The sequence below is a fragment of the Eublepharis macularius genome, chromosome 2 (assembly GCF_028583425.1).
Source record: "Eublepharis macularius isolate TG4126 chromosome 2, MPM_Emac_v1.0, whole genome shotgun sequence".
Classification (NCBI taxonomy): Eukaryota; Metazoa; Chordata; class Lepidosauria; order Squamata; family Eublepharidae; genus Eublepharis; species Eublepharis macularius.
Genome location: NC_072791.1, coordinates 144,791,454 through 144,863,542, shown reverse-complemented (window position 1 = coordinate 144,863,542; position 72,089 = coordinate 144,791,454). Strand labels below are relative to the sequence as shown.

The following is a 72,089-nucleotide window of genomic DNA, read 5'->3' as shown; positions in this document are numbered from 1 at the left end:
TGACAAACTATCACTATGCTCCAGTAATAAAATGCAACATCTGCTTTCACTTCATATTTGAGAATCCTGCATATTACATTCAATGGAAGATGGGAAGAAGGATTTTAAAAATGAAAAGTTCTTTTTAATGCCTCTCCAATGATTCATTATTTTGATGACATAGGAAACATATGTTCCACTTTGATTTATATCTATCTCCAATATACTTATATATAGAAGAAAATATTGCAATGACTTTCATTACTTAACAACCAATTTTTGTCAGACATAGATATAAATATAAATGACATAGATAAGTGTGTAATGGATATTAGCAAGCTGTAAAAAGCAGTGGATGCCATTGGGGTTAAGACTATGATGCTAAAAAACAGGAAGAAAAAAATCAAGGGTATTTTTTCAATAGTAAGGCATCAAAATTCAAATAAAATTAAAATATTTATTTGGGCTGTATTCTCCCAAATAATCTCAATAAGTTAGCTCTTTCTATAGCATTCTTCAGAAATATCCACCTGGCCATGGTTCCCCAGTTTCCTGCCTCAAATGTCCTATCCCACATCCTGTTCTAACACAACATAGGCATAGCCTGGATGATGGTGACAATTGTTCGATATGACCCTCTGTGCAAAATGGTGAAGAGACTTACAGCTGAAATATACATGCTGATACTGGTAAAGCATGATTTAAAAAAAAATTCCAAGTTACAAATGGAGATTAGAACACAGCAATTAAGCTGAAGCAAGATAAATACTACCTCAAGGTGCAGGTGCCATATTCCATTCTCAACAATATAAAACAAAAAAATTATATATCTTAAATAGTGCTCAACAAAGAATGGACTTAAGGAAGAAATAGATACTAAAATATCATGAAATTTGGTTTAGTGAAGGACACTCTTGTATGTAGCAAAGGAACAGTGTCAGTAATAGCATTAGTCAATAATAGTATTAGTATAAACCTAAAGGAGGCAAAAGCCCACTTTTTACTCATAACTCTCCTTTTCTGCCAACTCAGTTGTTTCTGTGCAAAAGAGTAGCAGCAGTTCTGGTGTACTTAATATGCAAACAATTGGATACTTATTTAGGAGAAAAGATTGAGAGCTCTGTCTTGATTTATACCCATCAAAGCCCATTGACTTCAGTGGACTTAGAAGAATGTAACTGTATTTAGGATTGCATTGTTAGCTACACCTGATTGGTAAAGAGTCATGTTTGAAAACAGAATAGAAACTAAGAAACTAATATAATGTCATTGTATCAGTCCTGTGATAAGGGGAGTGTGAAAACTGTCTAATCTTCTCCAACCTCATGTTTTTCAGATTGTTCTCACTATTTATAAAGATTCCTTTAACCAACAATATCTTTTCTGTATGACTGGAGCCATTTCTCAGGAACTTATCGGCTCACATTTATAGAGAGTGCTTTCCGCAGAGTGAAAAGAAGAGAGTGCATGTTGAGATCAGAGTCCTTGTGGAAGCAATTTGTTTTGGCATGGTGCTGGCCACACACATACACACAATTTTGTTTCAGAAGTAGTGGTTATTGCTCAAGAAAGTGTAAAGAGGATACTACGCCAAGTCTCAGGGTTCTCCATTCCAACTTATATCTGACTCTCTAAAGCTCATACCTGAAAATCTTGTTATTCTCTAAGGTGCCACTGGACTCAAATCCAAAGATTCTGAAAGCGTCCATACCTCTGATTAATGGATAGGGCATCTTTCTTTTGTTTAACAGCATGTGACCATTGCTGCCATTGAAAAAGAAAACTAACATCTGCGCAGTTGGCCAAGAAAGTGAAGGAAGATCTCTCTCTTGTAGTCCAGGGTCTTTATATTCCTTTCTTTCTCCCCCCTACCAATGGTTTTTCCAGGAAAAGTAACACTTATCCATTTGTCTTTTAAGGCCCTGGAGCAGAGGTATCACTTTCCTCCTCTTTCATAGGTTAGATGATCTACATTTCGTAAGGCCTATGTATAGCTCTTTTCCTGGGGACATGAATAATTCCCCTCCCTTCCTTTAAGTTCTTGCAGCCACTACAAGGCATGTCAAATACTTCTCAACAATAAAATATAGAATCATTTATAATAAACTTTGATGGAAATTCTGGGGTGCAAGGCATTTCTTCCTACCTTCCAAGAGTTTTCTTCCATCGAAGAATAGATTATGACACTATTATCAGTGTATCTAATATAAAGGAGCTTGGGGCCAAGAGCTAAAAAAGTGCTACTGTAAGTAAGGAAGGAAGGTGTTAGCAGTCAGACCCCCCCCCTTTTTCATGCTGAGAGGACAGTTTATTGATGGAATATCACAAACCCCTTCCTCCTATGCCATAAGTCCAAGGCACTGCCTGGCTCAAGGCAGAGTGAATGCCAACAGGGCAGGACCCTGGAAAACTATCAGAACATAGTCAGAGGCTACTGACTGACAGACTGCCTCTGCACTCCCTGGAGAGATGCAGAGATAACAAGGCTTCCTGAGAAAAACCCTTTCTATACCTCCCCTCACCCATTTACCCTAATCAAAACTATTCCGCAAACCTGATAGATTTTCCCATCTGGAACTAACCAGGTCATCAAGCAATATTTTCACCCATAGCCTATCCCAAATAGAAACCATCAAACCTCTCCCCACATATTGTTCATCTCTGGACAAACCATTAAGCCATTGTTTTTGAGAGCAAGACATCAAGCTTGCCCCAGGGAACTTTTTGTCCTGCAATTGGGCTCTCCAGCCATGTGCTCTGTGTGTGTGTTCCACGACCTATCCACGCACCCACAAACTCATTCAGACCTTCTCTTCCCTCTGCTTTTCTCTGTGAAACACTGGTCATTTTGCTGCCTCTGCAGATCTCACTGCTCTTCAGCACTGGTAACTATCATCATCCCTGAAACTACTTTCTCCCATTTTCCTTCCTCATTTTCTTAGTGAGCCTTGTATGTGTGCTGTGCATATTTGTGTTATTGCCCTTTTTATTGCCCTGTTATTGTCCATTTGAACATCTGCCTGACTTATTTGAGAGTTCTTTAAAGGAATAACTCCCGTAAACATTGGTAGAGATTCCTAGTTACCCTCTCTCACTTGCTTCCTTAATGCTAATTCCTCCAATCAATTAAGGAGACCTCCAGAGGGACCAGTAGTGTCCTTGGAGCACTCTCTCCCCTTCTGCTTTCCCTGTCATTTATCAGCTGGCTAGCATGTGGGTCATTATAGGGTACAGCAACAGCCCCTCTGAGCCTGATGGGTGTCAGGTTTTGCATCATGGGATACCAAAGGGGAAATGATTCTGCCCCTCTGATACATGTGATACATAGAATATGGACAGGTCCTTCAGTTCAACCACATTGGTTCCTTTTTCTAGGACAGGATTCACATCTATAGGATTTATTTCAGGTTTTTATAATCAAAAATATGCCCTTGGTGAGGCAGGAAAAGAGACTGACAAGTACTAACTGTATTTTCCTGGAAGGAAGACAGCCCCTAAAAATGTTATAAACAAAATGTTTTTTATTACTGTACATACTTGCAACTTGTATGCAAATGTAAAACACACACACACTGTTTTTGCTTTCATATAACAAACACGGCTAACCCTTTGATATTTATGTTATCTCCAGCATAATATTCTTTGACACCTGCACCCCTGACCACAAAGCAATCTTAGTATTAGTTTCCTACTTGAAGTGCTATAAACACAATTAAGTGAACCAATTTATCCCACATTTCCGTCTGAAATAAGTATTCACTAGTTCCTATCAGAGAAGAGCAATAACAGGCACCCTAGGGCTCGTTACAGCATAGGCCCCCAAAGGGCAGCAAATGAGGCTGTACAGAACCATTGGAGCTTTAGCCATAAACATGAGTAATAGAGAAAAAACACAGTATTTCTCTGCTTGGCCATGTCCTCTGTGGCAACATGAACAGCAGAAAGTCTTGGCTCTTGCTTAGTGTTAATTAAATGGTTGTTTAATGGTAGCACCATGACAGCTTATTTTCCATGATTTCATCCCACAGTACTGCTATAATACTCATAGGTTAAAAGTAAAGCCTTGCAGGCACAGAAAACTGAATGTGAACAAGAATATGTTTGGGTCAATTTCCAGTTCACTTTAATTTAATTTTTTTATTCTGTAGGATTAGGGAACAGATTTGAACCTTTGTCACCAACATCAACACCACCTCTTCAAGTGCTGATTCTGTGCCCATCAGAGAACAAGGGTGTGAAAAGCCCTTTTCCATCAATTAAGGGTGGAAACATGGGCACTTCAGGGCCAGTGACACAGGTAAATAAGGGAGCCCCCAACCCTATTTCCTATGCCCCAGGATAGGAAAAGGAACAAAACATTCAAATAAAATAAGGAGAATGGTGAAGGCACTCCATCCAGGACAGGGCTGGAGAGTGAAGGCCTCAGCTCACCTTGCTACTCTCTGTACTGCCAATGCCCCTGTAGATGCTGCTGCTCCTGCAAACTGTGCATCTCTTGCTCAAGCTGCAAAAGAGGCTTCTGATGCTTCAAAACAGAGCAGTGGCTGAACATAGCCTAACTCAAACAGGACACAGTATCTTATTCCAGTTCACTAAAATACTGGACAACACATCCAACTACTTTGTCAGATTGCACAGGGAAGCCATTGAGATTCATAAGCATAAGCACAATTTCAACAGGAAAGAAGAGAGTTTAAGAATGAATTGGGCATGGTTTCCAGTCCTGAAAACACCAGACTAATGAAATACTCTACATATTACAATAGCCCTGCAGATAAGATTAGCATATCAACCACCAATCCATATGCAAAAGAACCTCCTCGGGATACAGTGAAACTTCCCCCCATTAGCATTCCACACCCTGGGAAACTCTTACAGGATGACTCAGCCCAAACCCACTTTCCTGAGAAGATATAAATTACCTGCTAACATCTTCTCCACACATTGACACTGAGAGATCTCTTTCGGTGCTACATCTCTTTTTTTTAAAAAAAAAAAATTATTGGATGGGTCAGTGTACACAAATCATAATAATCAGTATCAATATCCCTCACATTATATCACTCCCACCCCCTTTTCAGTTGACTTCCAACAGTTTTCCATTCCCTTCATCTACATTACATTACTATCTCCTATAATATTAATTTCTACATTATAATACATAGTATATCATATCTATATCTACCATGTTTAAAATAAGTCTCTAATATTACTTTCAAGATTATAATATAAAATATACTATATCATTCTTACTTATACACTATCCATATTTTCACCTCTAACTAATATAAAGTAAAAATCCATTCCCCCCTCTTAACAGTTATCCAAAGACCACATTTTACCTTTCATGTCCCACTTTTTTTCCACATAATTCTTAAGTTTCTCCCAATTCATAACATATTCCACAGTATCTTGTTCTTTCAACTTCCTTGTTAACTTGTCCATTTCTGCCATATTTAGTAATTTCAGAATCCAGTCTTCCACTGATGGTATCTCTTGAGTCTTTCACAACTGTGCATAGGACGTCCTAGCCGCAGTAATCATATAAAACACCATTGTTCTGTCCATTCTATCAAATTCTTCTAGGTTCATACTTAATAACAACAATTCTGGGTTCTTAATCACATTTTTCTGTAAAATATCTGACATAACCTCTACAATTACCCCCCAGAATTGTTTAGCTTTTTCACAAGTCCACCACATATGATAAAAAGAACCTTCATGTTTCTTACACTTCCAACACTTATCTGACATTTGACTATTACCATTTGCTAACTTTTTTGGCGTTAAATACCATCTATACATCATTTTATATACATTTTCTGTTATAGTGGTACACGTTGAAATTTTTATAGTATTTTTCCACAACCTTTCCCAAGCTTCCATCGGTATATCTTTATTACAATTTATTGCCCATTTCACCATCTGTACTTTAACTATCTCCTCTTCTGTAAACCATTTTAACAGAATCTTATATACTTTAGATATCATCTTTTCCCCCTCTTGAAGTAAACATTCTTCCAGTTCCGAGTTTCTAGTCCTAAATCCTACCTTTCTACAGTCTGTATCATATAAGTCTTTTATTTGTCTATATTGAAACCAACCATACTGAAATGGCAATTCTTCATTGGTTTTAAGTATATATTTATCACAATCTACTCTTAAAATTTCTTTATATGTCCTCCACTCCTCTCCATCATATTCCACCTTAGGGTTTACAACTTCTGCCGATATAATCCACATTGGAGTCTCTTCATCTAAATATCTCTTAAATTTTTTCCAAACCGCAAATAAACTCCATCTCACAAAATGGTGTAAAAACATAGCATCAGCTCTTGTCTTCTCATACCACAGATACGCATGACATCCAAAAAATTTGTTATATCCTTCCAACGTCAATAGTTTGTGGTTTTTCAATAACATCCACTCTTTCAACCAAACCAAACATATAGCTTCGTGATACAATTGCAAATTCGGTAATTGTAATCCGCCTCTCTCCTTAGCATCATATAATACCTTCATCTTGACTCTGGGCTTCTTCCCTGTCCATACAAAGTTCAAAATCTTCCTTTGCCATTTTTCAGATTGCTTATTATCTTTCACAATTGGTATTGTTTGCATTAAAAACATTATCCTCGGAAGTACATTCATCTTAATTACAGCAATGCGACCCAACCATGATAAATTCATTTTGTTCCATTTCAACATGTCCGTATCTATTTGCTGCCATAATTTGTCATAGTTGTTTTTAAAAAGTTCAATATTTTTCACAGTCAACTCAATACCTAGATATTTTGTTTTATGGACTACCTCAGAGTTCGTTATCTCCATTAAATCTTGTTGTTCTTGCTTAGACATATTTTTACATATTAATTTTGATTTACTCTTATTTACGTAGAATCCTGCTAAATCCCCAAATTCTTTTATTTTCTCCATCAATCTTGGAATATTTTGGATTGGATCTTCCACTATCACCATAATATCATTGGCAAAAGCTCTCACTTTATATGAGAATCCTTTAATTTTCAAGCCTCTTATCATATCATCTTCACGTATCTGCCTCAATAAAATTTCTTTAAAAAAAAATTATTGGTGAGTTTATATTTCATATTTAATACATACATTCCCAATCATATCTAATTTACTCTAACCCTCACCCTTTCCTCCCCCCTCCTTATCGACTTCCAACAGCTTTCCAACCCTTACCCCTTCTTATTACTTAACTTGACTTCACTTATATTCTTCTATAACACATATATCATAATATCTCTTACTCCAAGCATATTCAAATTGTTTTATATATATACTATATTAAAATCACTAATCCACCAATGTATCCATTTTACTCTTCCTTGATTAAACTCTATATTCTAAATAAGATTTGCTTAAACATAATACTAGCTTAGATTGTAATAATTAAATTCCCCCTTAATGGTAAAGTTGCTTATCTCTTCTGTTTACAACATCACATTTTAATAGTTCTCAAACTGCCCCAGTTCTCCCTTCATATCCCACTTTTTTTCTAAATATTGTTTCAATTTCCCCCAATCAGCAATAAATTGTCCTGGATCAAGATCTTTAAGTTTTCTTGTCATTTTGTCCATCTCCGCCATGTACAGCAATTTATAAATCCAATCTTCTATAGTTGGTATTTCTTGTATTTTCCATTTCTGCGCGTACAAAAGTCTTGCCGCTGTGGTCATATAAAATAACAATGTTCTGTACTGCACTGGAACACCTTCCATTCCCAAGTTCAGTAGCAACAATTCTGGGTTCTTATTTATTTGGATTTGTAAAATTTCATTAATTGCTTCAATTATATCTCCCCAGTATTGCTTAGCTACCTCACAAGTCCACCACATATGATATAGTGACCCTTCGTGCTTTTTACATTTCCAACATTTATCTGCCATGTTAGTGTTTCCTAGCGCAATCTTCTTTGGTGTTAGATACCATCTATAGATCATTTTGTATACATTCTCTTTAATGTTCATACAAGTTGAAATCTTCAATGTGTTTTTCCACAGGTGCTCCCACACCTCCATTGTTATTTCTTTATTGAAATTTACTGCCCACTTCACCATCTGGACTTTTACTATTTCATCCTCCGTATGCCATTTTAGAAGTACTTTATAAATCTTTGAAATTTCTTTTTTGCCGTCTTGTAATTCACTTCTTCTAATTCTGAGTTTACCATTCTTATTCCTCCTTTTAAACAGTCCGAATTGAAAAGAACTCTGATCTGTCTATATTGAAACCATCCATAACAAGGAGACAGCTCTTCTTCTGTCTTTATTCTTATTGTTGAATATTGTATTTGTGTTATCTCCTTGTAGGTCAAACGTTGCTGTTCATTGTCGACAGTTCTCGGATCTATTACTTCATACGGAACCACCCATGAAGGAATTCCATCTTCCAAATAAGCCTTATACTTTTTCCAGATTGTGAAGAGGCTTCTTCGAATATAGTGGTGCAAAAACATAGAGTCTGCTTTAACTTTATCGTACCACAAATAGGCATGCCATCCAAACAACTTTTTGTGTCCCTCCAAAGCCAGCAATTTATGGTTTTTTAATGTTATCCAATCTTTTAACCATGCCAGACAAATTGCTTCATAGTATAGTCTTATATTGGGCAGTTGCAAACCACCTCTTTCCTTCGCATCCTGTAATACTTTCATTTTCACACGTGGTTTTTTGCCTGCCCACACAAAGTCTGAAATTTTCCTTTGCCATTTGTCAAATTGTTTAGAGTCTCGGATAATTGGGATTGTTTGCAACAAGAACATCACATGTGGTAGAACATTCATCTTTACTGCTGCTATTCTTCCCAACCATGATAAATTCAGTTTGTTCCATTTTATCAAGTCTCTCTCTATTTGTATCCACAATTTCTCATAGTTATTTTTAAATAGATCTATATTTTTTGCAGTCAGTTCAATACCAAGATATTTTACTTTATTAGTTACATCACAATCCATTATCTCCATTAGTTCTTGCTGCTTCTGCTTGGTCATGTTTTTACATAGTATCTTCGACTTCTTTTTATTCACATAAAATCCAGTCAAATCTCCAAACTCCTTTATTTTGTCTGTTATTTTAGGCATATTCTCAATTGGATCGTCTACTATTAACATATCGTCCGCAAATGCTGTGACCTTGTAGGAAAATTCCTTTATTTTTATGCCTCAAATTGTATCATCCTCTCGTATTTGAATCATCAGTATTTCCAAGATCAAAATGAACAACAATGGAGACAGAGGACAGCCCTGTCTTGTACCTTTGCTTATTTTCAATTTTTTAGTTAAGTCGTCATTCACTACAATCGCTGCACTTTGGTCTCTATAAATTTCTTTAACTGCTTGTATGAACTTTACTCCCATTTGCAGCTTTTCCATAGTGGCAAACATAAAGTCCCAGTTCAAATTGTCAAATGCTTTTTCTGCGTCCACGCAGAAAGAACTGGAGATACAGGTTCAGGATTTTGAAAAGAAAACAAAGGAAATTAAAATTAAAAAAATTCGTAGAGATAATAAGGATTACAGCACAGGGAAGGTGTATTCGTGGTGGTTGGATACCAATACAACTCGCAAGAGAGTTACTTGGTCCAACCCATTAGAAACTAATTCTGAATTGGACACCACAGATGGGGATGAGACGGATACTTCAGTAGAGGACAATACTCTGAACAACACGCGTATTAATAGGTTAAGCCGTAATAAAACCAGAGGGGGTTTTTTGAGGGGAGGACCCAGAGGATGGGGCAGGAAAACCTAGTGGTTAACCTATCGGACAGACAGCTCTCCCCAGTCGAAATTAAGGTGTTAAACTTGGGTTTAGGATATGTGCCTACTCCTCGTTATAACGCCTTTAAGACAAGGATTGATTTATTTAAATTGGTTAGACTACTAAAACTCCGAGATTTCTTTGGTGATGCACCTTCCCCATCCAATGTTCCTTCAGGTCTCCGTGTCCGTTCTGCTTTTGTTCCTCCGAGTAGTAATCACTATATTCAGACATTTGAAGCAATGGTTAAAAAAGAAATTGAAGAGGTGGAGCGAGATTTTCGCCCAAAGAAATCTAATTTAAGTTACTTTGAAAACCTTGCTTTACGCTCATTGATGACGGACAATTCGATAATCATCAAGGAGGCAGACAAGGGAGGAGCTATAGTTATTATGAATAAAAAGGACTATTGTCAGGAAGTTGAGAGGCAACTCAGCGATAGAGAAAGCTATCTGAATATCCCTACTGATCCCATAAAACAAATAGTTAATGTTATTAAAAGCACTCTTGACGAAGCACTGGCTCTTGACTGGATCTCTGAACAAACTTACAGAGCATTAATTAATCCTGAGCCTAGAACGCCCATCTTCTACATACTACCAAAAATTCATAAGCCAGGCTTTCCTCCACCAGGTCGCCCAATAATATCAGGGTCTAACTCGATTTTGGAACCATTGGCTAAGTACTTAGACAGTTTTTGTCAGCCAATGGTAAAACAATTACCATCATATATACAAGATACGAGAGCTTTTATTAATGCAGTGGAAGGGTTATCGATCCCACAGCGAGCTGTTTTTGTTACTTTGGATGTAGCCTCATTATACACAAATATCCCCCATGAGGAGGCAATAGAGACTGTACGTACAGTCCTGGAACAAAGGACCTCATCAAGTCCTCCTTCACATTTCTTATTGGCTCTTTTAGACATAGTTCTAACACAGAATTATTTTCGGTTTCAAGACAGGTTTTTCTTGCAGGTCCGCGGAGTGGCCATGGGCAGCTCCGCGGCACCGAGTATAGCTAACTTGTTCATGGGACGTTTGGAGGCTCTCTTTATACAAAACCCTGCACAGAACCCTTACTTTAAAAATATCATATTCTATTGTCGTTTTATTGATGACCTTTTCTTAATTTTGGATGAGTTAAATTTGGTGGAGGAGTTATGCTCCTGGATGAACTCACTGCATAATAATATTAAGTTCACCTGGACAACTAATGAAAATATAATTAGCTATCTAGATGTATCAGTTGTCCGTTCAGAAGATAATACAATACAGATATGCCCATATAAGAAACCTACAGACAAGAATGCACTATTGCACTTTCACTCCTTCCATCCTCTCCATTTACGTCATAATTTACCATATGGTCAGTTTTTAAGGCTAAGGCAGAATTCAACAACATTAAAGGATTTCCAGGCACATGCCACGGGTTTGGAAGATCAGCTGGTTGATAAAAGATATCCAACACAGGTGATAGCCCAGTGTAAGGCTCGAGCAATTAAAAGGGACAGGCAGGCATTCCTAAGAAATAGGGTGGAGAGACGGGAGAACAGGTTTTGTTTTGCCATGGATTACACTCCCCTAACGAACAGCATCAGGAAAATTATTTACAAACACTGGCCTCTAGTGGCGAACCTACCGGGTTGCCAGGAGAAGCCCCTAATTGCATTACGTCGCACAAAGAGCTTTAGAGACCAATTAGTGCATACGGATTTTGCAAAGAAGGTTTTTAATAGGGGACTACCAACGGGACATTTTAAATGTGGAAAGTGCAATACATGTGATTTAGTGATGTCACCACAACAATTCAGAGACTTAGGTTTGTTTTGGAGAGAGTTCTCTAATTGTAATAGCCAGAATGTGGTATATCTGTTAATCTGTATATGTGGTAAAATGTATGTAGGATGTACAGGACGTCCAATTAAAACAAGAATCCAAGAACTAGTTTATTTATCCATTTATTTATTTATTATTTATTTATATCCTTTATAGTCTACGTTTCTCACTGAGATTCAAGGCGGACTACACAGTATGAGATTAGTACAATCAGTAACAAGTACATTTCTATACAGTATCAAGGACATTTCCATAAACAATGCCATAGGGTAAATAGATACAAGTTTAAAAAGACATAGCATTAGCAAGAATCCAATACAAAGTAGAAGAAATACTGAAATAGAACATAATCAATTCTAGAACTGACATTATACAACATGGAGCACTGGTGGTACATAGGAGTACATATTTAAAGCAACAGATAATATGTAAGGCAACATAGTGGTGAAGCCTACAGTCCCTAACTCATTAGCGAAGCATCTCAGACCCCCATCCCTACAATACGGCCCTCCCATTTGAGTAAAAAGCCTTTTTGAATAATTCAGTTTTGCATCGTTTGTGGAAAGCCAGGAGAGTGGGGGATCTTCTGACCTCCTCAGGCAGATTGTTCCAGATGGTAGGGGCCACCACAGAGAAAGCCTCTGTATAAGATACTGTTGATTTCGCCTGTGTGTAGCCTGGCACCTGCGAGAGACCCTGTTCAGCTGAGCGAAGCTGCCATGGAGGAACATAGGGAGGGAGGCAGTCCCATAGGTATGCTGGACCAAAGCTGTGAAGAGCTTTGTATGTAATAATCAGTGCCTTGAACTGAGCATGGTAACTGATAGGTAGCCAATGGAGTGACTGTAGGATGGGAGTGATGTTCATGCTCCTGCTCACTCCTGATAACAGTTGAGCTGCAGCATTTTGCACTAATTGGAGCCTCCTAGTTAACATGGAAGTCTTTTGTACTCGGTCTTTACATCACATTCATTACCATTTCGCATCCCATGTTTTTCTGCTTTTTACACTTCCGAGCTAGTCATGTGATGCAGCTCTGGGCTAAGTTAGGCTTTCCCCAGGGTATCTGACTACAGACATATCACGACTTTTTTTTTGCCTCAGATGCTGACTTGTGCTTGGGCCGGTGAAAGTAAGTGTAAAATGTTTGCCTCTCCCCCCCCCCTTTTCCTTTCCTATCACAAGTTTATTGGTCAAAGCAGATTTAACCACACCCACCCTCATCAGCTCCCCTAACCCTTCTTTCACCATTGGGCAGCAACTGTTGCACCAAGCAGCAGCTCAGCTGTGCCCATTGCTCGCCTCCTCTGCCCCCTTCCCTTCTCATCTCCCCATCTGATTTTTTTTACTGCTTCTGAAGGGCAATATCGTTGAGGCATCAAGCACTTTAAAACAGAATTGTGGGCATTTTAACAGTCATGGAGATGGAAGCTTTCCCCAACACAAACCTAAGAAGATTTTTTTTAAAGCGTTCAGTTGGGACCTGGCTAAATGGAGTGGGTTCCCGCCCTTCCCCGTTTCCATCCTGCAGCCTTCCCTGCGTAGAACCAGCTTTCTTCTATTGCTCTTCTCTGGTTGCAGAGAACAGTAAAAAAAAGCGGGGGGGGGGGAGAGAAAGAAGATCATTCCGTGAATAGTAGGCAGTGGGGGGGGGGGTGAAAGGATTAGTGTTAATCTCAGTGCAGCTGCTCTTGTGCTGACTTCTAAGTAAAAAAGACTCAAACTTTCAACAGTTAGGTTTTGAAATGGCAGCACAGAGAGAGTGGAGATTCTTAGTCTTACCACGCATGCTCAAACTAAAAAAAAAATGACATGTATTCAGTAGCCCACAAAGCTCGCAGTAGAACAAGTGAATATAAAATGCAGCAAAGAATGTGAGACCGAATCAGGACCAGAGAGTGTAAAAGGAGGCAGTTCCAAGCCAGTGAGAAGGCTATAGGGCTGACTGCTCAGATCATTAGCTTTTACATGTGAGTGAGGTTCTTAGATGGGAAACCTATATATCGTGCATTACAATAGTCAAGCCTTGATGTTACCATAGCATGGATACAGGCGGCCAGGTCAGCCGTGTCGAGATAAGAAGCCATCTTCCAGGCTAGAGTGAGGTTGTAGAAAGCATTTTTTGCCGCTGTCTTAACTTGTTTTTCTAGTAGTAGTGCTGGATCCAGTATAACTCCTAGGCTCTTAACTGAGTCTGCAAGGGTCAGACAAACTCCATCAAAAGTGGGGAGTACAATATCCTTCAATATCTCTGCCTTCCTAATAAGCATCACTTTAGTCTTGTCTGTGTTCAATTTACATTTGTTGTTTTTCAACCATTTCAGGTCCTGTCAGGCAGCGATCTAAGATTTCTACTGCATCCAGGATAGCGAGATATATGTCATCTGCATATTGATGACATCCAATTCCATAGCTGCAAATGAGTTCTCCTAAAGGTTTTACATAGATGTTGAATAACATGGGAGATAAGATTGCACCCTGTGGAACCCAGCAAGATAGTTCCCATTCTGGAGATAGCTGATCTCCGACAGCAACCCTTTGAGTCCATTCCATGAAGAATGATTTAAACCAGTCCAGGGCACATCCTTTGATGCCCACTTCTGTTTCTAAATGCCTCAACAAGATGGCATGGTCTACTGTATCAAAGGCTGAAGATAGATCCAGGAGAAGCAATAAGGAAGTATGGCCTTTGTCTATATTCAGATGGAGATCATCCACTAATGCTACTAGTGCTGTCTCTGTCCCATGGCCTGGTCTGAATCCTGACTGGAAATGGTCCAGAGCACTAGAGTTATCCAAGAAGTTCTGAAGTTGGTGAGCTACTGCTCTCTCAATCACTTGCCTAGAAAGGGCAGATTAGAGACTGGGTGATAATTGGCCACATCATTTTTGTCTAGGGATGGTTTTTTTTAAGTAGCAGACAGGTAACCACCTATTTTTGCTGCCAGGGAAAGCTGCCCTGAGTTAGCAATTGATTTACAATAGATTTCAGTGGTTCACTTATGCAGTCCTTACCTGATGTTAACAGCCAGAAAGTAAATGATGTATTCCATCCTTTAATGAGTGATAGAACTTAACTGCTAGGGAAGTGTTAAGAAACCCCCTTGGATTTATTATTTTTGGTTCATCAAAAATCAGGTATGCAGAAAAGGAGTGACCAAATATGCTGTCCCCTCCACTACCTTTGTGAGCTCAGTTAATTGATTTCTGTGTTTTTCTATGGGAGAAAATAGGCTACCAACAGAGAATGCTGCAAAGTAAGGTTGGAGGAGTAGAGTTGCCCTGTTGCTCTGTCTTTTTAAAACATATAACAGAAGGAATATGAGAGATCTAATGCCCTGAATTGGCAGAATGAGTAGGAAACCTATCACTAGACTGTTTGTGTGTATGTGTAAAGCATGGCTCTCTGTTTCTGTCTTCCCAGCATGGCCTTCATACCAGTGATTCCAAGTGATGTCTCTGCCCACTGCACAGAAGGAAGATTGCCTGTTATGCTAGAGGGACCTGGCAACCCTATTTGGTACCAATGTTAAGCTAGTGATGAATTTAACATGATTTTTAAAGATAGTAGTCCTCTTCAGATATTCATCCGGGTATTCACCTGGGAAGTAGTTTAGGATTGTGTCTGCTGGCTCAGCCTTTGTTCAGTTTAATATATGCAGGGAGCTCCTGAAGGCCTACAGATGTACAGAGCAGCATACATTCTTCTGCCCTCCTCCACTTGATGTTCACACTTGTGTCTTTCCTTCCTTTTCTTTTAGTTGTCAATATAGGCCTAATTTCTTGCTAAAAGCCCCAAGATACCTTTTAAAAGTTTTAAAGTTTTAAAACCCATTTTTATGGACACGGGGGAGAGGAAAGAAAATAAATTTCCCCTGATACTGTGCATGAACTCATATGCAGGGATTGATTTAGGTCTGACAGCTCAGCTTCCATTAACACACAGTGAGTTACGCTGTCAAAGGAGTAAGGCCCAGCACAAAACAGAAAACATTCTTTTTTTTTTCCTTTTTAACAATGTGCCCCCAGGAGTGGGGGCAGTAGGTTTGGGAAAACTATTGAACACGTTGGAGCTGAACAGCCCAGTGAACTCTGATTCTTGCAGTTGCCCTGTGCAAAGAGCGAGTCAAACAGTGGGTAACTGAGCATCCTTCAACAGTCAGGGCCTTTCCCCCATAGCCACCTACTCACCTGAGTGTTACCCAAATTAAACCCATGTCACAGCTGTCACATGAAGAGTGCCCCCTACTTGTGAAATACTAGAACACAAATTGTGGGAGAAAAGGGGATAATTTGAGCCTCTTGTGCACCCAGTTCCCAATCAAATGTACTACATCTCCCAGGGAACGAAAGAGGGAAGGGAGACAAATACTCAGCCAGAAAGTAACTTTATACTTTATTACTATTCTGAAGGTACAGAATAGAAAGCGGGGCAGCAGAATGGAAGTAATACAAGATGGTGAGAGAAACTATTCAGTGGCAACAGTACAGTAGTGTGGGGTGATGGATTGCCTACAGGGGCCAAACATTACAGGTTGGATAAACAGGGAAAGGTTTTTGGATAGAAACATGGGAATCCCTAGCTAAGTGAGGAATTATATAGGAAGGTTGGCTACTAGTAGGGCAGACCAGCTGTGGTGGAGCAGCCCCACTGACACATGAGCACTGTTCTTTCTTGCCCTCTGAAGCATATAGGAATTAACCAGTGACAGCCCAAGTCTCTGTCTGGCATATGCCACCCACTTGGTTCTTCCCAAGCCTCAGCAGGTCTTTCACTCCTCTCCCGGACCTACCTCCACCACTTGGCCTTTTTAGGAATTGCCCTTGGTGAAGGCCAAGACTCCCTGCTCCCTTGTGAAGGCTTGCTGATCCAGGCTCTGCCTCATGCTTGAGTCTCCTGCTGCCCCAGGACTACTTGTTGCATTTATTCACCAGAATGGGTTTAGCCATCTGCCAACAGACCACCCCCCTCCTCCTGGTATCCATTTCAAAATAGTGTGTTTGAATAGTGGAAGTCTATGTGATGCAGAGAACAGCTACTGGCATTAAAGAATTAAAAAGCATTTGTTTAAAAAAATGTCCGCACTCATACTTTCAAGCAAAGCAACAGATTGAGCAAGGGATCCCAAAAGAAACACGTAACACACAATTCTTCTGTCCCTTATTCCACACATGCCCACACTAAATCTTATCCTAAGGCAGGCTCTCTAACTGATTTAGATCTGCAGCCCTCCACATGTCCAATGGGCACCAACTACAAAGAGGTCAGGTATGCTCCTGCAGCCTCCAAAGAAAGTCAGCAAAAGAGACTTTTGTTTCTGTGCCTAGAGATTTATCCTCTCCTTTTGCCCACCCCCTGGGCAGGTAAAATGGGGCAGGTCAGAGAGATTTTTCCTGATGCCTACGGGAAGAATCTTCGCTGGCATTTTAGACTACCAAATCTCTGTCTCCCTCCCCCACCTGGATCAGATTTTAGCAGAAAGTCTTAACTGGCCACTCCTTTATCTGCAACCAGACAGGGCATATGTGACTAAAGCTCTTGACAGTTAAGAGGGAGGAAATACTTTTTTAAATCTACAGGTTTGAAGACTTTGGAACAGTCCAGACCCTTAAAATAAAACTCATTTCTCCACACCAACCATGAAAGAGGAATGGAGAATCTAAGAGGCAGGAGTGGGTAGAAATATGTGGAAGGTCAAATTTGGGAACAGAAGCAGAATGAGAGAAAGAAAAACATACACCTACATACTGATTTCATGTTCATATTTGTGGGAGTAGAGTCAGCTATGAAAATGGAGGGCATGATATTCCCTTCTTATGCAATTAGATTTACCTGGGTGCAAATAGAAGAAGCACTGTTCATGGCTGAATTTGGAGGACAATTGGGAACAGTGATAGGCCAAAATGCAGGATCTGGATGTCCCTTTAGGTTGCAATATTATAGGTAGATATGGGCACGAACAGGAAAAAAACACGAACAGGCTGTTCGGTGTTCGTTCCTGATGACGAACACGAACAGACGAATGGAACCGAACATGTCCAGTTAATGAACGTGTTCAGTGTTTGTCAGCGCCAGAGTGGTCCCTTTAGCACTTAGAGTGCCCATATTCACAGGGAATGTGCAGCAGGCTCTTCTCTAGCCATCACCCAAGTTTGGTCAAGATTGCAATATTATAGGTAGATATGGGCACGAACAGGCTGTTCGGTGTTCGTTCCCGATGACGAACACGAACAGACGAATGGAACCGAACATGTCCAGTTAATGAACGTGTTCAGTGTTTGTCAGCGCCAGAGTGGTCCCTTTAGCACTTAGAGTGCCCATATTCACAGGGAATGTGCAGCAGGCTCTTTTCTAGCCATCACCCAAGTTTGGTCAAGATTGCAGTATGGATCTCGGAGTTATACATTCCCAAATTCAATGCCCTCAGGAAACTCCCATTCAATACAAATGGAGCCACTCTCTCCAGTTCACTTTGGCCCCATGTGGTGGACCTGAAGGTGGGCTGCCTCCCCTCCCATGGGCGGGGGGCCTGGCTGCTGGCCGGTGGCATCCCCCATGTGCCTGCCTGCCAGGCCTACGGGCCGGAGGACACTTATCCGACCACGCAGCAAGGTGGTTGATGACTGCAGCTGCCGGGCCTGGCAGGCTCGTGGAGGTGGTGGCATGCTGCCTCCACTCTCAAGGGTGGGGGGTCTGGCTAGTCACTGGTGGCACCCCCATGTGCCCGCCCGCCAGGCCTCCAGGTGGGAAGACACTTATCCACTCACGCAGCAAGATGGTTGATGACTGCAGCTGCTGGGCCTGGTGGGCTCGTAGAGGTGGTGGCATGCTGCCTCCACTCTCAGGGGTGGGGGGTCTGGCCAGTCACCGGTGGCACCCCCATATGCCCGCCCACCAGGCCTCCAGGTGGGAAGACACTTATCTGCTTATGCAGCAAGGTGGTTGATGACTGTGACCGCCGGGCCTGGCGGGCTCAGGGAGGTGGTGGTGGGCCACCACCCCTCTTGGGGGTGGGGGGATCTGGCCACTCACCAGCAGCACCCCCCATGTGTCCACCCACCAGGCCTCCGGGTGGCAGACAATTATCTGCTCATGCAGTAAGGTGGGTGATGACTGTGGCCGCCAGGCCTGGTGGGCTTGAGGAGGTGGTGGTGGGCTGTCTCCCTTCTTGGGGGCAGGGGTTCTGGCTGCTGGCCAGTGGCACCCCCTATGTGCCTGCCCACCAGGCCTCCAGGTGGGTGGAAACTTATCCACTCATGTAGCAAGGTGGGTGACACCTGCGGCTGCCGGGCCTGGCAAGCTCAGGGAGGTGGTGGCAGGCCACCTCCCCTCTCAGGGGTGGGAGGTCTTGCCACTGGCTGGCAGCACCCCCCCATGTGCCCTCCCGCCAGGCCTCTGGGTGGGTGGACACTTATCCACTCATGCAGCAAGGTGGATCATGACTGCGGCCACCGGGCCTGGAGGGCTCGGGGAGGTGGTGGTGGGCTGCCTCCCTTCTTGGGGGCTGGGAGTCTGACCGCTGGCTGGCGGCACCCCCCATGTGCCTGCCCACCAGGCCTCTGGGTGGGCGGACACTTATCCACTCATGCAGCAAGGTGGATTATGACTGCGGCCCCTGGGCCTGGAGGGCTCGGAGAGGCGGTGGTGGGCTGCATCTCATCTTGGGGCAGGGGGTCTGGATGCTAGCTGGCAGCACCCCCATATGCCCACCCACCAGGCCTCTGGGTGGGAGGACACTTATCCACTCTTGCAGCAAGGTGGGTGAGGCCTGTGGCCACCGGGCCTGACAGGCTCGGGGAGGCAGTGGCGGGCCACCTCCCCTCTCAGGGGTGGGGGGTCTGGCTGCTGGCCAGTGGCACCCCCCATGTGCCTGTCTCCTGGAGGGTGCCTTCAGGAAGGTATAAAAGGTGGGTGATGTCATTGGCTACCACAGACCAAAATGACCCAGATACAATCTGCTAAGAAAATCCTCCAGCAAGACAAGTTGGTGTATGGGGAGGCCTCATGCACACAAACACACAACATGGAGGGTCAGACACCGATGTACATTCACCAGATGGGGTACTTCACGGCATCGGGCTGATTGTGTTATCTGCTCCTCACGTGGTGTAGAGTCCGGACAAAGCACACCAGCTGGACATGCATGGAGCGTTGGATGCCCCTACACTGTCGAAGCAGAGGCTGGCTCCGAGATGACCCACCATCCTGCCTTCATGGAAAGGATGTGAGTCATGGCGGGACCGAGTCCCCCTGGTCAGAGGGGAGAGCCAGTACAATGGGCAGGAGGCACTGTGTCGCACAACCATATGCACAACAGCAGCTGAGCTGGCCCTGTTCCTCAGGTGGAACCAGGAGAAAAAAACCATGTTCCTGCATTCACGGAAAGGATGGGATGGATGGGACAGATAAGAGAAGTCCCCTAAGGGTCGGTGTGGTTTCACAGAGGGAGAGGGAGAAACAGGGACCATGAAATTGTCAAGGGGGAAAGGGGGACAGGATAGGGAATACCCCGAATCAGCGGTTGCTGGCATCACCCACCTCCCTGCTGTCATGGAAAGGAGGGGACGGGGTGGTGCAAGTGGTTGGGAAGGGACTCGTGGCAGTACCTGAAAGGGAGAGGAGGAAAGAGGGAACACGAAGTGGTCAGGGGGAGGGGGAACAAGGGGATCCGGCCATGGCAATGAGCCGTACCTGGAAGATCCTGCGAGAGGGATTGGAAGAACCTGAATCAGCAGCTGCTGGCATCAACTACCTCCCTGCCATCACGGAAAGGAGGGGACGGGGCAGTGCAAGTGGTTGGGAAGGGACTCATGGCAGTACCTGAGAGGGAGAGTTATGGACCGGGAACTGGAAAGCTCCCAAGCGAGAGGTAGTTGGGAGGGGTTGGAGGGGTCCCAGAGAGGGAGATGAAGAAATAGGGCAGCGGCGGCAGCTGCCATCGCCCACCTTCCTGCCATTGCAGAAAGGATGGGAGTTGTGGGACACCTTCTACCCGGCTCAAAGGGATCCAGCCAGTCCTGTTGACAGGGGAGCCACCATGCTGTGCAACTGTGCTGTATCCCTATATGGTACAATCAGCTGTGCCATTGCAGTTGAGCTGTCCCTCATGACCAAGGAGGCAGCAGTAACATGATAGTCCCTCATGAAGCGGTGGCTGACATGACCCGCCATCCTGCCTTCGTGGAAAGAAGGGGATGGGCAGGACAGGAGAGGTCATTCGTAAGGGTCAGAGTGGTTCTACAGAGGGAGAGGGAGAAAAAGGGACCAGCAGCCCCGAGAAATGAGGGGGGGGGGGGCAAGAGCAGTTCCATGCCACTCCGAGACACCTCACCTGTGCAAGCAGTATGGGCACTACTCATAACAGTTTGGGCAGCACCGCCAGACACCAACCACCTTCCTGCCTTCGCAGAAAGCATGGAATGGACTGGACAGCAGAGGTCTCCAAAGGGTTTGTAGGAGAAATGGGGACCGTGTGAGTGATGATGAAATGTGCAGACATTTCCTGCCTTCACGGAAAGGATGGGAGCAAAAGGACAGGAGAGGTCGCTAGGACCATTTAGAGCGGAAGCAGCTCTGAGAACTGAGTGGGGCTGGTGCAGTTACCCACCACTCAGACACCTAACCTGAGCAGGCACTACTCACTACTGAGAGCCTTTCCTGCTTTTGCGGAAAGGACAGAAGTTGAGGGACCCATTCCCCCTTGCTCAGAGGGCACAGCAGTTGCAATGGATCGGGGCACCGTGCGGCTCAAATACATGTGCAACAGCTCCTGAGGTGTTACAGAGGTGGCCAAAGGAGGCTGCTGCCAGCATCACCCACTTTCCTGCCTTTGCAGAAAGGAGGTGTCATGATGATCTGGCTGTGCCAGGAAGGCCTAGCAAGGCCTCAGAAGCCTGTTAGCAGTGGGAGTAGGCCTGCCTAAACCTGACCCCAATGTGCCAGCCCTCATTCGAGATACCTGCTGGACTCGATGGGCAACGGTGTGCGGCAACGGCATGGAGAACCAAGGGGCAAGATGTTTTAGTAGCCTGAGGAAGCCCACACACTCCACGATGGATAGAGGCAAGCCATGTAGGGCAATCGTCTCTGCCAAGACGCCGAAGGCCTGCCTCCTGAGCCCTCAACCTCACCGTTCTAAGCTGCGTGGTCCCAGACCCCAAGGGAACAACCTCAGTGAGCGCGACCTACCTGAGCATTCCAGTCCCACCAGCGTCACCCTCAGGGCAAGGATTCTGACTCGGGGTGGATTCCAGTGACCCACTGATCCCTGCTCAGAAGAGCTGGTCGCCCCCTTTCTCCCCCCAATGGATGTTTTGCTGGGAGAGACCACAGGCTTGGGTGGTGCATCTTCAGGTGCCTAGTCAGGGCTGTCGATGACAGGTGCTTCAGGTTTTTGCCCCTGTGCACCAGGACATCACAGGCACAGCACAGCACCACACGGGGGTCATTAGGAGGGGCCCGAAAGTGCCTCCATATGGAGGCATTGAAACGGGGACCACCAATTGTCCCAGGGGAAGGAGGACAAATAGTTACAGGCTGTGCTGCGGAGCTGGCCATGGACAATGGAGTGAGGGGTGGGCTGCTGGCAGGGACTCCACCAAGAGTTTGGGATGGGGGCAGGATTGATGTTTCATAAAACACAAACCATTCCTCCAGGGATCCCTCACCCACCCCCTCCTCAAAATGTTGAGAGAGATCCTCCTCCCCCAGCGGAAAGACTTCTTTGCGGAAAGACTCCACAGCCTCCACAGGTGAATATGGGAGAGTGGGAGTACTCTCTGCTGCCCCTGAGCAACACCTATTACTACTTGCAATGAGGAAACCAGGAGGACTGCCTTCGCACTTCCCCCCACGACCACCCGTGGCGGCCACCACAACATGAAGACCCATTGTGCCACCAAACTAGAATTAAGGAGGACAGAAAAGGAGAGAACACTGTGAGCCCTCAGGCGAGGTGCCACAGAGCTTGGCCTCAGAACCTGGCAGCAGCCCTGGAACAAGAGGCTGAGGCTACAGACCTAGCCCAGCACGCCCACAAGGCATGCTGGGCATGATATTAATAATAATCACGCGTGCTGGGCGTGATATTAATAATAGTAATAGTCAGGGTGAGCCCTCAGCCAAGGTGCCCACTGAGCTTGGCCCCAGGGCCTGGCAGCAGCCCAGGAACCAGAGAGGGTAGCTCCCTGCCACCACACATAGAAAAAAGCCCAGCTCCAATGCACTCTCTCTCTCTCCCAAAAGGCTATCAACAGCTCTGTCCCACTCCACTGCTTGCTGAAAGTGAAAGCCAGAATTGGGAACGCAGTGCCCTTTAATAAGCAGAGGTCTCATTGAGAAACACAGGAGGTCTGTGGTTGGCAGTCAGAACTGCCTAACAGGGTTTGCAGGGATGAGATTGGAGTTCCCATGGCCACAGAACACCCCCCTCCTTCCTCCCTCCCCCTGGTGTCTGCTCCCAAGTTACCAATTGTAACCAATTTTCAGCTCCACACTTGGAAGGAAGACCTGCCCATCAAGCTAAGTTGGGCTTTGATTGGGGTGTCCAGGGAGACAGAGGGAGTGCAGACAGAGTTCAGGCAGTCCCTTCCTCCGTTGCCGAGGCAATTGATTGACGGCGCCTGAGTGTCTGGCTTCCCAAACGGCGGCCGAGCGCAATGAACGAGGCTGGCGACAATCACCTGTTCAGCTGGAGTGGCGCCTCACAAACGGCCCATTTGCGAGGAGCCGAATGCCCTGTTCTTGGGGTTTTTTCCATTCGTAATGCTGTTCGTGCCCATGTCTAATTATGGGTACAACAATAGGAATGAAGACCCTGAGCTGGTACAAGTTTAGGATTCAAGGATCTGAGCTGTTATAGGATAGTTGGTTTGCATTGTAAACGGGTACCAGAAGAGCATATCATGGCGATGTACTGGGGATTGGGAGATGTGTCCAGTTGCAGATGATTGAACTAGCATGAGTGGCAGGTGTGATGTAGACCTCTTGACAATGGTCAAGTGACGGCCTTTCCTGGATTTTGTATTGAATTACCAGGGAACTTTGTATTGTCAGGAAGATTTGGAGAACTTAACCTGAGCCATTACTGACAGCCATGGATATGAGAAGGTCCTTGATGAATGTTTCCCTGGAATATTCAAGCAGTCAGGCCACTTCCTCTGGAGAAATACGTCTTAATCAGTTGACTATGCTTTGATATTAAAGTGGATGGATGATATTAAAGTGGATGCCTCTGATTTCGGAAGACCAGAGGATCTCACAGTGGAAAAAGACATGAGTTGGTGGGGGGTGGCTATTGGGTAACATCTGAAGATATGGAACATGGAACAGAACCTCAGATAGATGACCTTAATACTCAGACAGACTCATGTTGGAGTAAGCAGTCTTTTGAATATTTTGGTTCCCTATTATTTAGGACTTTCAAGTTGAGATCCAACACCTGGAACTGGATTTAGGAATGAACAACAAAATGGTGAAGAACTTAAGCACTGTTGAAATATGGTGCTTAAAATCTATACCAGAGCAAGTGTGGTATAGTGGTTAGAGTGTTGGACTAGGATCCAGGAGACCCAGGTTTGGATCCATGGAATCTTGCTGGGTGACCACATGCAATATCAGTAGATGAAAAGCTGAATAATTCAGGCAGGTGTTTCTTTGGAAGATGGATAATCTGAAGTAGTCTGATCTCATGAAGTACTTGTTATGATCAAGAATGGGCATCTAGTTGTGTAGCAACAGAATGAAACATTGCTTGGTTCTTTTGTCTCTGTTTTACTATGGGTTTAAATAATATTATAACCAGCCTTGAATCATGTTTAGAGAAAGGAAGGCTAACTGAAAATTATCCAGGCAACTACAACAAGACCATGCCCTCCAACTTACCTGTCTTACTGCTGGGAAGTGATGCAGTGGTGCCAGCAGCAGCTTAGAAGAGGGAATGTTCTTGCTGCCTCCCTTCATTCTTCTTTCCCTCTCCCTCCCCTCAAGTGTACCCCCAAGTGATTTGTGCATATAGTGTCTGTGGTACCTATTGCATTCGAAGAAATACAGTTCTCAGAAGTGTTAGCTTAAAGCTTGAGAGCTATTTTGGTGTAGTGGTTAAGAGCACAGGACTCTAATCTGGAGAACTGGGTTTGATTCCCCACTTTTCCACTTGAAGTCAGCTGGGTGACCTTGGGTCAGTCACAGCTTCTAGGAGCTCTTTCAGCCCCACCCACCTCACAGGGTGATTGTTGTTGTGGGGATAACACACGTTGTAAACCGCTCTGAGTGACTATTAAGTCATCCTGAAGGGTGGTATACAAATCGAATGTTATTATTATTCAGTAATATTCTTTCCTCCTCCTCTTCATCTATGCTACCTGAAATATTCTCAACGTAGCACAAGATTTAAATGCATGCATATGTTGAGAAATATCTGTCATATGAATTCCTCCTTCTTTAATCTCGAACAGGGATCCCCAGTGTGCTGTTCATGGTGTTTTTGGGTGCCACGGTACCTGCTGACACCTTTTCTGGCACCCACTAAGTATTTTTAGAAAGTGTTTTGGAGCAAGTAGGGGACTTGCTGATTGGCTAAGCAGATTCAAATAACATTGTTTCAGTAGCAGTAGGGATCCCAGGTGTGAAGATGCAAAATTCTATGCTGTAGAAACTCCTTTCTTGCACTCCCCAGGTTTTGCAATTTTTGGTAAATGGAAGCTACAGTGTAGTGCTCCTTTCCCTGCTATCTACCTCTTTTAGCCCCTACAGTGATGGGTGACCAGTTTGGTTGGTCTGCTCTAGTTAATGTCTAGCATTCAGAGATGACTCACTTGGGAGACATGATTGCTCATTGCTGTTTTTACTACAGTGACAAAAGCAATTGGCATCATGACTAGAATACAGCTGGACAAGAACTTCGGATAATTCTGACTGCTTGCAGGTTACAGCCCATTAGGCCTACGTTATGGTTGTGATAGTGGCAAGAAAAATTTAATTCACCACTATTACATAAATTGTCCATTACAGCTTTTCTGACCATTTATAAGGGATCCCAGGGACACCTACTGCAACTAATTTTCTAAGCACTTTATGAATGGAAAAAAATGTGCTCTGACTTGGACTCCACATTGGAATCAAGAATAATTATTAACATGGAAGAAAATGGCATAAGAGATGAAATGTAGTATGAGCCCATATTAGAATATAAATCATTTTCAAGTCATGGAAGGCCACAGCTACAAACTCACCTGCAGCTGGTTTGCAGCCTGCAAGGGGAGGAGGACCACAGGAAAAGGCTGCCACTATTGTGCAGACCTGGCAGCTCACTTCTGGGTGGAGTGGGCAAACATGGGTTCCTTCCAGTTTGCCGGCAGAAGGCGAGGTCGTAGAGCCAGCCAGACCCAACACTCGGCTTCTCAGCCAGCTTCCCTCCCATCCCATCCTTGTTCTAGATACCTTTGGGGGTTGATTGGCTCTAGGTAGTGAACCTCTACTTTACGCTCACTAGTCTATCTCTGTCACAACTTGGGAAAGGCGGTTTTGGCATTTGGCACAGATCCTTTTAAGCAGAAACAGGACCACGAGCTCAGTTTCCCTATACTTGCGGATCCTCTGAAATGATCTTGAGGGGTGAGGCATTGCAGGGACAAGCCCAAGCAGGGGCTCTCAGGGCATGCTCACTCCCAGGTGGCAGAGAATGCATGCAGAGGCCTGCACCCAGGTGGAATCCCAAAGCCTGTCATCCCATGGTACCCACCTTCCGCAAGTGAAGTGAAGGGGTGAGGGGATCATCAACTGCAGGCAGGTTGGTTGATGCTTGGATCCGCACCCTATGCATTGCACGGCTTCTTAAGCTGTAGCCAATAAAGTTGTGGCCTTTTAAAAACCCAGAAAGTCATCTGTGTCTTCTATTGCCTTGCCTTCACCCCTCCTCCCTCCTTGATGCTGGAACTGCAAACACAGAACACCTATTCTGTTTTTCTTTTATCTACGGTTTTGAGATGGAAAATCCAATGGACCCTTTCTCTCCCACTTGGAATAAAAATATAGTAATATAGTGAAAAGAAACCAACAATATGATGCCTTCTATTACTGCCACATGGGCTTACTGCATCACTCATTCTAATGGTTCATTAACTTTGTATATTATTTATTTATTTATTTAAAATATTTATAAATCTACCATTCTTCCAATCACTGGTCCTCAAGGCAGATAAGGAAGTTAAAACACACAATATTAATTGAAACAAACAAACAACATTATTTAACATTAAAAAGACTCCAAAGCCCTTGTGAAGAGTTCAGTATTGCAGCCCCTCAGAATGTCATCTGGGTGTGAGCCTTCTTCTGCTATTTGGGGAGGTTGTTCCATAAAACAGGCAGCTATTGAGAATAGATTGTAGCTGACTGGACCCAAATAGGGAAAATTTCAATCTGAAGATGTTGCTGTGCTGAACAAAGTTGCTACATGGGCTCATATCAGGAGAGACAGTAAATTCAAACCATGATATCTTTGAACTACTTAACTAAAGTTCTGCAGAGACACAGTGCTCCTTGAAATGAGCTGGATTAATATCAGTAGGCAGAGCAGCCTGGAGCTTGTGGTATGATGACAGGTTTAAATAATGTATTCAAAGGGAATGACAACATCAGGAAAAATAGGGCCTGAGCTACATGATACAGCTTAACATGGTCCTGGCTTGATGATATGTCTGGCAAGAATACTTGCCATGAGCGTTGATTTCTGAAAGTGATAATATGCATCTTGTGAGGTAAAGAATGTTTTAAAACACTTTTAAATCACAATGTGTTTTTCCTTTCTCTTAGAGTTCTGGAAGCTTCATATCCCACAACTAATTGCTAGCTATCTAAAGCAAGTTATAGAAGCCATTATATTGAAGGAGACCCACAGATGGCTAGATCGCCTCCATTTTTTTAGGCAATCGTTTTAGGCACTCTGTAGCCAAAAAATACTAAAAGCCTTGTTCGCAATAGCCCGATGCAAACATTCTGATTATGAAATCATTATGGAACTCGTGAGGTGGATTTCTGAGGTGAGAAGCTAACAACTTAACACACCTAATGCACAAGATGATGTTTTTAAATGAACAAATGTGTCACTTAAAATCAGAAAACTTCCCATAGTCAGTGTATCTTGTAGACAAGACCTAAGAAGTCGCAGAATGGCTCAGGCCTTTTCTACATCCTATGTCTATGCCTGTACACTATTTTAACTGTTTTATTTGCACCAGTACATAAAAAGCAAAGCTCTCTGCCTTCTGTTTTCTTTCCTATTCCTAGGCTTACTGATCCTGCAGTAAGGAACATGGTAGGACCTTAACACAGAAATGCAGCTGATTTGCTTTTATTCCCCAGTAAACAGAAAGGGACAACCGAGAAGCTGTTCTTTCCAGTCCTAAATGTGCTTCCCTGTCTCAGGTGCAACCACACTCCTGGCCTCCATCCATAAGCTCCAGAGACTAGCAAATCAAGATGCCTGTGCAAAAAGGGGAATTCTACACTGTCCTTTGGTTTGACCAATTCCCTAACTGCATAGTTAAGCCCATCCTGTCCCAACAAATCTGTTTGCTCTGTGACATTAGAGGGCAACATGAGGAGATTCCTTCCTGAGCCCCTGCCTCTTCTTAGCCATGGAGAAAGGCATCCTCCCAGTGCTCTGATGATTCCTTCAGAGATCTGCCGAGAGAAAGAGCAAAGGCATCTCCTTGGTAAATATTGCAGTGGCTGGCTCTTCCATGCCCCCTCCTCCTGATTTTTCCCACGCAACACTGACCCTTTCACACGGATCTTCCTCCTCCTTCCCACTGGGACTTAACTAATTGAGACTTACCGCAATATATCTGCAAAGGCAGTGAGCAGGGGCTTGCAGTGGTACTGAACACCATGTTTGGCACAGAGGGATTTCACCAGGGGAGCCACCTTCCAATAATTATGCCGAGGCATCGTTGGGAAAAGGCTACAGTGAGAGAGGAAAGGATGGGTTGAAGTTGATATTACAGTGTGTTGAAAGAGCCACAAGTATCTTATCCCTGCTTAAGATCTCAAATCCTCTTATCAATATTATTGCTATTGATGACTATATTTATGCTGCCAAATTTTATTCAAGTAATTTATTATTATATTTTTAATACTGTTGTGATCTGCTCTGAGCCCGGTCCTGGGAGAATGGAATAGAAATTTAATTAATTAAATAAAAAAACTTAACATGGGTGTCATTCTTTATTTACATGGGAAGTCTCTCCTAAACACATTCAGGGAACTGCCTTATTCCATATCAACACTTTCTCTCTGTTTCTTATCATATATCTAATAGCCAAGTGGTCCCCATATGTAGATCCTTAAATCTACAGATGGGTCCACTTGGCTGTAAATCAAATGTTTGTGCAAACAGAGGGGGGCACCCCAGGTTTCCAGAAAAATCTGAAAATCTGCAGAAATTACATTGGGGGGGGGTTATTCCCCGACAACAAAAGATTTCTGCACGTGCATACTTGCAACTTCTTCAGTCTTTCAAGTTTCCCCCCTGCTGCCTGCCAGCTGATAGTTTAAAGGGACCTGCTGCTTGCAAAGCAGGAAAGGGCCCTTTAAGTTGTTAAATGACTTTCCCCTGCTGCTGCTAAGCGGCCGGAAAGGGGTATTTAAACCCCACAAACCACGAACTGGGTCGTAACAGGCCCCAGTTCTGTGCCAGTTCGTGGTTTTTGGTCCGTTAAAATCCACGAACCACAAAACTCATGGTTCGGGGTTTTTTTTGTCCTTGCCCATGTCTACCCAGAACTCCTCAGTTAAAGTGGTAATACAGGAAGGCTTTGTTATTGATGGTAGTTTAACAGAATGGTCAGCACCATGAAGGTTGTTGTGAGTTTTAAAAAATGAACTTTTTTCTTAAACAAAAGTAGAATTTATTTATAAGTACATAAGCATGATGATTGCAGGGTCCTTGATAAGCTTATTGATTTCAGAATAGTTCTTAAGCTTGGTGGTAAAAAAGTTATATATTTACAGACCTGTCACAAAGACTTATTTTCCAACACAGATCTTCAATAACAGACTAAACTCTCATCCATACAGACACAGATTCACTCAGGCCTTTCCATACAGCTTGCCTGACCTAGATAGACTGATCTCTCTCTCTCTCTCTCTCAGATATACACAACTTGACCCAGGCACACACACAGTTTACCTGACTTGGACAGAATTATTTCTTTGAGACGCAAAGACTGACTGCCAACCTTTCCTTCAGCTCTCTGACTAAAAACTGTAGTTGACTCTGCTCCCAAGATACAGCCACCATCCAGTCAGAGGGCCTTCCACTCATCCATCCAGCCCACCCCACCCCCTTTTTCCTCACAGGCATGCATTTAAACTCACAGCAACAAATACTAGAAACCCCACATTAGCAAGCAGAAATCAAACACACAAACTTAATTACTTGCAAAACATTACAATCAGGCTTTTTCTCTTTCTCTTCTTCCCTCCAACATATCTTTACAATCTTCCTCTTTTTATTGTTATGAAGCAACTACCCTAAGGGGTTTGATCATCACCCTGAGAGCAAAAAGACAAACAGGGAAGGGCAGTAAAAGCTGGCACTAACGGGGGGAGCCATTGTGGCTCCCTGCGATTCTCCACACCAGCAGACCTCATGGGCCCACCACATGTACTTACTGATGCTCAATCTGGAAGTTCAAGTGCCCTGTATACCAGTTGTTGAACAGCGATTGGTCCACGTTGCATGTTGCTGCAAGCTAAAAGAAAAAGAAAAACTATCTGATTTTCATTCACTACTGTCAATATAATATATTTTATATCAACAGTTTCAAAACTTAGTTGCCTTGCTAAACACAGTTCCATGTTCTTCTGCATTATGTCTCTTAGATCATAAATAATGTTTTTAAATTGGAAATGCCTTAAGTGCTTTGGCAGAAAGGTAGTATATAAATGCAGTTAATTAAGTAATTGTCCATATCTTTATAGACTACTTTAGTGTGTGTGATTCCGTCCTCCTCCACAAGATTGGAAGTGCACTGTGTCTCTACAGTCTGTACGATGCTGTTTTGTTAACCTGCTGTGGTTCCATGCCCATGTGTATGAAGTGGTGGTTGTAAGACCAGCATGGGTGATCACATTTGAGGAGTAGTCTAGCCATTAGGATTATTGCAAAGTGCTCCATCCTTGAAGACAGAGAAGAAGCTCCATTTGGTTCAAAATGAGGGAGCCTGCCATGACATTCAGGAAACCACTATGAAGACTACATTCTCCTGGTGCTGGGCTTTGTATGCACCCTGAGGACTAATTCCTTAGGGCACATTGAGACACAGCATCTCAGACATAAAAGAAAAGGTGTCTGAGGCTCTGCAGGTGGGGGGGGGGAGACAGAGATTATCTGGGCCACCTTTTGGCAGTCTTGCTAGCTAACCAGCTGCTGAAACTTCACTTGCCAGGGTGCCTGCAATGTGAGAAGCAGAAGGAGCAAAGTAAGTGTGAGCAGGTGGGAGAGAAGACAAGGGGAAAGAGGAAGGAGAAGGGAACAATGTAGTCAGGGAAGCCATTGAACTATTTTGATGGTTTATTCCCAAACTGCATCGATTTATTTGCAACCCTCCTCATCCTATTTTGTGCCATTAGTAGTGGGTCAGGGGTTTTTTTTGCAGCTTCCCCCCAGGTTTTCTGGGAGCACTCTCCCCACCCCGACACTTTTAAAAAGTTGTTTTCTAGTTGGTGCTTTCCCCTGTGCATAATCTTTATGCAGGCTTTTAGTGTTCAGCCTTCTTCTGCCCCGCTCCCACCCCCTGCCAGCCCAGTTCTCTGTGATTGGCTACTTTCATCTACCCATCCACTCACTATTTCCTCCAGTTTGGTGCAGAGGTTAAGAGCACGGGACTCTAATCTGGAGAGCCGGGTTTGATTCCCCACTCCTCCACGAAGCCAGCTGGGTGACCTTGGGCGAGTCACAGTTCTCTGGAGCTCTCTCAGCCCCACCCACCTCACAGGGTGATTGTTGTGGGGTAATAATAACACTTTGTAAACTGCTCTGAGTGGGCATTAAGTTGCCCTGAAGGACAGTATATAAATCGAATGTTGTTGTTGTTGTTGTTGTTGTTATTATTATTATTATTTCTGTCCCTCCCCCTTCCCTCTTCCCCTCATATTTTTTCTTTTTCTTTTCTAAATCCAGTGTTGGATTGATGCACCGATGATTCCTTATAGCTTACATTGCAGGGGATGGAATATTGTAGGGGATGGAATATTGTATAGGGGGAAGAGCCCAAATCAGCCAACCAGATAAACAAAGAGGGGGCCAAGAGGGAGAAATTCCAGGAATAGCTACTCCTTCCGCATTCCAGCGATGCTTCAATTTAGCATGTGCAAAAAGAAAAAAAAATTAAGGGTTGGCATTGTGATGTCACCAGTGACGCCATTGGTGACAATAGCACCAGTGCTCTTCAATTCCAATTTATTTGAATATGGAGCAGAATAAATAAAGTGACACCACACCACCATTACATGGAAGAGGTACAGAAGGAATGTGGCCAAGCCAATTGCATTGATTTTTGGCTTGATTTCTTGAAAAATGAAGAGTACGTCTGGAGCACAGAAGGAGCTTCAGCTCTGACTACTAGACTTCTTGCAGGAACCTAGATTCAATGGTCAGTTGTTGTGTTTGTAATTGATTATATCTACCATTGGCCAATATTGTACTTTTCTTCTTGTCCTTTAACCCCACCCCCAGGAACCTGATGGTTAACAGGTAGCCTAGAAATGGTGGTGGTGGCCCTAGAAATACCTTACAAACATATAATAAATAACTACTGCTGACAAAAAAATGTGTAAAATAATGAATGAAATGAAAACAAATGTTTTTGAAAATTATTTTATAAAATGAACACCTTTAGTATGTCTCTTTGTGTAATTAGCTGCACAGTCCTCTAGATCAGTGTTTAGCAACCTATGGGTCAGGACCCCAAAGTGAGTCATGATGTCAATGAAAGTGGGTTACAGGCTGGCTTTCTCAAATGGCTACTCTTGCCCTTTGCATTGCTGTCTTTCCTCTTTCTCCTTGCCAACTTTTTCTATTCTTGCCTCCCCTTCCCTTTGTGACAATAGTGAGCAGGGGAGGGGAAGCCATCCTGCAACTAGTAACATTACAGTAGTAGCTGGAAGAAGAAAAGAAAAGGCTGGAGAGTGGGCAGGGGTTGTTCAGCATGCCCTGGAAAAATCAGAAGAGGAGACAATGAGTTATGTGCATGTGTAGGCTCTGTCTTGGTGCTCCTCCTTCAAGGGAAGTCTTGTGCATGCTCTGCCACCTGGATGCTCTTTTAACATCTAGACTTGACTATTGTAATGCACTATACAAAGGTCTCCCATCTAAGTTAACTAGGAGACTCCAATTGGTGCAAAACACTGTGGCACACCTGGTATCAGGAGTGAACAGGAGCATGAACATCACCCCCATTCTGCAGTTACTCCATTGACTATCAGTTACTGTGCTCAGTTCAAGATATTGATTATAACATACAAAGCTCTTCATGGCCTTGGTCCAGCATACCTACAGGACTGCCTCTTTCCTTATGTTCCTCCACAGCAACTTCACTCAGCTGAACGGGGTCTCCTGCAGGTGCCAGGCTACACACAGGCAAAATCAACAGCAGCCTATACAGAGGCTCTCTCTGTGGTGGCCCCTACCATCTGGAACAATCTGCCTGAGAAGGTCAGGAGAGCCCCCACTCTCCTAGCTTTCCACAAACAATGCAAATTATTCAAAAAGAGTTATTTTATGACTGAATTGTATGTCGATTTATGATTTTAATGTTATTTTTAATGTAAATTTTAATGTTGTTGTTATCTGCACTAAGCCCGTGTGTGGGTAGAGCGGACTACAAGTTAAATAAATCAAATCAAATCACTCAAATCCTAACAGCTACAGTCCTTCCAATAGCTGTGATCATGATTGCTAGCCTGCAGCATGGACAGCCCAGTTCATGCTCATCTTTCTTCTCATAGTTATATATCTATACACACAACTACATGACAAATGTCATTTAATGATGTGCCCATATCCATTTTGAAAGAAGGTTATCTGAGGAAATAAAGAAAATACTCTAGCTAAAATTTCTCACCTGGGCAGAGACCCAGTCTAGATTCTTGTCATAATCAATGTTCATTGGAATGTGATTCATCTGTGAGACCCAAAGAAACCAGTTGCTTTCTAGGAACCTGTGGAGACAGAATTTTAACAATCATCACTAGAGAAGACACTTTCAAAATGAAACTGCCTATTAAAACAGTCATATTGCCTTTACCTTTCCGAACTAGGGCACATTAATAATTTATGGAACAGTTCCATCAAATCTACGACCACCAGTTTCAGATAATCTGTCTTACAGAAATCTTTAATTTGATTTTTTTTTAAAAAAACACTCTATTTAGGGCAAACAACTTTTGCCGCATGAACAGCAAAACAAATTATCAATTAAAAGTTAGTCAAATAAACCAATCTATTTAAAAACTAATGAGCCAACCAAACAACACATGAAGTTAACCCACAACAGCTAATAATTTGTTATCTTTACCTGTCCCTGCACTATGTTTTTTTATGTTTTTAATGGCACTGTAAAAATCACATGTCTATCAGGAATGGATAACACAAGTGTCATAACTAAAAACTGGTTTAGAAAAGTCCTCTTTTTTCCACATTTGAAAATGTCACTTCTAGTTGCCAGAACATTTCATACTCAAGCTGAGGGGTATTCACTAATTTCTAATTAATATGATACAGGATGGTTCTTTTCATAACAACTGGAAGTTACACCTCTAGAACATGTCCATTCTAGTGCTGTGATCTGGAGAGTTTGCTTTCTCAGTTTTGGCTACAGGAATGTAATTATAAAAGCACTTGACCTGTCAGTGTCTGGACAGATTCTGGAGGTAATAAAGCATGGAGTCTGCTTCCTAATAGGCCAACGAGACTTCCTGAGACTTGATTCTGTATGTTTAAATAGTTACTACTTTTTTCATTTTATTTACTGGTTTATACCTGAGCTCTGTATGGGTTGGTCTCTCTGCTTTCTTTTCACTTAATTAAATTTATCATAGATGTTTGAGTGGAGACTGTCGTTAACTACAAAGTGTACTGCAACGTAACCCTTGAATGCTATGTCAGGCAGAAATCTTAAAGATAACGGCATCCTTCCTCTGAAATCTGTAACACTGTCAAGCAAAATGTCTATATCCGACATAGGCAAAAAGAGCGTGTATTTATTGATTTGATTTGATTTATACCCCGCCCTCCTCACAAATGGGCTCAGGGCAGCTAACAACATTCATAAAATGCATTTAAAATCACAAAACCATAAAATCAGTAATAATCTTTAAAAAGTCATTAAAATAGTCCAGGCACAGGCTATTTAAACAAATATTTGGGAGTCCGTATATGGGCATAACAGATGGGCATAACAGATGGCCGAGGGCAGCCCCAGAAAAAGTGACAGTATTAGATGGAAGGAGGACACCCACTGGCACTCAGACAAAGGTCCAGTGGAACATCTCCATTTTACAGGCCCTGCGGAACTGTAACAGGTCCCGCAGGGCTCAGATCTCCAGTGGGAGAGCATTCCACCAGGCTGGGGCCAGGGCAGAAAAAGCCCTGGCCCTGGTTGAGGCCAGATGGATGTCCTTTGGGCCAGGGACCATCAGGAGTTGCTTGTCTGCAGAGCGCAACACCCTGCAGGGGATGTAATGGAACAGGCGGTAAGTAAACTAGCTCTTATTCTGATGAAGATCCCATTGCATGGATGTGCAGACATCCAGCAGATATACCAGTGATTACTCATTGTTAAAGCAGGGATAGACAGAAAATTGTTATATGGTTGACTTATCGAAGCGTTTCAAAACAGGTCAGGGCTACTATATTTAGAGAGCAAACCTAAGCAGATCTGCTCAGAATTTTACTGAGGTCTATTCAGTCATCTGTCCTGGCATATTCCCAGGAGAGAAGATTGCATTGCTAATTGCTATTTGGAAGCAGCTGGATCCAAAAACCAGTTTAAAGCAATTAAAGTTTAGAGCTGTATAGCAGCAAAAATCAGAATAAAGTTTTGAAAAATGAATATTACCTGGACAGCCAGTAGAATGCCATGAAGCTCTTAAATCCCATTAAAGGAACATACATGAGACAGACACGGATATTGTAGATCACAATGAAAGCAAGCTCCTGCCAAAAAAAGTAGTGTTAAGGTGGGGCGGGGGAGGGAAGATGGAAATTATAGCAATTTTCTTTCTCAGTCAGTACAAACTTTTTTGGTGCAACTACAAAGACTACCAAACCCATATTGCAATTTGAGGTAGAGCAATCTATGCATGCATGGAAAATTTCTTAGGATTGTTATCATGCTATAATGAACAACCGAGATGGCATAAAGGGGACCATTTGCAGTTCAGCTGGGACAAGCTTTAATCTAATGGGTTGATGGATTTTCTTCAGAAATCTATTTTCCACTTCAAAATAACAGGAATTCCTAGCAGAATTCCTCAGGGAGGGGCATCTATAACTAATGCTGAGGTCACTCTTTTTCTTTAGTAAAAATACTGAGGCCAGCTGTTCAATTACTTAAGTATTAGCCTCCATCATTTTTATTACATTTATATCCCACTTTTCTTCCATCATGGATCTCAGTTTAGTATACATAGGGTTTCCACAAGAGTGCTATATATACATTACAATGAACCATCTATGTACAGTGCACACATGATTTTTGTTTGCATGCATGCTGAGTAATTCTTATGTTACATTCAATGCTTATACGGCTGATTGCATTATTGAAACCTCAAAACCCACATTTATCCAGGGACTGGTCCTTATTTTCTGTTTAAACTGAACAAATCTTGGCAAAGTTTCAACAAATCTTGAAAAAAAGATTTCAAGTGACAGAATGAATTGAAAGTACATCTGTTTTATGTATGCTTCCATTTCCTTTTGAAGTCACAGATCTATAGATGGGCACGAAATGGGAAAAAACGAAACGAGCATTTCGTGTTTCGTCACATTCCACAAATCACAAATCTCAAACTTTCATGAAATTGTCCCATTTCGCAAAACAACTCGTTCGTTTTGTGGTTCATCAGAACTCAGGGCACTTCAATGGTCTCCTTCATACTCAGAGATGCCAAACTCACAGGGAGACTTCAGCAGGCTCTCCTCCACCCACCCTCACCAGCAAGAACAAATAAGAATATAAGCTTTAAATAAGAATATAAGCAAAGAAAATTAAAGGAAAAAAGGTAGGCCTCAATCAAGCTAGGCCCCAGAGCCAGTAACAATTAAGGGAAAAGACCCTCCTCCAAAGGGAATTTTTTTTTAGAAATTCTTCGATAGTACATTAATAAATATTTTTGTATATATTTTAAAATATTTCTTGTTATGTAAAGTGCAAAGTTCTGAAATGTGCAATGTAATAATCAATGAACAGGAATACCTATAAATATAATAATGTAACCTTATATGAGAAGACTATGTAACAATCCTTCCTATATCACATACAATCAATGTTACAATATTACAATAAGTTACAATGAAATATATAATCCACAAGTCCAATTGGTAAAAAAAAGTGTCCTCAAAGTTAATCTTGCAGGTAAGTATTCTTCAGTATCTTCTTAGTAATTTATATTCCTTCTCTTTACAGGTACAGTCACCATGTGTCAACCAGATGTCCCCACTGGAATGATATTACTAGTCCAGAATGTAAAAATCCTGTTGCAGGCTCATCATTCCATAATTGAGGACTTGCATTCTTCAGACTCTTATCACCAACTTGGCTAGCTTTCAGACGGAACACGACCATAAAGGGCGTGCTTTGCAAAGCTCATAAAAAATAAAAGTGCAATTAAAGTGTCAGAACCATTTAAAGAGCTAGAGCTTCCTTTAAATGGTTCTGACACTTTAATTGCACTTTACATAACAAGAAATATTTTTTAAAATATACAAAAAATTGTATTAATGTACTATTGAAGAACTCTTAGAGTACTAATGTACTATTAGTACTCTTAAAATTCTCTTTGTAGGAGGGTCTTTCCCCTTAATTGTTACCAAAGGAGCCCTCACATTGTTAGGGTTTTTTTTTGTTTTTTTCTCAGGCAATGCCCTGAGACTGGGGTAGGGTGGGGTGGAGGAAAGAAGGCACCCTCACCCAACGAGCTTCCCAGCAAGGCCAAGAGCTGAAAATAAAAAAGAGGCTTTTCAGTCTCTTTTAAAGCAGCAGCAAATCCAGCGAAAAGCTCCCAATCCCACTCTTTCACTCCAAATCCCAGCAACAGGTCCTCCCTCTCTCTCTGTCTACTGGAACTGAAAAGCACAAGGCAGAGAGCTCTGCCTTATATAAGAAATGCTCACATAGAGTAGAACAGGAGGCCTCTAGTTGGCAGACAGACCTGCCTAACAGGGTTTGGAGGGATAAGATTGGTGTTCCTATGGCTACAGAAGGCCCATCTCCTCAGTGGCCCAATTCATCACAAAATTTGATTCATATTTTGATTTGTGCCCATGTCTACAAAGATCCCTGACATCCTATGTTGCCACTAAAGACAAATAGTTGAAGTGCTCTGCCATTTAAGACTCATAGATCCAATAAAATTCATTCTGTCTTAAGGAAAAAATCACTCACAGTTTTAATCATGTAATAATGACATCATTTAATACTGTTTCTCTCTTGAATTCATATTGTTTGTCTACTTTATTAGCACAGCTTCCCTGAATTAAAGAATTAAAAAGGAACTCTATGAGAAGTAATGCTTGTGTTCTGCCAGTAGGTGATGGTACAGTGATGTCTATATTTATTAATCCAAACATCAAAAGAAGTAGCATTATAGAAATTTTATGACTAAAGGTTTGGGGAGGGGGGAATGTATCTCTTAATTTTTGTGCACAGATAGGAAAACTGTTTTACCTCTTCGGTTTTACCTGTTTGGCAAATTTTACATTTTCATTTGTTTTGTTTAAAAATCTTTAATGTCATTTCTATGTTATATATTATTTTTATATTATATTTGTATCATTTATATACCATGTATGCCCTGACATGGATAGCCCAGGCAAGCCCAATCTCATCAGATCTTGGAAGCTAAGCAGGGTCGGCCTTGGTTAGTAAATGGATGAGAGATCTCCAAAGAAGATCAAGGCTGTAGAGGCAGCCCATGAATCACTTGCCATGAAAACCCCACCAGGGGTCACTGTAAGTCAGCTATGACTTGATGGCACTCTCCAACACCAAATATACCATTTATATGGAACTGACATGAAAAAATGTGTCAGTTTTAACAGCAACATTTCTCTCAAATTTCATTAATAAGAAAAGGAAAATGGCAATTAACTAATTGTGTAAACTTATCCAAGTACAGAATGATAGTGATAGTAAAACTTTGGAGTGCCCCCTCTGGAGATTTATCTGTCTCCCAGAATTGTTGTCTTCTACCAGTGGGTGGAGACATTTTTCTCTGTTTAGTATACCCCCAATAACTGTTATTGGCCTCCTCCCAGGTTTTTGGTGTTATGTCTGTTTACATCTTTTTATTGAAGTATTGTGTACACATTCTGTATTTTAAATGTTTTTAATATTTTAATGTTTGATGTTCTCCACCTTAGAGACCCTATTTGGGTAGAGGGGAGGGCATAGAAATGTTTTAAATAAAATAATAGATTTTTTTTTAATCTGGACTTTTGGGAAGTTTCAGCTGCTATAGAATGTGCCAGCCACAAATTCAGAATTCTGGGAGCACAATATGTACCTGTTGCATTCAGGGTCATATTAAGAATTTGTCTTCTCCCCAGGCCACAGTCTCCATCTAGGAATGTTTTGTGCTAAAAATGGGCATTCTTTAGCTGAAGTATTACCATGGAAACTCCTAATTCTAGGGACTTGCCAAAGAATGACTTAACATTTCTTTTAAAAAATTAGATTGGGCTGAAGCAGCTGAGTTAAACTGGAGTGTGTATACATTTTTAAAAAGTTTTCTATCCATATCCTCCTATATCCTTTAATTTTCACTAAATGCTAGGCACCCCATGCTCCCACCCCTCTCAGCAAAGACTGAATGAAGCTTTCCTCCTACTTAAGTGATTCTTCTGGAAGCCTTAAATTGGAGGAAAGCTTCAGACTTTGCTGTATTGAATGGTTGGATACATTTCAATATAATGTTCTCTCCATATGTGATCCATACATATGTATTTTGTGTTGGGAGGGAAATCTTCCCTCACTTAATGCACCTCTAGAGTAGAGATGGGCACGAACAGCAATACGAACAAAAAGAAGCCACAAACAGTCCAATCCGCTGTTCGCGTACAAGTTGTTCATGAGGCCCCATTCGAAATGAACAGGTGGTCGTTGCAAGCCTCCTTTGTTGCTGTTTGTTGCTGTTCATCAAGCCAGACGTCTGGCACCTGCAATCAATTCCCTTGGCAACTTAGGCAGGGATTGTCTGAACTCTGTCTGAACTCCTGCTGTTGCCCTTGAAACCCCAATCTAAGACCAATTTAGCTTGATAAGCAGATCTTCCTTTCAAGTGTGGAGCTCCAAATTTGTTACAAGGGAACAAAGAGTAGGGGGGAGGGGGGCTCCCAGCTCTGGCTTAGTTTGCAGACAGTGGAGAGGGAGAGAGTTGCTGTTGGCATTTTGATAGAGTGCATTGGAGCTTTAATTTTCTTTGTGTTTGGTGGGATAGGGATCTACCCCTTCAAGTTCCAAGGCTGCTGCCAGGCTCTGGGCCAAGCTATCATTAATTATTGGTACCTTTCCTGGTGCCTGCTCAGGTCAGGTTTCTGGGAGTGGTGCAGTAGGGATCTTGACTTGGATGATGGCTGGAGGAGAGCCTGCTGGCCCCCACGAACAGCCAACCATGAACATGTTCATGAACAGGGCCATGTTCATGGTTGTTCATGAGTCCCTGTTTGTGGATGGCAACAAACAATGAACATCATGTTTGGGGTTTTTTTTCTGTTCATGCCCATCTACTCTAGAGGCTATTGGTGGGCATTGATGACATAGTACATTTATGCTCAGATGTCTCACATATCATTCCCCAAATACATTTATCTTTGGCTAAACATTAGGAAGAATTTGGCTAAACATTAGGAAGAACTTCCTAACAGTTAGAGAAGTTCCTCAGTGGAACAGACTTCCTTGGGAGGTGGTGGGTTCTCCTTCTTTGGAAGATTTTTAAGCAGAGGCTAGATGGCCATCTGACAGCAATGCTTATTCTGTGAACCTAGGCAGATCATGGAGGGAGGGCAGGAAGGGCTACATCATCAGTGCTTAGTTCTCAGGGGCCCTTCTTACATGCCCAGGGTAAGGCTGCTCACCACCTTGGGGTCAGGTAGCAATTTTCCCCAGGCCAGTTTGGCTAGGGATCCTGATAGTGTTTTGCCACCTCTGGGCATGGAGTAAGGGTCACTGGGTGTGTGTATGCAGGGGGGGGTATTTGTGAATTACTTGCATTGTGCAGGTGGTTGGACTAGATGACCCTAGAATCCAACCCTATTATTCTGTGATTCTGATTCTATGATTCTATAAAAGGAATTGCAACTATCTGATAGCAAATTACTTACCACCCACTTTTTCCTCTTAACTGTGTAGCGGATTATAGCACCCTGGACAAAAAGCATGAAAGTCATTGGAGCCAAGACTGTGGTGGAAAAAAAGAAAGCAAGAACAACAGAAAGATGGAAACTTGTCTTCAAATGTGTACTATTCAAACTCAAATCGGTAGCATATTTCTCAAGGATTTTCACCCCAAAGTCAAAATGGCAAAATAATACTTGTTATACCAGTCCAGCTATAGCAGTTCATCCAACCTGATGTCTCTTTTATATGCATCTATGAAGCTGCCTTCTTCCAAATCAGAGCATTGGCCATCAAGCTCAGTACTATCTACTCCGAATGACAGTGAAGTTTCAAGGCCAGGGACTAGACACAAAACCTTCTGCATGCATAACAGGTGTTCAGTCTACCACTGAACTGTGACCCCCCTACTCCCCTCAACAGGAGGTATAACTTTATAAATGGTGGTAACTGTCCAAAGTGAGGACTAATGCTTCTTCCATATGTTGATGATACTTCATGTAGCTCTCATTGCTAATGAGGTATTCACAGTGGTGGTGAAATATCCACACAGCAGATTCCCCCACAGTTCCCTTGCCTCAACTACCTATGGGTGCCAATTCCCTTTCCCCGCTACTAGAAAGCTTTGGAGGGGGGGTGCTTTTTAAAAATTGGTAGTGACTAGCTTACTATAGAGATATATTTTCGAGTGAGTAGCCATGTTGGTCTGCAGTAAAAGAGCCAAATCTGGATTCAACAGCACCTTAAAGACCAACTAGATTTCCAAGGTATGAGCTTTCAAGAGTCAAAGCTCACTTTGTCAGATATGAAGAATGGAAAAAGGAAAGAATCTCTATAATCCAGGCAGAGGGTGGGAGAGGTATTGTAAATTAGAGTGTAAAGGAGCTAGCTATAATGCATGTTGTAATTAACCTGATAGAGCAGTGGAACAAAGTGCAGAAAATTAGCCTCTGTAATGTGAAAAAAGCTTATGCTCCAATTCAGCTCTGGAGGTTTTATTGTTCCAAATTGCAAATAAACTTAATTTCAGCAATCTTGTGTTGTAATTTTCCTTTGAAGTTTCTCTGCTTGAGAACTGCTATCCTTGAGTCAGCAATGGAATGTCCTGGAAGATTAAAATATTCTCCCACTGGTTTTTGAATGTTGTGATTCTTGATATCAAATTTATGTCAATTCATTCTTTTGTGAAGGGACTGACCTGTTTGTCCAACATAGAGTTGAAGAGCATTGTTTACACTTGATGGCATATATAATGTTGGAAGATGAACAAGTGAAGGAGCCTGAGATGGTATAGTTGGTGTTGCTAGATCTAGTGATTGTGTTGTTGGAGTGAATATGGGGACAGAGTTGGCATCTTGGTTTATTGCAGATCCTGGGCCCAAAGTTCATGTTCATGTTGGGAAATGCATTGTTGTGAGTGAGGAGTTAAGTGATCAGATCAACAAAGCCAGAATGATAATGACCTGCTACATGATAAGCCCAAACAAAACAACAGCAGGACCCCACTGGTAGTCACATACAGTTCCCAGATCAAACTAGTTCAATGCATCATAATAACCTTCAACCTACACTGGACAATGATACTACTCTCACACAGGCATTGGGAGGCAAACCTTTTCTTGCCCACAGACAGCCCCTCAACTTAAACAACTCCTAACTCTCAACAATGGGATATAAATTTTATAAATAAATAGGAATGCAACCTTAGGCTACTAAGAAAATTAACAAGTACTCACAGAAAAAGTATGAATGTTGGTATTGGTAAGGCATGTATTTCTTTTTTTTCCTGCCAAGCTGCAGATGGAGAGTAGAACACAACACTTAGGCTGAGAGGGTCAAATAAACACCTTTACAAAACACAAACTTCCATCCTTCAAAATTTAGTGAGAAAATATTGAGGTAACCTGGATAATTATAGGTAAAAGTTGAGGAAAAGAAAGATATAGTTGCAAGAAGGTCATAGGGTGTCCAAACCAAAAGACACGAGGTTTGCTGTCTTTTTGCCAAATTACATGTTCTTCTTGAGGAATTCAGTACAGGATAGAACCCCAAGTTATGAGTCCATAAAAAGGGTACAGTGTCAATGTAAAACACTGATATAAACCTAAGGTAGACAATGGCCAATCTTTTCAGTCAGTGGTTCTCAAACTGTGGGTTGGCACCCAGTTTATGACTCTCTTGGAGGTAGGTTGCAATGTTAGAAGAGAGAATATGGTACAGGATGAGTTGGGCGAGGAGGTTCTGGGAGGTTGATGGTGAATTTTGTTTTGCTTCTGCATAATATATTTAAGAAGTGCAACCCTGTTAATTCTCCTGGACCTCTCAGCAGCTTTTGACACCATTGATCATGGTATCCTTCTAGGCTGCCTCTAGGGATTGAGACTGAGAGACAAAATTTTGTGGTGGTTTTGGTCCTACCTGAAAGGTAGGTTTCAAGAAAGTGGTACTGTGGGAGTGTTGCTTGGCCGCTGGCTTATGGGGTACCACATGGGTTCATCTTGCCTCCATGCTTTTTAATATCTACATAAAACCTGTGGGTAAGGTTACCCAAAGATATGGGATGGGTTGTCACTTATATGCCCACTTAGAGGTATATTGCATTTCCAGCAGATCTCAGGGAGGCTATAGAAACAATTAGCAGATGCCTGGAGACAGTTTTGGTATGGATGAGGGCCAATAAATTGAAGCTTATGACAAGATGGAGGTGCAACTGGTGGCCAGAAGGACTGATCTAGGATCTGAGGTTTCTCCTGTTCTGGGTGAGTTGCAAGAGCATGTTAGCAGTTTAGGTGTGTAGCTGGTGTAGTGGCATTGCAGAAGAACATTGTAAACTCGGGGATTATCACATTCCCTCCTTGTGCCCAGTTCCAGACCAAGCCTGAACATGCTTTCTTTGCTGATGTAGGGTGTGTGTTTTCCCCTAAGACTCGTTTTTTGTATTCTAACATTTATCAGTTTAATCATGATGTCAGGCTGCTGCATTCTTGGGATGGGGTGTGTAGATTAGTACCTGGTACAGGGGTGGTGGGAGGCTAGAAGCAATCTTCACTTTGGGTGATTGTCACATGCTCTTATTGGTGGGCCTTGGACACTTGGCCTCGCACCTCCCTTTCGAAGATGATTAATCACCTTCTCCCCCTCTGAAGGCAATTAGCACCAGGTGCAATACTTGCATTTACTTTATATATAAACCTTAGAGACCACCTCCCCTTTGTAACCTCAACTCTGACTGACCCATGGAGCGGTGCTGTGCAATTTGGCCAGACAAGGAGTCAACTTGTTGTCATTTCCAGGGGGTTACTGGCAGCAGAAGGATCGTCATAAACCTAAGTTGTGTCTTTCCTCTGTATTGTTTCAGTTTTGCATTTACTTCTGTATCATTTTGTTCTTGCACTTATTTCTTTCTGGTGTTAAATAAATTTGTTTTCCTTTCACATCCGCGTGTTCATTGCTGTCAAATCCTCTTTGGCAAAACAGCTGAACTTGGGCTTCCAATTGGGTAAACAGGTGGCAGTGGTGGCCAGGGGCACATTCCCCAGCTTTGAGTAAAAAAAGATCTCACCACTGTGGTACATGCCCTGTTAACATGTATATTAGATTGCTACAATGCACTGTACATGGGCAGAATCCAGAAAGTACAGTGGGTACAGAATGCCGCAGCCATGATGCTGTTTGGAGTGGGTTGTAGGGACCATATTGTTTCAGTTTTGTTCCATTGGCACTGGCTTCCAATCTGCTTCTGGGCTCAGTTTAAGTCCTGGTATTGACCTTTACAGCCCTTTATGGCCTAGGACCTGCATACCTTAAGGATCACCTACTCTTATACAAACTTTCCCAAGCATTACAGTCATCCTCAGAAGCCTTGTTTGGGTGCCACCACCATCTGATGGGTGGCAACCCAAGAAAGGACTTTCATGGCACCAAAATTATGGAATTCGCTGCTGGAGAGTTTTGCCCCTCTCTCTCAATCACTGTCTTCTTCCAGTGGTGAAGAGTTTTTTTGTTTCATCTGACATACCCTACTGAATCTCATTCTCATTTATTTTTAATTGTTGATTGTATTTATATGTACTGTTCTTAAAAGTTATTTTTATTCTCTTTGAATTGTTCACTGTCTTGAGAGTCCTAATTGGCTAGAAAGACAGGAATGTTTTAAATAAATAAAAATAAATCAATGTGCAAAATTACCATGAAATATATATCAATAAATCCAAAATAAAATATCAACTTCAGATACAATATTTGAGATTCAGATATGAGATATGAGATTCTTGAATTTTATGTCTTGGAGAAGGAAAACAATGTAAAGTTATTTTGCAAGTAGATTCTGAAGAACAGAGTAGGTTTAAAAGTGGATCCCAGATCAAAAAGTTTGAAAACTACATTTTTAGTCAAAATTCTTCCTACTGCCACCTCGACTATTTCAGAGGAATGTAGTAGTATGCAATCTCAAATATCTTGTCTAAGAAACAACAGTTTATAGCTACTCATGACCAGCTGCAGTCCCATTCCCTGCCTTCTTACCTCCACAGAAAGGGGCTTCCCCAAGGTAAACAGAAGAGGGTGCATGTTGAGATCAGGGTCTTTACGGAAACAGTTGGGTTTGGCATGATGCTGGTTATGCATAAAGTTCCATTGACTTGGTGGCCCACCCTGGATATATAATGAAAATAAAAATACTTCATTTATTCATCAGATGAGTTATAGCATGTATCCTTCCTCCAGCATACAGAGTGCATAATTTCAGAGATAAATCTATTTGTATATGTGCTGAACTTGAACTAGGACTCTGGGAAGATGGATAAAAATTGACACAGCTTCACCACTCTCTGTCTCCTCTCTTTCCTTCTAACAATTTGTGAACAACTTTACCAAAAGCCCTATTGTCTCACTATGACAAGGCTTGAAACAAAGGTCAGCTGCTTAAAAATCCCTTTATGAGTAGAAAATAAGTGTTTACAAGAAATTGACCTTGTGTGGGAGGAGGCAGGCCAAGAAAATGGGTGTATGTGTGACCACTGCCCCAGTCAATGATGTCACTTTGGGCACAATGTCACTTCTGGCACAAGTGACATCATTGACTGAGGCTGCAGGCACAAGTGTGCATGGAGACAAAAGATAAGTGCCTGCCACTGCACCCCCCTCCCAACTCCTGCTGATTGGCAGGTACGCCTGACAACCATAGCTATCTGGCATCCATGAACATGGTCTAGATGATGTGCCTGTTAGGCACATATCTCCTGTGTCAATCTCTTCTTCTTCTGCCCTTCCTCTACCCTTTGTAGCCCCAGAGAAACAGAAACTTTTCGGATAGCCTAGAGAAAAGGCAAGTTGAAAGCAGAATGCAGCCATAGATATCACAGCTCCACCAGAAAACTGGTAGAACAGGCCTAGCTGGATCAGGTCTGAAAGCCTGAAATCAGTTGCTCCCATCCCTGTATTTCCTTGCTGATAAATGGATGTTGTTTTGAGCGCACCCATATTTGCTGTGAGAACCAAAGAGCAGGAACTTGGGTGTGTACCTATTTGTGACTTGAAAGCAAACGAGAAAGTCCCATTATCTGATTGCAAATTGAGCCAGGAGAACATCTGGTGACATTTGGAGGCAGGAGGGCATCGGCTTGCACATATATATTCAATTTTACTCTGAATGCCTTACCTGCAAATCGCACAACAAATTGCTGAAACATTACCAGGTCCCCACCCTGTGTAACAGTCAGATGTGAGTTGCAGATTTTTCTCAAGTCCTGCCTGCAGTACCTTGTTTGGATCAGGAAAACACTGGATGTGGAGAAAGGGTTACACCCTCTTCCACCATGCTATTTTCTTGACTGAACATCTCAGGGGAGGTGGTATTACTGTTTGGCTTGGTAGGAAAATCCATGCATTCCCTGGGACACACATAGGTTTCCCCAACAGGCCTAACAGTGCCCTCCAAGGCTTCATATCAGGAAAATGGCATTGAGGGAGCCCCTTCTCCACGCATGCCAAGGTCTCCATCTGAATTGGGCAACTTGCATGTGGGAACTGAGGAGAACTTGCAACTCACAAAGTTGCCAGTCTGGATTGTAAATTCCTGGAGATTTGGTGGCAGTTCCTGGACAGGGCAGAATTTGGAGAAGGGAGGAAATTTAGCAGGAATGTGATGCCATACAGTCTGCCCCCTGAAGCTGCCATTTCCTCCAGAAGAACTGATCTTGGTAGTCTGGAGGTCAGTTGTAATTCTGGGAGAACTCCAGCCCCTAAACTCACATCTGACTGTTACAGAGAGTGTGGGGAGAGAAACAACCTTTGTACCTGGTCATGTGTTAATCTGAAAAGATTTCTTATTGTTACCTCCTCTGCTGAATGGCTAGTGTTTAACTGTAAAATAGGCTACTTCGTTGAATACCTGACTCAAGTACCTTTCTCTTGACTCAAGTACCTTTCTCCATCATCAAAACTGTTCTATGTTTAAAATGGAGAGAGAGTTCTTGGAAGCAAAAGAAGCAGAGAAAGTGGGGCAGAAGGAGGAAGGGAGCACTTTTCATATCTAACAAGGATTAAACCCAGCCATTCTAACCTTTCTCTCTTCTTTCTCTCCTTTTCTCAGCTGAGCTACTTCATGAGGGCCCAGCCTCACTCTGTCTCTGGAGGTGTCACTTGGTGACCCGAAACCATTATTCTCTATTTCAGCTCCCCTGCCTGAAATATTGGGATAATAATACTTAACAACATGACACAGTTGTTGTAAGAATTAATGTAATCCTTGGAGCATTTTGAATGCTTGAAATGGCAACATAAATTATATACATTTTATGATGACCCAAGTCCAAGGTCTTCTTGCCTTAGTAGAATAGACACTGCATCCAAGAGTTACTGCTACACTTATTTTTTCAAAAAGCTATCACAGTATTGGATCCTTACCTTAAGAACTCCTAATACAATGAAATGAATTAGTTTATTCCACTTGAGCTTCTGAAAGACTGAAACATGTCCAAGATCATGCTGAAAAAATCCATACTGGACCTGGAATGCAATAAGCAATGCCAAGATAATTCATTTTAATAAATTGGTTTGTGGGGATTAATTGCTAAATTAATCTAATTGCTAAATTAAATGTTAGCAAATAAAGAGGTACATAAACCCATTCAAAAATACAATATCCCCAGGAGACTGGTTATTTAGAAAGAACAGGATGTCTTTCTGCTGTATCCTCTGTTCCTGGGGCAGCAGGAGAAAAAACATATTGGCTCGTACGTAAGTACTGAAGATCAAACACAACAGATCAACTGAAGGATATCTGTAGAACAGTCCTGTAGAAGCTGCTGATCCATGACTTTTTCTCATAGTGCTGCTGTAATACTTTCAGTGTAATCCTAATCAGAATTATGCCCTTCCAAACCTGTTGACTTCAATGGACTCAGAAAAGTGTGACTATGTTTAGGGATGCACTGCTAACGAGCCGCAACTTGTGGACAGGGTAAGTTTCCTTACCATGAAATCCTCAACCTCAAGCAAAGGTATCCAGTAGTTTCAGGAATGTGGGCTTTTAAACTTTACAGATATGCCACTGGATGAACTCATGAAAAAAAAAGTTCCTTTGGCACTGTGGTAACATTTGACTACTTCATTATGATGCTCAGTTAATTGTGAGTAAAGAAGAGAGTGACAGGAACCCTGACTGAAAAGCCCATTGCTTAATATATATATGTGTGTGTGTATATATATACACACACACACACACTTCAGTGAAGCTTCAGTGTCTTATACCCAGGGGTGTAGAAGTGGAAACAAAAACAGATTTAGCACAGTTCTATATGTGCAAGATCTTATGCAACACCACTGCTTCCCTCCCTATCTGTTATAGTGTCCAAAAACTGGTAGTACAAGATATTGCACAAGCAGAAATGCAAGTGGGGACATAATAAGTTTGATTTAGTGCAAGTGACTTGCATTTCAACTTGTTCAAGAGCTCTAGTGCAAGTGGACATTTTGTACTAATTTAATCCAATTTGTGCACATTCTCAACCCAGCAAAAATGGAATATATTATTTCTCTTCATTGAGGCAGGAATACTTAAGTAAGTATTCAATGAGAATGTAGACAGCGTGGAATATTTTCCATTGAACTCTCATTAACTACAACATAGCTGAATTGCTTTTGAAATATGGTATTCTATGTAGGTACCTGTCAAAAAACAGTTCAATTGCTGGCTAAAAATTAGAGAAGCATCGTTGGCTGGGTTTTTCCTCTCATCTGACTTCTATTAGAGCCAGAGGAGTTAGCCGTGTTAGTCTGCAGTCACAAAACAGTAAAGAGTCTAGTGGCACCTTTAAGACTAACCAACTTTATATTAGCATAAGCTTTACAGAACGACAGTTCTCTTCGTCAGATGCATGGAGGGTATGAAGAAACTAGTCGGAGATATATAGGTGGTGAGGGGAGGGGGAGTAGATGCAAATCAGTTGCAAAAGTCATGAAAGAGGTGGAGTGCACAATCCAGGTTGGGTGTGGCCCCTCTCCTCCATAGCTGAATATGAATGGAATGCCTGAAAGGCAGTTACTTCTGATCCAGAGTCTCTATTCAATCCAAGTCTGATTGAATCAAATTTACAAATGAATTCCAATTCAGCAGTTTCTCATTAGATTCTGCTTTTGAAATGTTTCTATTGAGCTATGATGACCTTTAAGTCCTTGATGGAGTGTCCTGGTAAACTGAAGTGTTCTCCTACTGGTTTCTGGATATTGCCATTTTTGATGTCAGATTTGTGTCCATTTATTCTTTTGCGCAGAGGTTGGCTTGTTTATCCTGTGTACAGAGCAGAGGGGCATGTACACAAATCTTGAAAGCAGCACTCTTCTTGCCATTTGCAAACAGCAAGAAAATGGATGCTTTGAGCTTCCTGCCACCTTTTTTACCTGATGGGAGGGGGAGGGGGAGGGGGAGGGGGGTTGTAGCGAGTCACTCACTCCAACCCCCTTCCCCCCTCCCATCGGATAAAAAAAGGCACTGGGAAGCTTGAAAGCAGCGCTTTTCTTACTGTTTGCAATGGTAAACAACTTCTGTTAATCTCTTATCTCGAAAACCCTATGATGAGACAATCCAAAATGAAAGGAGATACAGTGCTAGAAGATAAAATCTCCAGGTCGGATGGCACTCAGTTGGCTACTGGGGCAGAGCCAAGAACAAGAATGAATAATACTATTCTGTTTTAAACTTATATAATACATTTTTATTTTGAAGAACAGAATAATAATAAAAGGAGATACAAAAAGGAAAAAAAGGATTGTGTAGCATAATTGTGTAAACCAGAAATAATTATATATAACAGAATATATAAAACACAAACTATATCTCCCCAACATCCCTTTCATTAAATTTGTAAAGACACTATCTATGAGATTCAATGATACTTACTTACATTTGGGTACATTAATATTCAGCATTAAAGAAGGCAGCAGGAAGCTTGAAAGCAGCACACATCTTGCTGTTTGCAAACAGCAAGAAAAGTGATGCATTGAGTTTCCCACCGCCTTTTTTTACCTGATGGGAGGGGGGGAGGAGGGGGTTGTAGCGAGTCACTCACTAACCCCCTCCTCCCCCCTCTCATTGGGTAAAAAAAGGCAGCGGGAAGCTTGAAAGCAGAACTTTTCTTGCTGTTTGCAAACAGAAAGAAAAGTGCTATGGCTGCTGCTGCTCTCCCCAAAGCTTTCCAAAATGCTCCAAAGCTTTCTGAAAGCTTTGTTTTGGTATTTCTGAATCAGCTCAACAATGCTGGGGCTGATTCAGAAATACTGAATCATTCCCAATCAGGCCCAATTTGGGTAAAAACTTGAATCGGAAACCCGATGCACACACCCCTACTGATTAGTATGGCACAGAAGAAGGCAATGGTAAACCACTTCTGCTAATCTCTTCTCTTGGTAGCAGTGAAAAGAAATCCTATGTTTTTGGAGGTGATTAGAAAGGTGAACTCTTCAGTAAGTTTCTAATGGCTAGGAATCTGTACCAGCTGAGTAAATTCCACATCCTCATAGTAAAACAAGATTCCTGTGAAGCCCATTTATGGCAACTACTATCAGTGCTATGGACTAAAATTCTGACAGAAAGGATAAAATTGTACATCGAATGGTTAGGTATTACAAAACACATACTGAATTCAGTTAATTTCCGTTGGTGTTATTGCCCAAAACTCCAACAAAGAGGTTAGCTTCATTGAATGTCTTATGAGAATATTATGAACCATATAAGAGTTAACTGATTCTAGAACAGCAGAAGAATAATCTAGATATTTGTTATGTTCAGTCACCCAGAACCATTACCTGGCTTATGGTGAATAGTGCCACACCAACAAGGAATGGTATCCAGGACTTTCCAAAATACCAGATGGTGAGCCAGGATGCAACATCAATCAGTAGGGCATGAAGAAATATTAACATGAAGAAATGATAATTGGGTTTCAGGAGTCCCATCCTCTTCACCATGCTGTGTAGTTCACGAAAATCATTTATTAGCATTTCCTGTGACAAGAGGAACAGTTAAGCTCTCTCATTTCTGGCTGTATATTACTCAAACTTCCTCTGAATGCTTTCTTCTTCCAGAGGCATCACAATGGAAGAAGAAAGCAGTAAGCAGACAGGTTCTGCTGCAGTGGTGTGCATGTCAAAACGTATTGTTTTAATTCCATATCAGAAAGTCAGGAAGGGCACGATTATTATTTGCATTAAACATTAGAAGTATTGTTACCAACCATATTGGAAGGTCATTTAAGGATATCAGAACAATGTTAATACTACCAAATGATAATCATGTCCCTTTTCAAAATTACAAAATGAAATTAAAACAATTATTGAAGTTTCTGCACTACCCCCCCCCCCAACCCTAGGCACCAGGATTGGGGACAAGGGGACAGACAGACAGACAAAGCACACTCCATCTGGTCGATGATGCACCATCCCTTTAAAGTTTAAACTCTATGGTCCTTTGAAAATAATGTCCTTTTAAAGTTTAAAGGGTCAATGTGCCACAGTCCAACTGGGTTGAAAATAAAGAATGGTAAACCTGGCCTGTGGCATCTGGAAGCCAAATCCACCACAATTAAAATAATGGTCCTTTAAATTTTAAAGGGCTGGTGCTTCCTATCCCCTCCCTATCTGCTCCTGCTGCCTTCCTGACACAATTCCCAATTCTGATATTTAGTGAGAGGGAAATTTCAGAAACAGGGATTGTCTTTTCTGTGATTGAGTACTGCCAATCCAAACCAATTCTATCAGGCATTTTATCAGGTCAGCAATATTTGATTCCACATTCCTGTTCTGCTTCAATACAGAGACTTGAGACAACAGGTTTCTGTCCTACCAGATCTATGTGATAAAATTATCTCTGTGGAGAAACACCCTTGTGGTTTCTGGAGTTACCTTTCTATGGGCTGCAGAGGGGAGGGGTAAGTTCTGGAGTGGAATGTGATTGGAGGGAGAGCGAGTCAGTGGGAAAGAAGCTGACAGTTGGTGGCTGGAGAGTTGAGGGAGAGATGGCTCTGAGGGGAGAGGTAGATCTAGTGTAACCCCAGGTATCAAAGGATTGGGCCTGCCCTACACAACATCTAATTAGGGCATGAGGGAGATAGAGTAGGGGTTTCTGTTTAGGTTTTATTAGTCCCTCCGTTCACTGTTTATTTACCTGTGTATAGTTAGCAGTTCAATAAATGAGTTTTGGAATTGATGACGGAGGAAAGCTCTTCTGTTCAACATAGTCCCCCAACTGCTTGGGCCCACTAGAAGAGGAGGGGGAATTAGGAGGCTGTCCTGCCTAACCAGGACCCCATACAGGGACAATGGTGGCAGTGAATACCCAGAGACAGGGAAGGGAGACAGCCAGGGCCAGCGCGCCCATTGAGGCCAAGTAGGCGGTGGCCTTGGGCGTGAGGGCACTGGAGAGGCGCCGGAGGGGGTGTCGGGGGGCAGAGGTGCACACAGCAGAGCTGGTGTGACTGGGCTGCAGCTGCTGCTGCAGCCAGCCAGCCCCGTGTCGCCGCTGCCACCACACGCCCCAGCCGGGCGCAGAAGCCGCAAGCTGCTGCTGGGGTGCTGCACAGAGGCTGCTCCGTGCTCCGCACATTGCCCCAGCAGCAGCCTGACAGCTTTTGTGCCTGGCTGGGGCATGTGGCAGCGGCGGCACGGGGCTGGCTGGCTGCTGCAGCAGCTGCAGCCAGCCACGCCAGCTCTGCTGCGTGCTCCTCCGCCCCCACACATCCCAGCTGGGCGAAGAAGCTGTCAGGCTGCTGCTGGGGCAGCGTATGGAGCACGGAGCAGCCTCCGCGTGCCACCCCAGCAGTGGCTCGTGGATTCTGCGTCCGGCTGGGGCGTGTGGCAGCGGCGGCACGGGGCTGGCTGGCTGCTGCAGCAGCTGCAGCCAGCCACGCCAGCTCCGCTGCGCACTCCTCTGCCCCCACACACCCCAGCCAGGCACAGAAGCCGTCAGGCTGCTGCTGGGGTGGCATGCAGAGCATGGAGCAGCTTCCGCATGCCGCCCCAGCTATCCTGTACTGCGTGATGATGTCATCGCACAATGATGTCATCATGCAGTCCTGCACACGAGTGGCCGCAGGCACCAGAAACTCTGGCGCCGGCCCTGGAGACAGCCCCTTCAGGTGCCTGGCCAGAGGCAGAAAGGGAGGGGTAGGCAGAGTGGGGTCTACCAGTGGGAGGAAAGGCCCCGTTCTGCCACAATCTCCATTACTGTATTTGTCTAAAGTTCAATGAAACTCCATTAACTCCATTACTGTCTCTATCTAAAGTTCAATCCAAAAGAAAAAGCTATAGTGAGTAGATTCTTCATAGGAACTGGAATACTGCAACTTAAATTGTCTGTTAGGGAATAGCTGGATTTATTCTAATAACTTGTAATACTTAAATTCCATTAAGTTCCAGAGCATGATGAAAACAACATATCCAGCGCATTCCACTTTTTAGTGATACAGGGAACCTAATTGCTTAAAAGATTAAGATTATGACTATAAGGCTAGAAAGGAAGTGCTGCGCCCAGGATCTTCAGTACCTATGTACAGTGGATCCATTACAGTGCATTGTAAGGATGTGGGAGCATTACTTTTCAGCTGGTGAGGTGTTTTTTTATTATTATTTATTTATTTGTGCAAAGCAAAAAAAAAGAATGAAAAATCAACAACAAACAAAAGAATGCTGGTGAATTTATACATAACCTTAGATAAAAGGTCTTCAAATATCTAAAAATAAATCCATACGCAATTGTTATTTATGTTCAATATATTCAAATGTTGATAAGTTTATAAGGTCCTCAGCAACTGTAAAGGCACAGGGGATCCATTTTCATTGACTATCAGTTAGGCTCCATGTGACAGGCAAATAATTTAAAAATACATAAACATTCTCAAAAGTAAAGGATTATTCTAATACAAAATTAATATGAATGACCCCACCACCACCCCCGAAACAAATAACTGCACATGTCCAAAGCATATGCATCTTGTAAGTTACAGTGCCAACAATGGGATACTCTGCTTAATCTTTAATAAAAAGGCAGTATGGTGTCCAATATACTCTAAGCATAACTTTTTGCTGAATAAGTCACAGCTTAAGATCCATTGAAGCAACAAGTATAAGGCTTAAAGTTATGTCCCATTGCTTTGGCAGCACTGAACAATCTGGCTCAGTATTCCATTCACCTCAGCTGATGGGCTGAAACCAGCTGACATATGGAAAGGGACTAAAGCATATTTTAAGACAAAATATTGCATGTTCAAGCTAAAGGTAAGCCCTAGATCTGAAAGGATGTGATTGCATTAAAGGATTGCAGATTCAATGTACCTAATTTTTAAAAATACCCCTAGGAAAAACTCACATTTTTATTGGGCTCACAGTTGGATTGATCAGGTGCCAGCTCTCCAATTAGTAGTGCCTTCAGGTATTTCTTTACTAAGTCTTCATCCTTGTGGAAAGCTGTGAAGGCATCCTGGGAACTCATAAAGGAAGGGGATTATGAAGGGGAGAAAACATGAAATGATAGACGTGCAAGTCAGAGAAGTTTGTTTTCAGTTAGGGAATTTCTGGTTAGTCCAGGAGCAGGTTAATAACTTAACAGGTGTGGATGCCTGCTGTAAGAGCTGCTTGTAAGTGGTGACAGATGCTCGTATGTGTGTAATATTGGATGTGTAATATGCATGTAACTAGTAACAAAGCCCGTTGTAGGGGTGAAATAATACAGGCTCTAGAAAGGGCTGGGCAGGCGGGCCATGCATTAGTTCCCCTGGAGAAAATGGCTGCTTCAGTGGGTAGACTCTGTAGCATTATTATATGTTGCTGAGGTCCCTCCCCCTTCCAATCCTGCTCTCCCCAGGCTCCACCCCCCAAATCTCAAGGTATTTCCCAAACAGGAGCTGGCAATCCTAAATGCCATAAAGTCCTCCTCCATAGCAGCTATTTCCTTCAGGAGAACTAATCTAGGTCACCAGGAGATTGGGAGATTCCAGGAGTTCTCCAGGCCCCACCTGCAAATTAGCGAACCTGCAAGATCCTGCTTCCCCAAAGGGCCCACACTCAAGGGTGCAAATAGGCCAAGGCCTTCCCTGGCTGTTGCCCCCTCAGGTAAACTGCCCCTGGCCATGGAGTCTCCACCGTTGAGGGGACCTCTCCTTCTCCACCTCCCACTTCACCCGCTGCTCTTTACTGGTCTCTGGCATCTCCTAGCGACCAGATGGAAAGCTTGGCCAAGTGCTGGAAACCGTGTTCTTTGTTTTTTTGCTAGGGCTGCACTTTTTGCAAGCTACACTTCATCCATTTGTTTCTTGCATCTGCTCCTTTCATCTTTGCAAAGTGAATGAGAACACGACGATTGCAAAGAGCTGCACTGGCTTCTCTGTTCTGAATTTCCCCACAATTGAATTGTTTTCCTGGATTTTCCCACAATTGACCCTACTGGGTAATTCTGTGTTGTCTAATGTCAGTCCTAGAATTGCTTATGTTCTATTTCAGCATTTCTTCAGCTTTGAGAGCTGGAAGCAGCTGGAATCAGGTGAGGAGCACTGCTGGGGGAGGGGGGACAGGCAGCCTGTTGTGTTGCTGTGCCTGGCAGCCGCCCAGTTTGGCCCATAGGGCCGAACTGGGTGGCTGGCATGGCAGGAGTGCTGCTGGGGGGAGGGGGACAGGCAGCCTTGCCCAGCTGAGTGGTGGATGGGCAGGCACTCCGCCACCACCCCCTCACTCATGGATCAGCTGGACAGGGAGAAAGTGGGTTGCCCGTCTTCTTCCTGCCCAGCTGAGCTGCTCTAGCAGCAGGTGCTGGGCCAAGCTGCTCTGTGCTGCAATGAGCTGGGCAGCCCCACACCACAGCTGCCTGCTGGGTGGCCAGCCCCATGCTGCAACAGGCTGGGCAGCCCCATGCCACAGTGGGCCACTGGACTGGGTAGCCCTGTGCTGCAGTGGGCTACTGGGCCAGGCAGCCCCATGCCACAGCAGGCTCCTTGGCAACAGACTCTCAGCGGTGGGCTCCTCCGTGGTCGGAAGGCTTGGCGCCATGGCACTGGGTCTTCCCATCACTGTCCCGGGTCTTCCTGGACCTCTGAAAGCCCTGTGACAGCAGGAAAGCCCTGAGACAGCTGCCGCACTGGAGCTTTCCAGGCCTCTGGAGGTCCTGATGAGGCAGCGGGGAGGCAAACTGTTTTGCCCCCACTTGCTTCTTATCCCCACATACTGCACATGAATTGCTGAGCTGATTCAGAAATACTGAAGCAAAGCTTTCTGAAAGTTTTGGAGTGTTTCAGAAAGCTTTGGGGAGAGCAGCAGCAGCTGCAGCATTTTTCTTGCTGTTTGCAAACAGCAAGAAAAGTGCTGCTTTCAAGCTTCCTGCTCCCTTTTTATACCCGATGGCAGGGGGAGGAGAGGGTTGTAATGACTGACTTGCTACAACCCCTCCTCCACCCTCCCATCAGGTGAAAAAAGGCAGTGGGAAGCTCAAAGCAGCACTTTTCTTGCTATTTGCAAACAGTGCTGCTTTCAAGCTTCCAGCTGCCTTTTTTACCCGATAGGAGGGGAGAAGGAGGGGGTTGTAGCGAGTAGTGAAAAAAGGCAGCGGGGGAACCTCAAAGCAGCACTTTTCTTGCCATTTGTAAATGGCAAGAAGAGTGCTGTGTCGAAGCTTCCCACTGCCTTTTTTACCCGATGGGAGTGGGGAGGAGGGAACGTTTGCAAACAGCAAGAAAAGCACTACTCTGAGCTTCCGTGTGCTCCATAAAGATTCGGGGGTTTTACCCGTTGGGAAGGGGGAGGAGGAGGTTGTTCATTACAGTACATCGAAGCAGTTTAAATAGCTGAATCCCAAAATGGCTATTCAGCGTTTTGTGATTCAGTTTATTCCAGATTGTTTTCCCATTTTGGGTAAACCTGAAGTGGGAAACCTGAATCTTTTTTGGGTGCACACCCCTCCTAATCAGTGTTAGCTGAAGTGACACTGCTGTTGTCTGTGAAAGATCCTTCGCCAGTTTCACCTTCCAGTACTGCTGCTGCCCAGTAACTAACCTTCTGCTCCTATCACCACTGGAACAGTCAATTTTCTTCTGCTGATGTGACCCTTTGATTCCTGAAGGGGAGGATGTGTCTTTGTCTGATATCTCAGCTTTGACCATTCCGCCTTGAGTGATTCTTCCAGGAGTTTAAGCTCTTGACCAAGCCTGAGTTCCTAATGGTATTGCTCTCAACTTCACTAACACACTCAACTCCCCTCACCACATTAAGTTGTGTATCCAAGAGGGGAAGGAAAGATGTAGCCCATGCTAATTGCCTCCTAAACTTGTGCTGTTATCACCTGAAGGCCAATCATACACCACAGTCATTGTATCGCTCTTATGTCAATTACCAAGTGCAAGATGACTGAATTCAGATTAGGAATGTAATGCATGGGAAGAGGGAGCTTGAGCATTCTACCCTGCACTTGAAATGGCCCGGAGGGCTGCTGTTTTTCCCACTGGGAAAATTTATGTGTAACCATCAGTATACATAAGTTTCCCAAAAAGGGCAAATAGAACCTCTCTGGAGCTGTTTCAAGTTGGGAAAATGATGAAAAGGGGAAGGCTTAAACTGCCTCTCCTCATGTACCATGGTCCTGATCTGAGAATTGAGTTCTGAGCATGGAGCTCCTAGGGCATGTCTGATTAATAGTCCTTGTGGCAGCTATGTGGTGATACAAAGACTTTGTAATATGAATTGGCCATGAAGGCAAGGCAAGTTTTTATTTCAATGTTGTTCATGCTCTTTCTGTCCATTCTTCCTCACAGAGTTTGTATGGAATAGAATATAGAGAAGAACCACATAGGCTGTCCTGAATTCTTTTGGAGAAAGAGTGTAATAATAATGTGAAAGTATAGTTAGCCCTGGCCAAGTGTGTCTGAATACTACTAGCTTAATTATCCTTTATTTTCCCCAGAACTTGCCTTCAAGTATAGGCTGATGAAATGTCTTGCTTTGTCGTCCCATTGAGTGACAATATATTTTGTTCCCTAGCCCTATCTTATATACTACTTGCCAAGGGGCCCTGATCTATGGATACTTAAATCTGGAAATTGGAGCCATGAACAGACAAGACAGATTTCCCTACATACCTGAAAAATGCTCCAGGTTTGCAGAAAAAAATACACTGGGTTTTTTTTAAAAAACCCAAATGATAAAAGGAGCACCTGTAGCTTTAACCAGCCCTCAGCAGCTATTACAGTTTAGTCAGTATTCCAGGCTTGGTTTCTGTCAATAAAAGGCAGAGGGAGGGGGCAGCGCTCTTTCCTGGGTTATTTTGGTATTTGAGGGAGGACGCATTGGGGCCAGGCCCGGAAACAACCACCAGGGGACTTGATATCACATGACTTGCATGATTCATCCAGCATGGCTTCTTGCTGCTGTTCAACAACAGCCCCTCCCTAGCCACTGTAGTATAGTGGGAAGAGTTTCAGAGTAGGATCTGGGGGACCCAGGTCTGCTGTGGAAGCTAATTGGGTAACTGACCCACTCACATACTCTCAGCCTAACAATTTCTCTTGATGTATTGTCGAAGGCTTGAGTCTCTTGAGTCTATCCTCTATGGTAAATTTGGGTTTGCCTCTGCATAATGTATAAAATGGCAACAGATTATGTGCAGGAAAAAGTAGTAGTTTAATTTTGCCTAAAATTCTTAGTTGTGCTATAGCAACATGCCATATCCAAGGTAAAATGTTCTCAGTCTGAAACTAATTTAAGTCTCCCTATTCAATTTGATGTTGTATTCATTTTTTTAAAAAAATGAAAAGACATCTATCATTTCATAAAATATGTCCTCTGCCCACAAAGCTCTCTGCTCAGTTCAAACAAATTCTAAGCTTAAAAAAGCCTTTCTCAGAATATTATTCATTACAGACAATAATTTAGATTTCATTGAAACCTCACACAGATCAGAATGTTTTATTGCTTGTAAATAAAGTGTGGAAATTAAAGATTTTCTGAATGAAATATCATATAAAGCTAACATTCTAAGCAAATTTACTAGGGGAAAAAATCCTCTTGTATTCAGTAAGACATATAACCCTTCCTAGCCCCCCTCAAGTAATTTTAGTTGTCCTAGTGCAACTCTTGCTTAAAATTTCTCAGCTCTTTTGCCCGAGGAGGAACCTCAAAATCTTTAAATTTCACTTGTACAAAAAGGAGAGACAACAATTCTGCTTTGGAGTAAACGTTAGCACCCCTCTTAAATCTTAAAAAACAGTTAGCACTCCTCTTAAATCAAAAAACAAGTTTACTTTTTGATGAATGATTGATATTGTTCTAAACTAAATTGCAAGATATTTTGTACATGTACATTCATATGCTGCTTTCCATGTAACTATCCCCATCTTGCATCTGCAAAGCATTCATGCAAATGACTCACACAAGAGGTGCTTTGTTCCTGCTGCACCGTGTGTATGTGGGGGAAGTTGTATGGCTTATCTCTTTCTTCTAGCCTTACCCATTTTGCCTGGCTGACTCAGTGTTCATTCATGGGAATGTTTGGGTCTAGATAAGAAATACCTTGAACATGCATGATCTTGTGCCATGGTTGTCCTATATATCCATTTGCCTAATTAAGCAAAAAAAAAAACCCCTCACACTCCTTGGTCCTGCTGGCTGGGGGCAAGCTGCATAGTTTGTCTCTCTAATATTTCAACATTGCTCATTTGGGCAGCCTGACTACCAGCATCAAACATGTTTGTATTAACCAGTGTCAGTGCTTTAAAAAAATTTTAATTGCTTTTATTTAAAAAAAAGTACTTATGATGTTTGCTGTCTTGGGACCCTGTTCAGATGGGAAAGTAGCATAGAAATTTTTAAAATAAATAGATATTATATAAGGAATTAAGAGATTCAAGCATAGTTCTTTTTATATTGTGAACACTTGTATAAGTACCCTTATTACTAGAATTCCGTTTAAAGTGAAATGAACAGACAATATGTTTTAACACAACTCAGAGATGTTTTCTGCATGTACAGTTACACCAGGTTTTCTGGATACTTGATCTGCAAGGACTGGATCTGCTTTGGGCTTCTGTAATTCTGCACTTGAGGGGGTCAAAATGAAGTGGTGTTTGTTTATTTTTTCTGCACTAGAAAAATAGTTTTCTGCTACAAGCTTTCTGGGGAAGGACTTGCCAGTTTCATCAGTTGATGGGATGAGGAAACTGACAACGTTTTCCATTTTTAAAAGGCACCAAGCTTGCAATCTTGTTTTAAGAATTTTTTTAAAAGCCAAAACAAGTGGGGGAGGGCTAAAAAGTACAGGAAGCACAGAGGGAAGCTTTAAAATATTAAGTGGGTTGCAGGGCTCTCTGCCAAGTTTTGCATTAGCCATATTGTAGCCCCCCCCCCCTCAGTTGCAAGGGATTTTAGTTTTGTTTTTAAGGCAGCAATGTTCCAAGATTGCTGTTTAATTTTTTTAAAAATCAAGAAAAAAACTGGATTGGTTGCTGTTGGGTGCAGTGGGATAAAGAGGAGGGTGAAAGGCAAGGCCAGGGCCAGGCTTCACACCAAATAAAATATACTGCACTTCAAAAAAAATTGCAGTTTGACTTTGCTGGGGGGAAAAATTGGGATATATGTGCAGAGAGACAAGACCCAGAAAAGGTGGGGAAATATTGATTCTGCGGCAGATGCAGGATTTTCCCATGCAGAACACAAAAAAGTCTGGGAACCAGGATATTTTTACCATGTGTGCAGAATAGGGCTGCCAGCCCCCCAGTGAGGGTGGAGGATCTCCCACTTCCAGTCTAGGCCCCGTCGCCACTCACCTGGCTGGTGTGGAGGAAAGGCCCCAGGGAACAAGCCTGGGAGGCAGAAAACCTGGGCCCCATGAGTGTGACTTCTGGAAGTTATGTTATTGCGCCTGGCAGCGAGCATGCTCCTGCACCTCACAGGGGGCCAAATGCAACACCACTCAAAGTAGTATTTGTTTTTGTGAAATACTCAGTTTGAACAAGTCAACATGATTTACGACTGAGCTCAGCTCAAGAGAAAATGAGTACTGTGAGCAAAATAAGTTCTGTTTTTGAATACTTGTTGTCCATAACATTTTTAGAATAGATTTACAGGCCAGACAGTGCAAACTTAAGCAGAGTTAAAACCTTCTAAATGCATTGAAGTCAGTGGGCTTAAAAGAGTGTGACTCTGTTTAGGACTGTACTGTAGGGCTGCAGTGCAGAGTCCTGCATACTGTTATGGAACTTAAATTCCATTGAAGTTTATTGGATTTAACAATTTACCAGGATTACTACCCATTAGTCTTACCACATGCCAGCATATGATAGTCAATCTCCTTGAGATTCAAACTGCTGAAGAAAAAAAAACCCAGAAGTGACAATGGCAGCTTTAGAAATTGCCAGAAACGTTATGGATAAACCATATAGTTTTACGATAGAGTTGCTGTGATTCCTAGAGCTTGTATCCAGAAGAGACATAGTGACATCAGCAACATCAGCAATGCCACATCCTCCCCAAGTCCCCTCCTCCTAACACTCCCACAAATTGTTAAATCTGGCAACTCTGCTACCCATTATTTTATTTCTCCTTTTCCCTGAGTGAAACAGAGACCAAAGACTATTGCTTCATTCATTCATGACTAAATGTAGCCCAAATTCCTATAAATGAAGAGAGAGGTTGCCCATGTAGGTTGCTTTCCCAAAACACTGTAACAGTCTGTTCTCTGTTTACAGAATATTGACAAATAAACTTATACGGACATTTGATGATGTGTCTTATACCCTTTGGATCATTATTCCATTTTTTCTCTCACTCATGCTGGTTTTTTAGGGCTTGGTTTTGCCAGAAATTGAACCTGCAATCTCATGCATAAAAAGTAAGTGCTATACCAGTGAGTTGTGCTGCTTCCCAGTCTTACCGTGGCATCCTGTCCTGCATAGTGGCTGATGACACGAGTGCCCCCAGGATGCTTCCAATGAAAATGGCTGATGTCATAGACTTTCCTGTTGATGACCAGCCATTTCTCTTGCTTGGAGTTCTTCTGACCTGAGCGGAGCCCTATCTCTTCCCAGGTGAAAAGCCGTGAGATATCTGGGCTAGGTTCTGGCTTTAGCAGGCTACTGCTAGACTGTGGAGGCATTCTGAACACCTAGAACAGGGTTTTCTGCTGTGACTCTATGCAATGCAAGTTTGCCTTTCCGTTCAGTTTCATGTGCTTTATATAAACCTGTTGCAACCATAACCACCCTTAACATTCTGTTGCTCCAGGCATTCACTTTCATCATTGCCTTCGTCTGCAACACCTCCCTGCTTCATTTTTGCACCAGCCCTTTCAGAGTCACCCCTCAGTCATGTCTGCTCATGCTTCTTACCAGATCTTAGAATTGAGCAAGCAGGCATATTATTCATTAAGTTTTTTCAATGAGCTCCTAATAACTGATTCTATAAAACCATCTATTGTTTGGGGCTATGCATTGTGCAAGAAACACAGCAGCAGCACTCCAACAGAGGGATAGTATTCAGTGATGTTATCATCATCATTTGCTACTTCTACTGTGTAAACATTTGTACACAGGATTAAAATTTTGTAATGTTAATTTGAATTCTGCTTTGACATCAGCTTGAATGATGGCTTAGAGAATTCAGTATGTTGAAATAAAGGAAGTCATGGGGTCACAGCCCTCTGCTTCTGGTGATGGCGGGTTCCCTTAGTTGTTTTAGAAGGCTCTGGGGCCATAATTCACTTTACTCAAACCCCCTTCCTGACAATCCTGCCTGGATCACTCCACAATGGATGGTACATGGCAGAATTTTTCTGTTAACAGAAGGAGGCCATTTTTGCCAGTTTCCCCTCTTCCTGCAAACTCCCCATGCAAGCCATCCTGGCAGTGCCTTGTCCCCGTGAGCAGCATGGGGGGGGGGCATTTGGTGCTGTAGTGGGAGGGAGTGGGGAAGAAAAATCTGCTCTGCTGATGGAAATCACTTCTAACACAAGAAATTATTTGTGGGATCCAAGCCACCTGTCATTTTCACATGGAGTTTTTGCTGCTGCTTGGCTTCTTTACAGCATCCGCTTTTCCCTGACCTTAAGTACAGAATCATTTGCTCAGAAGCGTTGTGCCAGTTTCACCCCACCTTTCCCCCATTTTTTTCTGACCACTTTTGCATCCATCGTTTTGGTTGGATCACTCCTGATGCATTTTGGGAAAGTGTGCACATTTTGATGCATTTGATCCTGCCCATAGACAGCAGCTTTCACACTCATCTTTTTAGCTGCTTTCTTTTTTCCAGCGCAGCTGACTTTCCCCTTCCTTGTGCCTGCTTTTGTAAAAGCCTTCCTATGCATGTCAATAGATTGGTGTAGCACTATCCAAGACCACTTTTTAAAAATCTTTGTTTTTTCTACTATGTTGATATACTGCTGTAGCATCCACAAACAGCAAGCATAATGAGCTGATCAGGGGTATATGTTTGCATTGCATTGAACTGTTGAACAAACTAGGAGCTGCCTATTGATCAGAAGCAGACTCTTGGGGGATCAGCTGGGAGTTGGGCTCTGACCTCACCCCCCAGCAAAAAATCGAAAGCATTCCCTTTGTCTCTGCCTATCTTAGAGGCGAGGGAAGATAAAGGAATTCTTCCACACAGTGAAGAATTCCTTTATCTTCCCTCCCTTTTAAGCTAGGCAGGGACAAAGAGAATGCTTTTGATTTCTGCACTGCAAAAAGGAGAGGATAAATAAATCCCTCCCCTCTGCCCCCCCCCAAATAGCAAAATTTCTTTATCAGGAGATCAGAAAAGGACTCCCAACCAATCCCTCGTTAGTTGAGTGTTGGCTGCTGATGTCTGCAAGTAGCCTGTTCCTGCAAATGCAGACAAATAGGTTGTGAAAAGCTGAACAGCCCATTGATTAACTGGCTGCCTACTCAGCACAGCAGTGGTCTATCCAAAGTAAGCCAAACTAGCAGGTGTACAAGCATTCCTACTCTTTTCTAGGGATCTACACCTTTTCATTTCTGTTTCATTTTCAGTTTAAAATACTTAATTCTTCTCCTCTACTTTCCTTATTATGTTCATTGTAGTCTGGTTGGACAATTCCTTTTGACTAAGAGTCTCTCTACACAAGACATCTGGCACGTGTTCTTCAAGTGTCGGGTGATGCAATTATTCCTGGGAACTCCAGTTTTAAAAGAGTCGCTTAGGATCGCTGTAGGGAGGAAGGTTGAAAATGCAAGCAAAATTAGGTTAAAAGCATTTTTCTAGTGTAGTTTATGGGTGCAAGCCTTTAGTCCCCCACCTCTCATGCTGGGTGAAATCTTCCAGGTCTTAAAATAAAAGTTTTCAAAGACAGAGCAGCACAAGATCACTGGAAGAGAAGAACTTTGTAATCCTCCCCCCACACTCTCATGGGAGCCTCTTTCTTACCCATCTGCTGCTGAGGCAACTTCACAGGATGCATGCAAGCAGTCAGACAAGGAGGAAGGTGAGCCTCCAATGCCCCTGCCAGTGAAACCATTGTTAAAGTGGCAGTGCTGGAGGTGGGCAGGTGGGTGAGGAGGAGGGAGATCATCTCCACCCCCTCCCCCACTGTCCTTGCACAACTAAAACCACGACTGAGGCAGCAGCACTGGAGGTGGGCAGATGGGTGAGGAGGAGGGAAGCCACCACTGCTCCTCTAACATCTCCATTCCAGAAAATATTGCTAAGGTGGCAGCACTGGTGGCAAGCAGGGGAGTGAGGAAGAGGGGAAGTCATCTCCTCTCTGCCACTGTCTCCCTTCTGCCACCAGACAGGAGGGTGGGAAAGGCAGAAAGGCAAGAAGAGTCACAGCTCATGAGTCTTTCAAGTGCCCACATCAATATTCTCAACATAGTCCCATATGTGGATACTGAGATAGGAGCTATAAATAAACAAGACAGATCTTTCTACAAACTTGAAAAAGACCCAGGTTTGCAAAAAAAAAAAAAAAAAAAACTTGAGAAGTCCCTCTGAGAAGTCAGTGGCCATTGTGGGGGTTCACCTAGGCAAACATAATATTGCCAGCCTTCAAACCTTGGATTCTGTCAGTAAAATGCATCTGAGCATCTTGCAACTGGATTAATTTTGTATCTTGGTCAGACTTTTCCCAGGGAGAGGCTACCAGGGGAAGAGAAGAAGGGAAAGCTGAGACTCAGAGTTGAGCAGTGGTCAGAATGTCAGAGTACGATCCGGGAGACCCAGGTTCAAATCTCCATTGTGCCATGGAAACTTGTCAAGTGACCTTAGGCCAGTCACTCTCTCTCTCAGCCTGATTTATCTCACAGGATTGTTATGGGGATAAAGTGAAGAGAGGAGAATAATGTAAGCTGCTTTAGGTCATGAGGAGCGATTTCAGAAGTGTTGAAAGACCTGAGTCAGATTGAGGTGATGAGAGAGGAGGTCCTACGACTGACAGACAATTAAAAAACTAACAAATCACCAGGCCCGGATGGCATACATCCAAGAGTTCTGAAAGAACTCAAATGTGAACTTGTGGATCTCCTGACAAAGATATGTAACCTTTCATTAACATCTGCCTCCATTCCTGAGGGCTGGAAGGTAGCTAATGTCACCCCCATCTTCCAGAGGAGATCCAGGAAATTACAGGCCAGTCAGTCTAACGTTAATACCGGGTAAGTTGGTGGAAACTGTTATTAAGGAGAGAATTAATAGGCACCAGGGCTCATTTCGAGGGAGAACACGCAAGAACGCAGTTCCGGCAGTTCCCCAAAGAGGTCACGTCAGGTGGCCCGGCCCATCTGACTCTCGGCCATTTTGGATCCATTTCAGCCTGAATTGGGGCCGAAACGGCCCAGATCGGGCCTCTGACAGGTGGTGGATCACTCTTCCACTCAGCAGTGGCCTGATCCTGACCATTTTGGGCCCCCTTTTGACCATTTTCAGCCCCTTTTTGCCAGTTTGGGCCTAATTTCGGCCCTGAATGGCCAGGATTGGGTCCAAAACAGCCAGGATAGGTGATATCAGGGGGTGTGGCATATGAAAATCAGTTATGCTAATGACACACTTCTGGCGATGTCAAGGGGTGTGGCATATGCTAATGAGTTATGCTAATGAGTTCCTCCAGCTCTTTTTCTACAAAATGACCCCTGGTAGGCACATTGATGAACAAAAGCTATTGAGGAAGACTCAGCATGGGTTCTGTAAGGGAAGATCTTGTCTCACAAACCTGTTAGAGTTCTTTGAGGGAGTGAACAAACATGTGGACAAGGGGAACCAATAGATGTTGTCTACCTGGACTTCCAGAAAGCTTTTGATAAAGTTCCTCATCAAAGGCTGCTAAGTAAGCTCAATAGTCATGGGGGAAAAGGACAAGTCCTCTTATGGATCAAAAACTGGCTAATGAATAGGAAACAGAGAGTGAGTATAAATGGGCAATATTCACAGTGGAGGGTGGTAAGCAGTGGGGTACCGCAGGGCTCAGTATTGGGTCCGGTGCTTTGTAACTTGTTCATTAATGATTTGGAGTTGGAAGTAAGCTGTGAAGTGGCAAAGTTTGTGGATGACACTAAATTGTTCAGGGTGGTGAGAACCAGGGAGGATTGTGGGGCACTCCAAAGGGATCTGTCAAGGCTGGGCGAGTGGGCATCAACGTGGCAAATGAGGTTCAACATAGCCAAGTGCAAAGTAATGCACATTGGGGCCAAAATCCCAAGTATAAATACACAATGATGGGGTCCAAACTGGCGGAGACTGACCAAGAGAGAGATCTTGGAGTCGTGGTAGATAACTCACTGAAAATGTCGATACAGTGTGTGACGGCAATAAAAAAGGCCAACGCTATGCTGGGGATTATTAGGAAAGAAATTGAAAACAATGTATTGTCGAAGGCTTTCACGGCCGGAGACCACGGCAATACAGCCCGGAAAACCCACAACAACCAAATTGAAAACAAATCAGCTAGTATCATAATGCCCCTGTATAAATCAATGGTACGGCCTCATTTGGAATACTGTGTACAATTCTGGTCACCACACCTCAAAAAAGATATTATAGCACTGGAAAAAGTGCAGAAAAGGGCAACTAGAATGATTAAAGGGATGAAACACTTCCCCTATGAAGAAAGGTTAAAGCGCTTGGGGCTCTTTAGCTTGGAGAAACGACAACTGAGGGGTGACATGATAGAGGTTTACATGGTTATGCATGGGATAGAGAAGGTAGAGAAAGATGTATTTTTCTCCCTTTCTCACAATACAAGAACTTGTGGGCACTCAATGAAATTGCCCACCAGATTTTTTGGCCAGTGTGTGACACAGAATGTTGAACTGGATGGGCCATTGGCCTGATCCAACATGGCTTCTCTTACGTTCTTATGTTCATATGTTCTTAGGTCCCTCCTGAGGAGAAAGGTGGGATATTAATGAAATAAATTAAGTAAATTCATGAAGTAAGCAGTGCCTGAGAAGAAACTGTTGCCTTCTGGGGCAGAGCTTTTACCACCAGCTTTGATTCCTTGTGAATTAGCTTGTTGCTTTCAGGTAGATTTCCTATATTTATGGCCTATTGCTTTCTCATATTGTAAGGCACTTTGAGAATACACTCAGTAGAGATAAGTGGGATAAAAGCATCCAAATAAATAAATTTGAGAAGACTGGGTGGAGATAAAAGAAGGTTGGTTGATGAATGGGAAGAGAAGGCAGCGGAGAGGCTATTGGGAGCTGCCAGGAGGAGCCAAAGAAGAAATAGCATGGGAAAGGGGATACAGGAGAAAAGTATCCCCTACAAGTCTGTGCAGGTTCCCTGCTTAATATATATAATAATAATATTAAAGAACTGGTTGATGTGGGTTAATATCTTGATTAATGTCTTGCTGCATATCCCTAAATAATACCACCAAACTGTGATAAAAATTGTCCACAATGTATATGAGGCTAAGGAGTGCAGTGAAGCTTTGCTTCAAAACATGCAATCCAGAAAATGTAAAGGATGATTAGCAGCTCATGCAAGTGCAGCAGGAATATGACCTTGGGCAGGAAGCTTGGGTGCAGTCATTGGGCATGAATCAACATGGGTGGCCCATGACAAGTGGTGCTAGGGCTCAAGCCCTTCAGAATGCAGTCAGAGGCATGAGAAATATATAACGTAACATTACCTTCAAAAAGTGGCTTCTTAAAATTTAAGCTTGCTTTTTGTAGATCTAAAAGGAGCCAAATTATGTCCCCACTACTACCACTTGAACATAAAGGAATAAGGAATGAAAGAACTTATATGATCAGAAAAACCATAGTGCAGTTCCAGAGATCATTTCACCTGATATTAGTCCTTTTTAGATATTATAGCCAGTGTACTTGAATGCTGCCTACCCTGTAACTGCACCCCACAATACTTCCAGTCCTCCCAATATGCATAGTTGCCACATTGTATGAGACAAAATACATATGCACATGGTACAATTCCCCTGTTCATACAACATGGCAACTGCATCTATTAGAAGGATTGTAGGTAGCATACAGTCCTTTTTCATGCAATTGGTAGGCTTCCTATAGGTGTGACTACAATGTCTGAAAAGGACTCTTGGCTAATGCACTGAAGAACTCTATTTGAAATTAGGCATGTAAGTGGTAGATTGGACAGTGATTAGAGTATATATTTGACCAGTTTTTATATTTTTCTCCATTCAGGCTCACTTCCGGTATTGGAGAAGTACTATGATTGCCAACTCTAGCTTGGGAAATCCGTGAAGAATTGGGGGTGGTTTAGGGAGGGGACAGAACTTAGTGGGGATGTGATTCCCTGGAGTCCACTCTCCTAAATTTCCTCCAGGGGGTCTGATCTGTGTAGAGTGGAGTTTTACTTCTGGGAGCCTTCTAGGGTGCACCTTGATGTTGATAACCCTATGTTGGGCTTGGAGATATTATATTTGCTTTCTTGGAATGCCTAATAACTTCCTGTGCCCTTTCACCTGCCTCCACTCTTGGCCATTGTTCTCTAGTTTTCTGTTCCTTCTCCTTATTTTCCAGTCTGTTCTATATTTTTACTACTTCCAAAACTTGTGAATCAGAAGTTCTTACATATAAAAATAACTCCTTGATCTTCTGCAGGCCTTTAGCTAAAGCTCATCAAAACCGCTTAAGGAATTAATACAGACTCTCAAATCCCATGTTTGTAGCCTTTTATTTCCCCATGCTACTAGCCAATCAAGAGTTTAAAATTTAGTAACTATATTGTGATCAAATTAATCTACACCAATTCATTAGACATTTCTTCAAGTTAGAGCCTGCATCTTTGGCACTAAGAATAAATTCCTAGAAATTTCGTAAGTACAAGTAACAATGTATTGTCGAAGGCTTTCACGGCCGGAGAACGATGGTTGTTGTGGGTTTTCCGGGCTGTATTGCCGTGGTCTTGGCATTGTAGTTCCTGACGTTTCGCCAGCAGCTGTGGCTGGCATCTTCAGAGGTGTAGCACCAAAAGACAGAGATCTCTCAGTGTCACAGTGTGGAAAAGATGTAGGTCATTTGTATCTACTCAGGAGGGGTGGGGTTGAGCTGAGTCATCCTGTAAGAGTTTCCCAGGGTGTGGAATGCTAATGGCGGGAGGCTTCACTGTATCCTGAGGAGGTTCTTTTGCATATGGATTAGTACTTGATGTGCTAATCTTCTCTGCAGGGCTATTGTCGGGGATAGAATGTTTTGTTAGCCTGGTGTTTTTCAGAACTGGAAACCATGCTCTGTTCATTCTTAAGGTTTCTTCTTTCCTGTTGAAGTTTTGCTTATGCTTGTGAATTTCAATGGCTTCCCTGTGCAGTCTGACAAAGTAGTTGGAAGTGTTGTCCAGTATTTTGGTGTCCTGGAATAAGATACTGTGCCCTGTTTGAGTTAGGCTATGTTCAGCCACTGCTGATTTTTCAGGTTGTCCAAGTCTGCAGTGTCTTTCATGTTCTTTTATTCTTGTCTGGATGCTACGCTTTGTGGTCCCGATGTAAACTTGTCCACAGCTGCAGGGTATATGGTATACTCCTGCAGAGGTGAGGGGGTCTCTACTGTCTTTTGCTGATCGTAGCATCTGTTGTATTTTTTGGGTAGGTCTGAATACTGCTTGAAGGTTATGCTTTTTCATAAGCTTTCCCATCTGATCGGTAATTCCTTTGATATATGGCAAAAACACTTTTCCTGTAGGAGACTGTTTTTCCTTGGTTGTTTGATTCATCCTGGGTTTGATTGCTCTTCGGATTTCATTTCTGGAGTAGCCATTTGCCTGAAGTGCGTGGTTTAGATGATTAATTTCCTCATTGAGAAAGCGCGGCTCACATATCCGTCTTGCACGATCCATTAATGTTTTCATTATGCCTCTTTTCTGTCGGGGGTGGTGATTGGCGTTTTTGTGTAAGTACCGATCAGTGTGAGTTGGTTTCCTGTAGACCTTGTGACCTAACTGAAAGTTTGCTTTGCGGATGACCAAGGTATCCAGGAATGGGAGTTTTCCCTCGATTTCCCACAAGCAGTATTCAGACCCACCCGAAAAATACAACAGAATAAAAGAACATGAAAGACACTGCAGACTTGGACAACCTGAAAAATCAGCAGTGGCTGAACATAGCCTAACTCAAACAGGGTACAGTATCTTATTCCAGGACACCAAAATACTGGACAACACTTCCAACTACTTTGTCAGACTGCACAGGGAAGCCATTGAAATTCACAAGCATAAGCAAAACTTCAACAGGAAAGAAGAAACCTTAAGAATGAACAGAGCATGGTTTCCAGTTCTGAAAAACACCAGGCTAACAAAACATTCTATCCCCGACAATAGCCCTGCAGAGAAGATTAGCACATCAAGTACCAATCCATATGCAAAAGAACCTCCTCAGGATACAGTGAAGCCTCCCGCCATTAGCATTCCACACCCTGGGAAACTCTTACAGGATGACTCAGCTCAACCCCACCCCTCCTGAGTAGATACAAATGACCTACATCTTTTCCACACTGTGACACTGAGAGATCTCTGTCTTTTGGTGCTACACCTCTGAAGATGCCAGCCACAGCTGCTGGCGAAACGTCAGGAACTACAATGCCAAGACCACGGCAATACAGCCCGGAAAACCCACAACAACCATAGTACAAGTAACAGCTTCCAAAAATGTTAAATGTGTCATAGGGTATGTTTGTCATAAATCATGAGAAAGTAGATAAAAATGGAGTTTGATATTTGATCTAATTCATTATATCTAATTCTGAACAGAGACCTAGAATGCGGATCAAAAAATCCACATAATGGGGGCATGGACAGACAAGGGGAATATTTCTATATACCTAAGGAAATATTTGCAGAAAAATCATAACTCTAAAAAAATACAGGGAAGGGGCCTAAAGCCACAAAATAAGAGAAACAGTGCCTGAAACTTTAAGAGAAG

At 42.9% G+C, this 72,089-nt stretch overlaps 1 protein-coding gene across 1 annotated transcript; it reads right to left on the bottom strand.

Moving 5' to 3' along the window:
- Positions 1-28,133: 28,133 nt before the first annotated feature.
- LOC129324175 (acyl-CoA (8-3)-desaturase-like) lies at positions 28,134-62,864 on the bottom strand. Its single transcript, XM_054971233.1, has 12 exons — positions 62,619-62,864; positions 55,080-55,190; positions 51,524-51,721; positions 48,125-48,226; positions 45,743-45,871; positions 42,955-43,012; positions 41,206-41,282; positions 35,723-35,820; positions 33,728-33,824; positions 30,276-30,355; positions 28,438-28,563; positions 28,134-28,283 (listed from the first exon to the last, which is right to left on the bottom strand). The coding sequence occupies exons 1-12, from the start codon at positions 62,838-62,840 to the stop codon at positions 28,232-28,234; spliced, it is 1,350 nt and encodes a 449-aa protein (XP_054827208.1). The 5' UTR covers positions 62,841-62,864; the 3' UTR covers positions 28,134-28,231.
- Between the last annotated feature and the right edge of the window lie 9,225 nt (positions 62,865-72,089).

Bases quoted from the DNA above. Each gene is read 5' to 3' on its own strand.
- LOC129324175 (XM_054971233.1), bottom strand. From the start codon at position 62,840: ATGCCTCCACAGTCTAGCAGTAGCCTGCTAAAGCCAGAACCTAGCCCA. The intron at 48,227-51,523 runs GTAATGGTTCTG...ATTGCATTCCAG, and splicing joins CACTATTCACCATAAGCCAG to GTCCAGTATGGATTTTTTCA. The intron at 41,283-42,954 runs GTGAGTACTTGT...TTTCCACCACAG, and splicing joins CCAACATTCATACTTTTTCT to TCTTGGCTCCAATGACTTTC.